The sequence below is a fragment of the Mobula birostris genome, chromosome 2 (assembly GCF_030028105.1).
Source record: "Mobula birostris isolate sMobBir1 chromosome 2, sMobBir1.hap1, whole genome shotgun sequence".
Classification (NCBI taxonomy): domain Eukaryota; kingdom Metazoa; phylum Chordata; class Chondrichthyes; order Myliobatiformes; family Myliobatidae; genus Mobula; species Mobula birostris.
The window spans coordinates 53,433,491-53,505,579 of record NC_092371.1 but is presented as its reverse complement, the minus strand read 5'-3'; the positions used below and the strand labels follow the sequence as shown (position 1 = coordinate 53,505,579).

The following is a 72,089-nucleotide window of genomic DNA, read 5'->3' as shown; positions in this document are numbered from 1 at the left end:
GCCCAAGAAATTGCCTCAGTGACTATCACCCAATAGGTTTGCATCCACTGTGATGAAGTGCTTTGAGGTTGGTCATTGTTAAAATTAACTCCTGCAAGGACCTGGATCAGTTGCAATTTGCCCATTCCCACTACAGGTTCTAGAGTGAATGCAGTCTCACTGGCTGTCCTCTCAGCCTTGGACCATCTAGACAACAGCATTATCTTCATCAGGATGTTGATCATCATGCCATCAATACTAACCAACATGCTTTAAAACCTGGACCTCTGTACCTCCCTCTACAACTGGATACTTAACTTCCTCATCAGGAGACCACGGCAGTACAGATCGGTAATAAGATCTCCTACTCACTGACAATCAACACAGGGGCACCTCAAGGATGCATGCTTACCCTTCTGCTCTGTTCTCACTGCACTCATGACTGTGTAATGAGGCACAGCTCAAACACCATCCATGAATTCACTGATGGCACCATTGTCAATGACAGAATTTGAGATGGTGATTTGAACTATACAGAAGTGAGATAGATCAGTTAGTCGAGTGGTGTCGCAACACAGTCTTCGCACTCAACAACACCAAGACCAAGATTGTGGACTTCAGGAAGGGAAAGTCAGGAGAGCTCACACCAATGCTCATAGAAGGGCTAGCAGTGGAAAGGGTAAACAGATTCAAGCTCCTGGGCATCAACCTCTCAGAGGACCTACCCTGCACACAACATACTGATGTAATCCCAAAGAAGGCGGATCAACAGCTGTACTTTATTGGAAGATTGAGTAGATTTGGTATTGAGGCTCCAATACACCAGGATCAATAGAGGCTGCAGGTGATTGCAAACTCAGTCTTCATGGGCTCTTCACCAATGAGGACATCTTCAAAAGATGGTGCCTCATGAAGGCAGTACCCCTCATCTGGGACATGTCCTTTTCTCATTGCTACCATCGGGAACTGCAGGTGCCTGAAAGCCCACACTCAATATTTTAGGGACAGTTTCTTCCCCTCTGCTATCAGATTTCTGAACAGCTCATGAGCCAATGAACCTTCCTATTCATCTTTTGCACTAGTTATTTATTTTTTATTGCAAATTATAATATTTTGTCATGTCTTGCACTGTACTGCTGCCACAGAACGACAAATTTCATGACATCTGTCAATGATAATAAACCTGCTTCTAATTCTGACCTAGACGTACAGTATTCTGATCAGGCAACAGCTCCACTTGATGTTTGATTCCAAAATCAGTGAAACAGCAACAGTGCCAGAGCAAGTGCAAGAATTGTGTTAAGGCCTGTCCTTGATGTTAGTAGTTTACACTTTAAGGAGCATCTGAGGAGCCCTATGATTTTCATCTCAAAAAAAGTGTCTGAGTGTGTCTGAGAAAAAAAGGCATTCCAGAGAATGAGAAGGAATTAAAATGAATGACTAAAATTCATTTCAGGCACAGAAAGAAAAATAGACCAGGAAAAAGGACTGAATTAGGAGGAGAGATGAAGAAGAAGCAAATATATTCTTATAACCTTGATCATTTTTCTGCGTTGATGAATATGACCCTACACTTTAAACTTTTTTTCCCAGAGAAAACGAATGGCTTTCTTTTAACAGTTTTGTGTCATTAAGTGGTTACTTCACCATTCTATTAAATCTAACTCTTTGTGTGACCTGTTTAATGGTCAATTAATATCCAAATTATTAGAATTATCAGAGATCATAATGTACAATATTGTTAACTGTGCAGAAATAAAACTTTGATCTGCTGGCGCAGAATTAGAAGACATAAGTTCATACAAGTAAAAGGTAAGATTGATATCAGGAAATTCGTCATACAGCAATTGTAAACTTCCAGAATCACAGTCAGAGTCAGGTTTAACTTCACTAGTATGTTGTGAAATATATATATAAATTAAATTAAATGAGTGGTGCAAATAGAGACCAGAAATAGTGAGGTAGTGTTCATGCATTGGTTCATTGTATGTTTAGAAATCTGAAGGTGGAGGGGAAGAAACAGCTACTGTAGCACAAGGAGTTATTTAAGGAAGTAATAATATCCCGCAAAGTAGGGCCATTAGGACGTCTCACAATAGATTCTCATCCAAATTTATTGTGTAATATACCTTCTGGATTAATGTGCTGTATTTCCATGCTTTCTTGATTTTGGGTTCTGAACAGAAGGCGCCCTCTAGTGATAAAAGCTATGCAAAGTAACCGAATAAATTAATTTCTTAGGTATTGATTTTTACAAATACATTCACTAATATACCAGAGAAGAATTATGTTATGCTTTTAGGTAATAATATCACAGTAATTGCTGGATTAATATCTACATTTAATTTGATTTAATTTGAACATGTTGGACAAGATATTTTGGCTGAAGAACGTTAGAAGCAGGAGCATGCAAATCAATTCTTCGAGCATGCTATGCTATACAATAAAATCCAGTCTTGGCCTCAACAAAACTCCCTTGTCTTTCCCTATTAGCCTTGACTTACATGGCCGTCTGTCTCCACCTTCAATATATTCAATGACCACCTCCACAACGCTCTGGCATAGAGAGTTCCTCAGATTCACAGAGGGTGAATTCTTCCTCGTATCAATCTTTAATAGGTGATTCTTATTCAGAAACTATACCCTCTGGTTTGAAATATTCCATTAGAGGAAATATGCTCAGCATGGACCCTGTCAATTCCACTTAGAATCCTGTATGATTAGGTAACATCTCCTCTTCTTCTCTACTTTAATGAACTTGGGCCCTTAATCTGCTCAACCTCCTAGCCTAATAATGGCCACTTTATTAGACCTGTACATCTGCTTGCTAATGCAAACACTGTGTGTAATCATCTAATCTTGTGGTAGCAACTCAATGCATAAAAGCATGCAGACAAAGTCAAGAAGTTCATTTGATGTTCAGACTAAAATCAGTTCAGGCAGGACAGATTAGAGGGCTTGTCTACTGAGTCCTTATGGGTGGAGCTGAGAAACAAGAAAGGTATGGCCACATTAGTGGGATTGTATTACAGACCACCCAATAGTCAACGAGACTTGGAAGAGCAAATCTGCAGAGAGATAGCAGGCAACTGCAGGAAACATAAAGTAGGGGAAACATAAAGTAGGGGATTTTAATCTTCCATACATTGATTGGGACTCCCATACTGTTAGGGGTCTAGATGGTTTAGAGTTTGTAAAATGTGTTCAGGAAAGTTTTCTAAATCAATATTTAGAGGGACCAACTAGAGGGGATGCAATATTGGATCTCCTGTTAGGTAACGAATTAGGGCAAGTGACAGAAGTCTGTGTAGGGGAGCACTTTGGTTCCAGTGATCATAACACCATTAGTTTCAATTTGATCATGGACAAGGATAGATCTGGTCCTAGGGTTGAGGTTCTGAACTGGAAGAAGGCCAAATTTGAAGAAGTGAGAAAGGATCTAAAAAGCGTGGATTGGGACAGGTTGTTCTCTGGCAAAGATGTGATTGGTAGGTGGGAAGCCTTCAAAGGGGAAATTTTGAGAGTGCAGAGTTTGTATGCTCCTGTCAGGATTAAAGGCAAATTGAATAGGAATAAGGAACCTTGGTTCTCAAGGGATATTGCAACTCTGATAAAGAAGAAGAGGGAGTTGTATGAAATGTATAGGAAACAGGGGGTAAATCAGGTGCTTGAGGAGTATAAGAAGTGCAAGAAAATACTTAAGAAAGAAATCAGGAGGGCTAAAAGAAGACATGAGGTTGCCTTGGCAGTCAAAGTGAAGGATAATCCAAAGAGCTTTTACAAGTATATTAAGAGCAAAAGGATTGTAAGGGATAAAATTGGTCCTCTTGAAGATCAGAGTGGTCGGCTTTGTGCGGAACCAAAGGAAATGGGGGAGATCTTAAATAGGTTTTTTGCGTCTGTATTTACTAAGGAAGCTGGCATGAAATTTATGGAATTGAGGGAATCAAGTAGTAAGACCATGGAAACTGTACAGATTGAAAAGGAAGAGGTGCTTGCTGTCTTGAGGAAAATTAAAGTGGATAAATCCCCGGGATCTGACAGAGTGTTCCCTCGGACCTTGAAGGAGACTAGTGTTGAAATTGCAGGGGCCCTGGCAGAAATATTTAAAATGTCGCTATCTACGGGTGAAGTGCCGGAGGATTGGAGAGTGGCTCATGTTGTTCCATTGTTTAAAAAAGGATCGAAAAGTAATCCCGGAAATTATAGGCCGGTGAGTTTAACGTCAGTAGTAGGTAAGTTATTGGACGGAGTACTAAGAGACAGAATCTACAAGCATTTGGATAGACAGGGGCTTATTAAGGAGAGTCAACATGGCTTTGTGCGTGGTAGGTCATGTTTGACCAATCTGTTGGAGTTTTTCGAGGAGGTTACCAGGAAAGTGGATGAAGGGAAGGCAGTGGATATTGTCTACATGGACTTCAGTAAGGCCTTTGACAAGGTCCCGCATGGGAGGTTAGTTAGGAAAATTCAGTCGCTAGGTATACATGGAGAGGTGGTAAATTGGATTAGACATTGGCTCGATGGAAGAAGCCAGAGAGTGGTGGTAGAGAATTGCTTCTCTGAGTGGAGGCCTGTGACTGGTGGTGTGCCACAGGGATCAGTGCTGGGTCCATTGTTATTTGTCATCTATATCAATGATCTGGATGATAATGTGGTAAATTGGATCAGCAAGATTGCTGATGATACAAAGATTGCAGGTGTAGTAGACAGTGAGGAAGGTTTTCAGAACCTGCAGAGGGACTTGGACCAGCTGGAAAAATGGGCTGAAAAATGGCAGATGGAGTTTAATACTGACAAGTGTGAGGTATTGCACGTTGGAAGGACAAACCAAGGTAGAACATACAGGGTTAATGGTAAGGCACTGAGGAGTGCAGTGGAACAGAGGGATCTGGGAATACAGATACAAAATTCCCTAAAAGTGTCGTCACAGGTAGATAGGGTCGTAAAGAGAGCTTTTGGTACATTGGCCTTTATTAATCAAAGTATTGAGTATAAGAGCCAGAGTGTTATGATGAGGTTGTATAAGGCATTGGTGAGGCCGAATCTGGAGTATTGTGTTCAGTTTTGGTCACCAAATTACAGGAAGGATATAAATAAGGTTGAAAGAGTGCAGAGAAGGTTTACAAGGATGTTGAGAAACTCAGTTACAGAGAAAGATTGAATAGGTTAAGACTTTATTCCCTGGAGCGTAGAAGAATGAGGGGAGATTTGATAGAAGTATATAAAATTATGATGGGTATAGATAGAGTGAATGCAAGCAGGCTTTTTCCACTGAGGCAAGGGGAGAAAAAAACCAGAGAATATGGGTTAAGGGTGAGGGGGGAAAAGTTTAAAGGGAACATTAGGGGGGGCTTCTTCACACAGAGTGGTGGGAGTATGGAATGAGCTGCCAGACGAGGTGGTAAATGCGGGTTCTTTTGTAACATTTAAGAATAAATTGGACAGATACATGGATGGGAGGTGTATGGAGGGATATGGTCCGTATGCAGGTCAGTGGGACCAGACAGAAAATGTTTCGGCACAGCCAAGAAGGGCCAAAAGGCCTGTTTCTGTGCTGTAGTTTCTATGGTTTCTATGGAGGTAGGAAGGTGATCTAAGCGATTTTGACCTTGGAATCATTATTGGTGCCGGATGGGGTGGATTGAGTACCTCAGAATGTACAGACCTCCTGGGATTTTCACGCACAACAGTCTCTAGGGTTTATAGAGAATGGTGCAATAAACAGAAAAAAAAATCCAGTGAGCAGCAGTTCTGTGAGTGAAAATGCCTTGTTAATGAGAGAGAATATCCTGACTGGTGCAAGCTGACAGAAAGACAGCAGTAACTCAAGTAAACATGTGTTACATCAGTGGTGTGCAGAAGAGCATCTCTGAACACACATCACATTGCACCTTGAAGTGGATGGTTACAGCAGCAGACCACGACCATACTCTCAGTGGCCAGTTTATTCAGTACAGGAGCTATCTAATAAAGTGGCCATTGAGTGTACATCAACCCTTCATCCTCGAAATCAACAGAGTGAATCTTCTCTCTATTCGCTTCAGAGCAAATGCCTTAAACATGGAGACAGAGGACAACCAGTAAACAAGGCAACATTTCAATAGAGAAATCTGACAACAATTCAGCTAGTAAATCTGGTTGAACTAAAATATTCATCTAAACTAATGTTTGTTAAGAAGAAGCAGTGAGTGGGGATAATCATGAATAATTTTAAATGTTTCTATCAAACTAGACACAATATCATTTTATTAAAGAGTTTTTCTAGGTTTCATTAAAATTGCACCATTTTAAGTTTTAGACAGGAAATGACAATATTGGTGGATGATGTATGAAATAATTATGTGCAGTAATCTGTTTGAAAACAGTTCAATATGAACACCTTCTAAATTCTATGGTGATGGCATGAACATCAATATCTCAAATTTCTGGTAATTGCGCGCCTTCCCCCCCCCGCACCACCACTTCACCCATATGCCATTCCTGTTTCCCTTTCTCACTGTTACCCAGTTCGGATATGGCCCAAGTGTAGAGTGAGAGACACTGAAGAGACACTGAGACACAAACTTTAATGTGAACAGTGTTAAAGGGAAAATAAACAATGAACACTAGGTCAAATAGGGCAGTTAACTAAAACTATCAAATGGGAAACGAAGCCTACACTGCAGCTGAAAAGAAAATCTAAACATTAAACAAATACCGCTCATCTTCGAATCAGTGACTCAAAAGTCCAATTTCTCAGGGAAGGCCGAAAGCAAACAAGCAGTGAAGCGTTGCTGTGCTCTGTCCAAGTCTCGACAAGCACTACGACGACAAGTATGGAGTTAAGTACTATCACAATTAAATAATAATTAGCTGACACATGCAAATTCACAAGCGCAATTGCCGTCTCTACTGCCCTGCCTAATCCGTGGTTGTGACACTCACCTTATTTCTTTACCTGCCAACCACCTCTGTCTGATACTCCTCCCACTTCCTTTTCGTCTATGGTTTTCTATCCTCTCCTCTCAGACTCCCCCCTCCTCTAGCCCTTGATTTCTTTCACCAATCAATTTCCCAGCTCTTTACTTCACCCCTTCCCCTCTCTCAGTTTCACCTATCACCCACTACCTTGACTTTCTTCCTCCCCTCACCCACCCCCCATCTTCTTACTCTGACTTCTCATCTTCTTTTCCAGTCCTGATGAAGGGTCTCGGCCCAAAACATCAACCGTTTACTTTTCTCCATAGATACTGCCTGATCTGTTGAGTTCCTTCAGCATTTTGTGTGTGTTGCTTTGGATTTCCAGCATCTGAAGACTTTCTCATGTTTGTGATTCTAAATTCTAAGTATTTGTAACAATTACTTTTATTAAACACCCACCAGTTTCGTCTGATTTTTCCTTTGGTGTCACTAAACTAACTGCAACAATTACTTCTACACACTCCTATTGATTTAAAACTAATCACCGCCTTTTTAAAAAATGATCAGATTTAAAAGAAATTGACACTAATGACTTGCAACCATTCTGCAAATTAAATAATTGCGTAAGATGCAAAGTACATGAGAATTAACACATTGGCGTCACTTAGCACACTCAGAATTAAAATGCTAGGCATTGGAGCCTACTTTTACTTCAGATAGCAAACATTCACTTCTTCACTGGCTAGTGGGTAAGGAGGCAACTAACCACATTGACTTAAGAACTTATAAATTCACCAGCAAGCTGACTGATGCAAATGACTTTTCGCTGTTCAGCTCATTAAGTCTATTCAGCTATTTCATCATGGTTAGTGGTCAACTCCATTCTGCTGCCTTCTCCCTGGAACCGTTGATGAAGAACCTCTCAACCCCCTCTTTAAATATACTCAATGACTTGGCCTTCACCACCTACTGTGGCAATAAATTCCATAGATTCACTACCCTCTAGCTAAAGAATTTCCTCCTCATCTCTGTTCTAAATGGACGTCCCTCTATTCTGAGTCTGTACCCTCTGGTCCTAGACGCTTCCATTACAGGAAACATGCTATGCTCATCCACTCTATCTAGGCCTTTCAATATTTGACAGGTTTCAATGAAATCACCCCTCATTCTTCTAAACTCCAGCGAGTTCTATCTATTCTTCTTATTATCTTGTACACCTCTATCATGTCTCCTCTCATCCTCCTTCTTTCCAAAGAGTAAAGCCCTAGCTCCCTTAATCTCTGATCATAATGCATACTCACTAAACCAGGAAGCATCCTGGTAAATCTCCTCTGTACCCTTTCCAATGCTTCCACATCCTTCCTATACTGAGGTGACCAGAACTGGACACAGTACTCCAAGTGTGGCTTAACCAGAGTTTTATAGACTGCATCATTACATCGCAAGTCTTAAACTCTATCCCTCGACTTATGAAAGCTAACACCCCATAAGCTTTCTTAACTACCCTATCTACCTGTGAGGCAACTTTCAGGGATCTGTGGACATGTACCCCCAGGTCCCTCTGCTCCTCCACAATACCAAGTATCCTGCCATTTACTTTGTACTCTGCCTTGGAGTTTGTCCTTCCAAAGTGTACCACCTCACGCTTCTCCGGGTTGAATTCCATCTGCCACTTCTCAGCCCACTTCTGCATCCTATCAATGTTTGTCAGCAATCTTCGACAATCCTCTATACTATCTACAACACCACCAACATTTGTGTCGTCTGCAAACTTGCCAACCCACCCTTCTACCCCCACGTCCAGGTCATTAATAAAAATCACAAAAAGTAGAGGTCCCAGAACAGATCCTTGTGGGACACCACTAGTCACAATCCTTCAATCTGAATGTACTCCCTCCACCACCACCCTCTGTCTTCTGCAGGCAAGCCAATTCTGAATCCACCTGCCCAAACTTCCCTGGATCCCATGCCTTCTGACTTTCTGAATAAGCCTACCGTGTGGAACCTTGTCAAATGCCTTACTAAAATCCATATAGATCACATCCACTGCACGACCCTCATCTATATGCCTGGTCACCTCCTCAAAGAACTCTATCAGGCTTGTTAGACATGATCTGCCCTTCACAAAGCCATGCTGACTGTCCCTGATCAGACCATGATTCTCTAAATGCCCACAGATCCTATCATTAAGAACCTTTTCCAACAGCTTTCCCACCACAGACGTAAGGCTCACTGGTCTATAATTACCTGGACTATCCCTACTACCTTTTTTGAACAAGGGGACAACATTCGCCTCCCTCCAATCCTCCAGCACCATTCCCGTGGACAACGAGGACATAAAGATCCTAGCCAGAGGCTCAGCAATCTCTTCTCTCACCTCGTGGAGCAGCCTGGGGAATATTCCATCAGGCCCTGGGGACTAATCCATCCTAATGTATTTTAACAACTCCAACACCTCCTCTCCCTTAATATCAACATGCTCCAGAACATCAACCTCACTCATATTGTCCTCACCGTCATCAAGTTCTCTCTCATTGGTGAATACCGAAGAGAAGTATTCATTGAGGACCTTGCTCACTTCCACAGCCTCCAGGCACATCTTCCCACCTTCATCTCTAACCTACCTTCACTCCTGTCATCCTTTTTTTCTTCACATAATTGAAGAATGCCTTGGGGTTTTCCTTTACCCTACTTGCCAAGGCCTTCTCATGCCCCCTTCTTGCTCTTCTCAGCCCCTTATTAAGCTCCTTTCTTGCTTCCCTATACTCCTCAATAGACCCATCTGATTCTTGCTTCCTAAACCTCATGTATGCTGCCTTTTCCATCTGACTAGATTATCCACCTCACTTGTCACCCGTGGTTCCTTCACCCTACCATTCTTTATCTTCCTCACCGGGACAAATTTATCCCTAACATCCTGCAAGAGATCTCTAATCATCAACCACATGTCCATAGTACATTTCCCTGCAAAAACATCATCCCAATTCACACCCACAAGTTCTAGCTTTAAAGCCTCATAATTTGCCCTTCCCCAATTAAAAATTTTCCTGTCCTCTCTGATTCTATCCTTTTCCAAGATAATGCTAAAGGCCAGGGAGCGATGGTCACTGTCCCCCAGATGCTCACCCACTGAGAGATCTGTGACCTGACCCGGTTCATTACCTAGTACTAGATCTAGTATGGCATTCCCCCTAGTTGGCCTGTCCACATACTGTGACAGGAATCCGTCCTGGACCAACTTAACAAACTCTGCACCATCCAAACCTTTGTAACTAATTCCCTTTCATATTTTTAAATGCTGTATTTTTGATGTACGAGAACTGAATTTCTTGTTTGGGTATTGTTTAGTCTAGGTTGGAATATGACTAACCTTGAAACTAATTGGAGCAATCACCAGGTTTTTTGGGGGTTGTCCGTAGTATTTAACTGGAGGAGGAGGAGAAGACGGTGGCGCGACGCATCATGCGGCCTCTCCAGTGATGAATATCTGTTGTCTGTCAAGTAAGATGCCATGCACAATTCTGATTTGATTGAGGCAGACGTGAGAGCACGGAGGAATATCTGGTGAAACTTCTGAAACACCTGTTTCATTGCCACCACTACTGTGTGATCCGAAATCTCCGGAGGGGAAGGCCCCAAATCCTTGGCTTTGCTTGCTGCTCGGCAGCCGGGGCGGGGTCAAAGCACTCGGCAGAGATGGTGCTCAGTGCTCGGTGTCGGAGGGATGGTCAGAGGCTCGAAGTTTTCGGACAGACTCAGAGTCGGACGGTGGTCGGGTGCTTCCAAGATGCTGCATCGGCAAGTTTGCGGCACTGGAAGCTCATGGCAGGGAGAGTTTCTCCCTTCTACCATCTGCGTCAGATGTTGGGGCTATCGGGACTTTGATACTTTTTTTTACCGTGCCCATGGTCTGTTCTTATCAAATTATAGTATTGCTTTGCACTGTTGTAACTATATGTTATAATTATGTGGTTTTTGTCAGTTTTAGTCTTGGTCTGTCTTGTGTTTCTGTGATATCATATTGGTGGAACATTGTATCATTTTTAATGCATGAATTTCTAAATGACAATAAACGAGGTCTGAGTGTCCCCATAATTTAATAATCTAATCTAGTTCGTAAATGCCGACTTTCTATTGGTCGGTTTTCTTTCTTTGGGAGGTGGATGGGGGTATGGTTTTTTTTCCCAGAAGAAGTTTTTGAATTTTTTGCCAAATTGTTGCTTGGTTACCATTTCTCAAGGTTTATGGCTTGGTTTTTAACTTACATTTTAACCCTTCCTTTAAATAATATTAAAAATGGACCAAAGTATTAATTCACTCAGTTTTAACGAGAAAGGGTTAAATCACCCTGTTAAAAGTAATAAGATTTTTGCTTATATTAAGAACTTTAAGGTCCCTATTATTCTTTTACAAGAAACTCACATACGCAAATGTGATAATCTACGTTTTTTTAGCCATTGGAATGGACTTTGTTCTCACTCTTCTTTTCGGGCCAAATCTAGAGGAGTTTCAATTCTTATAGATAGTACACTTTCCTTTGTCCAACATAAAGTAGTGTCTGATACTAATGGACATTTTGTTATAGTTTCAAGAAAAATAGATAATAAATTAATAGGATTTGCCAATGTGTATGCCCCAAATGCAGATGATCCAGGATTCTTTGAATGTTTTTTTTTTCATTTTTACCAGATCTGAATCTTTATTCTTTGGTGATGGGAGGAGACTTCAACTGTTGGCTAGACCCAATTTTAGACCGATCATCTTCTAAACCAGCGTCTCTTAATAAATCAGCTTTGTTTATTCAATCCTTTTTATTGAAGTGTTGTATAGTTGATGTTTGGCATTTTTTTATATCCTTTAAATAGGGAATATTTGTTTTTTTCCCCATGTTCCTCATACATATTCCAGGATTGATTATTTTTTTATCGATAGTCAAATGATTTCATCAGTTCGTTCCTATGAATATAAAGAGATTGCTGTTTCAGATCATGCTCCTATATTTCTATCTTTAAAACTCCCTGGTCTTCCTCAAACCAACAGATTTTGGCATTTTAATACAACTTTGTTATCTGATAAGGAATTTTTAAAATTTCTAGAGAAGCATATTATTTTGTTTTTTGAAGGGAATAAAAAGGAAGAGACTTCTGATCTTATTCATGGGATACTTTCAAGATCTATATTAGAGGACAAATTATTTCTTATGCTGTGAATGTTAAGAATAAAGCTAATAAAGAAAGAATTGAACAAGCGAATCAATTGAAACAATTAGATCAAAAATATGCTATAGTTCCAGAACCTGTTTTATATAAAAGATGAGTTGAAGTTAAAACTAAATATGATCTTCTATTAACACATCCAATTGAAACTCAACTCCTAAAAGATAAAACTCAATTTTACATTCACGGAGATTTAAATCAGGATAGTATTTGCCAACCAATTAAAAACCTCTGTAGCTAAATGACAAATTAAAGAAATTTGCACAATTAATGATGATAGGACAACTGATTACTCTGAAATAAATGATATCATTACAGAATTCTGTTCTAAACTTTACAGTTCTGATTCTCCTACAGATAATACTGTAATGACTAATTTTCCAGATCAATTAAATATCCCTGCACTTTCTGCAGATAATTGCAAACAGATGGATCAACCCATTTCTTATGAGGAAATCGCCGAGGCTAAACGTTCATTACACTCGGGGAAGGCTCCGGGTCCAGATGGGTTTTCTGGAGAATTTTATAAGGCTTTTTCTTCATTAATTATACCGCAGTTATACTTAGTCTTTTTGTATTCTTTCAAATTGGGTAGTTTGCCTCAATCTTTTTATGAAGCTTCTATTTCACTTATCCTAAAAAAGAACAAGGATCCAACTGAATGCTCTTCATATAGGCCAATTTTATTACTCAATGTTGATACTAAAATTCTTTCTAAAGTTCTGGCTCGTAGGATTGAAAATATTTTACCTTCTATTATTTCTGACGATCAGACTGGATTTATTAGAAACCGACATTCCCATTTTAATATACACCATGTAATAAATGTTACTTACTCTCCTTCTCAGGAGATAGCGGAATGTGTAATATCCTTAGATGCTGAGAAGGCCTTCGAATGGGTTGAATGGAATTATTTATTTAAAACCTTAGAAAATTTTAATTTTGGACCAGATTTTATTCAATGGATTAAATTACTTTATTTATCTCCTTCTGCTTGGGTTCTTACTAATTTTCAAAATTCCAAACCATTTAAACTTCATCGCTGAACTAGAAAAGGCTGTCCATTGAGTCCTTTGCTTTTTGATCTAGCTTTAGAACCCCTTGCCATTGCTTTTCGAGAATCTAATGATATCTGTGGTATTTTAAGGAGAGGTATCACCCACAAAATCTCACTTTACGCTGATGATATATTGTCTTTTATCTCTAATGTTGAGACCTCGTTACCTTGCATACTTTCTTTACTCTCCCATTTTAGCCAGTTTTCAGGATATAAATTGAACCTACATAAGAGTGAATTATTTCCTTTAAATAATTTCGTATCAATTAATACTAATCTTCCTTTTAAAATTGTAAGGAATCAATTAACTTATTTGGGTGTAACAATCACTAAGAATTACAAACACCTGTTTAAAGAAAACTTTCTTACTTTATTGAACCATGTAAAAAAGATATTATTAAATTGGTCACCTCTTTCAATATCGTTGATTGGACGAATTAATTCTACTAAGATGAATATTCTACCTAAATTTATATATCTTTTTCAGGCATTACCCATTTTAATTCCTAAATCCTTTTTTGACTCTCTTGAATCTATTTTATCCTCCTATATATGGAAAAATAAACATCCTCGTTTAAATAAAGTTCATCTTCGAAAACCTTAAAAGTCTGGAGGTTTAGCCTTACCTAATTTTAGGTTTTATTACTGGACAGTTAATATACCATATCTTACTTTTTGGCTATATTATATTAATCATGTAGACTGTCCGGTATGGGTTTCTTCAGAAGCTAACTCTGTTAATAAATTTTCTATTTTTTCTCTTCTTGGATACTCACTTCCTTTATTTGTAAGTAAACTAACTGATAATTTAATAGTTAAACACACTCTGAGGATCTGGATACAATTTAGAAAACATTTTGTTTTATTGAGATTTTCCCTTTCTAGTCCCCCTTATCCTAATTTTTTTAAACCTTCCATGACTGATTTAGTTTTTAAAGAATGAGACAGGTTGGGTATTAAATATTTTTGGGATCTGTTTTTTGGAGGAAATATTTTTTTCATTTGAGGAATTGTCAGCTAAATATAGCTTACCCAAAACTCACTTTTTTAGATATACAAATCAGAGACTTTCTAAAATCTCAATTATGGACATTTCCTATAAGCTCAGATAAGAACTTACTAGACATAATTTTTAATTTGACACCTTTTCATAATGGTTCAATATCTAATATTTATGGTATGTTACTGGAGACGAGGAATGTTCCTTTAGACAAAATTAAGAATCTCTGGGAACGCGATTTACAGACATCAATATCTGAGGAAACTTGGAATGAAATTTTTAAACTGGTTAATACTTCATCGCTATGTGCTGGCCACTCCCTCATACAATTTAAGGTGGTACATAGAATCCATATGACTAAAGATAAGCTATCTCGTTTTTATTTGGATATATCTCCCTACAGTGACGGATGTAATAATGGAGAAGCTTCATTAATTCATATGTTTTGGACTTGTCCATGTCTTGAAAAATATTGGAAGGAAATTTTTCAAACTTGTTCTTTACTTTCCAAAGTCAATTTCAAGCCTCATCCTCTGATGGCCCTATTCGGTATTGTTGCAGGACAAGATATCAAGCTGAAGACATCTGATTTACATATTTTGGCCTTTAGCGCTCTTATAGCTAGGAGGGCGCTTTTGTTTAAATGGAAAAGATGTTTCTCCTCCTACTCATGCTCAATGGTTATGCGACGTTATGTCATGCTTAGATTTAGAGAAGATTTGTTGTTCAACTTCTGAATCTCATCAAGACTTTCAAACATTGTGGGGACCCTTTCTGAATTATTTTCAAAACTTTCAAAACCCTCAATTCGTTGTTTAAATTTAGACAGTGGCTATTATTAATTTTTATTACACAAGAAGGTATTTTACTTAATAAACAGCTTCGATCTTGGTAGGGGTTAGACTCTTTTTTGTAATAAATTAGTATACTTCAATATAACTTTGACTAACCTACATGAATATGGGGTAATGAGATTGTTATTATGAATAGATATAATGTAATTGAAGTTTTTTTTTACCTTTATATATTCCTGTACACTGCATTCTTCTATGTAGAAACTAATAAAAATATTGAAAAAGGAGAGGTTTGTCTGGCCCCAGTATATAAACTCACCGGGCTGGGCCAAATTGTTGTGAGGCCTAGACTAATAGAAGTAGTTGGTGTTGTAACTAGAGCTTCTGGCATTAAGGGTGCAAAGGTCAGCTAAATGCAGGCATTCTCAGGGAGTTGAGCAAAGGGATAGTGCTGGTGGTAGGGAACCTTTGTCGTAATGACCCTTTGCTGAAAAAATCACCAGTTATTGAAATTCCAGAACAAAAACGAAAGATTCTAGGAATGCTCAGTATTTGCAACCTGATTTGAAAGTAATTGTAACCTTGATTGCTTTGTTCGATGCTACACAGCAAGCATTCACTCCATGCTCTCCACCATCTCCTCTCTGCAATTTAAAGCATGTTGGTACTCTTAATCTTTCCAATTCTGATTATTGACTCTTTCTCTCCACTGCTGATGCCAGAGCTGCTGGATGCTTTCAATATCCTTGGTATTTATGTGCAGCCAGCAGAAATAAACCTTGTTCTTATTGACTACCCACAGAACAATACCTTTATATTATAATTGGATTTCCAGCAATAACAAGACTAGAAATCTATCAACCCTGTTTTGAGCTCATACATTTAAAGATAATGATAACAGGTCCAACCGTTGCAGAAAAAAAACTGGACAGGATAAATTGGAATACTGTTGTTAAGTTTCATACTCTTGTATTTATGACTGCTGTCTGGACAAAGCCATAATATAACTTCTAAGATGTCTTTATTTACCATAGATTTATTTTAGCAGAACAAAATTCACATCCATGGGTAACGCTGAAGACATTTGACATCTGGATGATGGAATTGAGGCTACATTTGTGGGTGATAGTTGTAGAGGGAGCTTCACTCTGTTTCTGACCCCGGAAGTGTGTGATAGGATGGTGTAGAGGGAGATTCTATGGTTGAGGGGCTGATAGTACTGAAGAAGTTGGGAATTTGTAGAAGGACTTGGACAGATTAGGGCAATGGGCAAAGAACTGGCAGATGGAATACCGTGTAGGGAAGTGTATGGTCATGTACTTTGGTAGAGGGAATAAAGCTGTGGACTATTCTCTAAACAGGGAGTGAATTCAGAAATTGGAGATGCAGAGACTTGGGAAGCAGAGGTTGATAGGTTCTTGATTAGTAAGGGTGTCAAAGTTACAAGGGGAGAACAGAAAAATGGGGGGGAGGTGAAGAAAAATAAATCGGCCCATAGCAGAACATACCGGATGGGCTGAATGGCCTAATTCTGCTCCTCTATCTTATGAACAGTTTTCATTGATTTCTCATGAATCAGGTTCCCCTACTCATTAAAAGTAGGTCAGATCCCATCAACAGAATGTATATTACCCATTACTAATATTATTCTGTAATACAAGTTATATCTTTGATCAACATAGATTAAAAAATAAACTCCATTTGCAATGCTTATTTATTTTATTAATTTGAGTTAATAGCTGCTACTGTCTGTATTGTTATCAAATGCTAGGTATAAATACTTACTCCAAATTACAACCTTTATAGAATAGAATGCAGATACGCCGATAAAATAATCATGGAAAGAAATAATTTTCCATTAATTAATACGGAGTTGATTCTGAGCTAACTACAGCTAGGGGAGCATTCAGTGTAGAGAATTAATTGGAAGCATTGCAGTCAAAGCAATTTCCTTCTGGTTAGACTCGTCACTCCCTGACAGCCAAATGAAAATGATATAGATTCTCTGTGTGGAGCACTTAGTTAAAGTCTGGCATTATTAAGTTAGAGGACAAATATATTTCCCTCCAGTCACTGGAACTGATTTAATTGGTGACTTGAGATGGTTGATCAGGAAGGACAATTACTTTGATTCCTTCCTGAAACTGCACTGTAGCAACAGAAGCTGAAAACTCTTTTCGAAGTCACAAACATTTTTTTTCATGAGGTACTTCTGCTGCTGCAAGGCAAGTATATTACTCTAAATGCTCTACAATAGTTTGTAAAGCAACTTCAGAGGCAATTCTATCAATCACCTTGTTTTGGGCCTGAGGTCAAAATATAGGAAAAGTCAGGTAAGGATGGTAGATTTCCTTTGGTAAAATATGTTAATAAGCCAAATGGATTTGAAGAAGAAACATGTAGTTTATCATTCAGATACACCTTTTTCTATTCCAGATTTAAGTTCACCAAATTTCAGTTTGCAGCTGCCGAGTTGAGATTTGAACTGGCTACTTTGAATTGATTGACTATGCTTATAGATAGCGCATTCAGCAAATGAACGACTCTGTCAACTCTGCTTCCCATTCCCATTCAGATACGTCCATACATGGCCTCCTTTACTGCCATGATGAGGCTAAACTCAGGTTGGAGGAGCAACACCTCACATACCGTCTAGGTAGTCTCCAGCCCTTGGTATGAACATAGAATTCTCCAACTTCCGGTAATTCCCTCCCCCTCCCTTCCTCTATCCCTATTTCACTCTACCCCCCTCCCCCAGCTCCCTCATGGTTCCGCCTCCTCCCTCTTCCACCCACTGTTTTCAGGGCTATGACGTCAATGCTTCCCCTCCCCCACCCATTTGTCTTTCAAATTACTGGTGTATCAACTGACGCTACAAGCATTCTTCAAATCCATTCCACATCTGTCATTCTTCAGTCCTGACAAAGAGTTCCAGCCTGAAACGTCGACTCATCGTTTCTGACTGATGCTGCCCGACCTGCTGAGTTCATCCAGTGTACTGAAAGTGTTGCTTTGACTCTGTAAACGTGTTTCTCAAAGTCCTACTGCTTTTTAGTCACTTTTCATCAACACAATTACTTTACTTTTCAGAACTCAAATACTCAAATCTGAATAACTGCACAGATGATAACCTGGGATGTGTGTACTGTGTGTCAAAGAGCCAGCTTTTGCAACACCATTCTAAAATACTTTTACCCAAGTTTTCAGTAACTTTTAGAAATACTAAAATCCAGAAGTTGTTTGCATACACAAGATAAAGGTTTGGCTTGGCTCAGGAACTGAAGCCAGGTGCTGGTATGTTTGAAAACTTCTTTCATTTAATAAATTCTCACATTGCAATTATTGAACTTGTATTGATGAGTTGACACAGAAACCAGATAGGAAATTTTTATTCTGTACCTCAGATTTTAGGTAGTTATTTCTGAATTCCTGTAAGGGAAAATTTTTGTTACCAATTGTAAACATACAGGGAAGGGGGAAGGCTCCAGTCCAAATCTAATATCTTGCATTGTTGGTACGGTAGTGTAAGACTACATTACCTATTATAATCATGAATAATAAACTATGTAACTGAGTATACATTGTGTCTGTCTTCAGTGCTGTCTTCTACTACTAAGCTGTGTGCGATTGGAACTTGTGCTTTATATTTTGGGGGAGTTTGCAGTTGATGATGCATGTGTTCCTGGATTCTGGCTACCTTTTTTTTTGCTGTTTCTGAGCAGATTGATCAGGGCAATCAATGAGAACTGGGACGCTTCTGTGAAGAATAGCCTTGCAGCCTGCTGCGGCGTGGCACTGTACTAAACTACACTGACTACTTCTGGTTTGATGTTTGATATTCTATGTGTTGTTCGCTCACTTTTTGCCGTTTGCACAATTTGTTCTTTTTTTCACACATTGGGTGTTTGGTGTTTTCTTGAATGGTTTCCATGGTGTTTCTTCATTTAGTGGCTGCCTGCAGAAGGTTCCATTCTCAGCACTGTATTCTGTATACATACTTCGATAATAAATATACTTTGAATCTTTGAACATACATCCTATATCATTTATGTATTATTTCCCTTCAAGATACTGCTCTCTCTTAATTCAATCATGCTATCACAACCAAACTCATCACATTTTTTTCAATTTATGCTTCAATAAATCATATGGTTATATAATTGCATAGCTAATGCATTATTCTAGCTTAGTTTTCTCTCTCTCAGAATATGTTCTCCCTGAGTCAAATCCTGCAAAATGATACTGATGTATTTATCAACTAGAGCATAGAACATAGAACAGTACAGCCTGGAACGGGCCCTTTGGCCCATAATGTCATGGTGAACCAGTTAAAAAGTAAATCAAAAAATCCGAAAAGCTAATCCCTCCTACCTACACGATGTCCATATACCCTCTACTTTCCTCATATTCACGTGCTTATCTAAATGTCTCTTCAGCTTCTGGTAAGATGGCAGCGCATATACCTGCAGCGGCCTCTTAGAGGCCAATCAAATGTGTTTTTTTTTCATTATTAAATGAGTTTTTATACATAGTAAGACTATTCTTGACTCCAATAACTACATATACAGCAAACCTACCACATCAGTGAGTTGGGCATTGTTTGGAGTAGCCAGCTAGCGGTTCAGAGAAAGCGAGTCCGGCTGTTGGGCCGAGGGGTTTGAGTCAAGCCATCTGGCCAAGGGATTCAAGCTGGGCCAAGGGGCTCGCGGGATTGCATTCGGAAGAACTGATCTGGGTGCAGACCATGCTGCTGCTTGCAACTCAGAGGCACTGAAGTCGGTGCCTTCAAGTTGGTGTGAAGGCAGCGTGTAGTGAAACCGTGAGTGACTATCTTGGACATTTGTTTTTTGCAATTGTAAGATCCTGTTCGTCATTGTTTGCTGCAGGCCTGCTTCCCTTGTTTGGTGCTGAGAAAGGGGTGTCACTTCTGTTGTAGCAAGGACTAGGCCTGAAGCCACTGACTTGCATTGTACTGTGGAGTCCGGGCTCAACTGGGGCTGCCCTCTGCAGTCAGTGCTGCCCTCCAGTAGTGATTCACATTTATCTGGGTTAAACTCCAACTGCTATTGTCTTGTCTACTGTCTTGTCTCCCGTCTTGTCTCCCTTTCTGTTCACCATTTGCACCTCAGACTTCAACTACTGCACAGAGTCTTGTCATCTTCAGAGGTTTTCGGATGGCTCTGCCATAGTTGGATGCATCAGCGAGGGAGATGAGGCTGAGTACAGGGCTACGGTAGGAAACTTTGTCACATGGTGTGAGCAGAATTATCTGCAGCTTAATGTGAAACAGACTAAGGAGCTGGTGGTGGACCTGAGGAGAACTAAGGTACCGGTGACCCCTGTTTCCATCCAGGGGGTCAGTGTGGACACGGTGGAGGATTACAAATACCTGGGGATACGAATTGACAATAAACTGGACTGGTCAAAGAACACTGAGACTGTCTACAAGAAGGGTCAGAGCCGTCTCTATTTCCCGAGGAGACTGAGGTCCTTTAACATCTGCCGGATGATGCTGAGGATGTTCTACAAGTCTGTGGTGGCCAGTGCTGTCATGTTTGCTGTTGTGTGCTGGGGCAGCAGGCTAAGGGTAGCAGACACCAACAGAATCAACAAACTCATTCGTAAGGCCAGTGATGTTGTGGGGATGGAACTGGACTTTCTCATGGTGGTGTCTGAAAAGAGGATGCTGTCTAAGTTGCATGCCATCTTGGTCAATGTTTCCCATCCACTACCTAATGTACTGGTTGGGCACAGGAGTACATTCAGCCAGAGACTCATCCCACCGAGATGCAGCACAGAGCGTCATAGGAAGTCATTCCTGCCTGTGGCCATCAAACTTTACAACTCCTCCCTTGGAGGGTCAGGCACCCTGAGCCAATAGGCTGGTCCTGGACTTATTTCATAATTTACTGGCATAACTTACACATTACTATTTAACTATTTATGGTTCTATTACTATTTATTATTTATGGTGCAACTGTAACGAAAACCAATTTCCCCCGGGATCAATAAAGTATGACTATACTATACTATTCATCTGTCCATATCTGCAACTGATCTAAATCGCACTGTATTCTTTTCCAGTCTTCTACGCTATCCATAACTCACCAATCTTGGTATCATTGGCAAACTTACGATCCCACCCAGCTAACATTTTCATCTAGGTCATTCATATGCATCACAAACAGCAGAGGTCCCAGCACGGATCCCTGGAGAACTCCACTAACTACTCACCTCCAGATCAAGTAAGTCCCTTCAACCATTACCCTGCCTTCTTTGTGCAAGCCAAATTCATCGCAAACCCCATGCATCCTAATCTTCTGGATTAACCTCCCATGAGAGACTTTGTCAAATGTCTTACTAAAATCCATGTAAACAACATCCACTGCTCCACCCTCATCAATCTCTCTCATTATTTTGTCAAAAAATGCAATCAAGTTGAAAAGACATGACTTGCACCACACAAAATCATGCTGGCTCTCCCGAATTAGGCTATGGATCCCCAAATGCACATATATCCTATCCCTAAGAATTTTCTCCAGCAATTTCCTTACTATTAATGTAAGACTAACCAGCATATAGTTTCCAGGATTGTCCCTTCTTCCCTTCTTAAATAGAGATACAACATCAGCTACTCGTCTGTCCTCTGGGACTTCGCCTGTGCCTAGAAAGGGCACAAAGATACTGGTCAAGCCCCCTGCAATCTCGTTGTTTGCCTCCCTCAATAACTTGAAATAAATCCCGTAAGACCCTGGGGACATCCACCTTAATACTCGTTACGAGACCCAACACGTCTTCGTCCTTGACCTCTAAATGACCTAACATATTTATGCACTCAGCACTGGTCTCCTGATCTTCCATGTCCTTTTCCTTGGAAAATACGGAAGTAAAATACTCATTAAGGACCTCACTCACATTCTCTGCATCCAAGCAAATGTGCCACTCTTTATTCCCAAATAGACCCACCCTCTCCCCAGTTAACCTCTTGCTCTTGACATATGTATAGAGTGCATTGGGATTCACCTTAATCCAATTTGCCAAGGCTTTCCTAATTCACTTCTTTCGTTCTTTGCTGGCCTCTTTATAACCCTCATGTGCTCTATTTGACGCCAAATTCAAAGCTTTACATAACTTTTCCCTTCTCTTCTTGACTAAATTCATCACCTCTCTGGACATCCAAGGTTCTCCTTTCTTTCTATTGCTGTCCTTCCTTCTAACAGGAACATACCTTTCTCATTGATTCACCTTGTTGTCACGCTCAGTGATCCAAGGGTATTTGTAATACTTTAAGTCCTTGTCTAATATTAAAATGAATGAGCTGAAAATCCTCCAGATTAACGCTGCCTTTTTATAACAATACTTTCAGACCCTCAGCAGCACCTATATGCTTCTGGCCTTAGTCTCTTTGATACCAAGGGTTTTTTTTGTTTGCATTATGGAGCATTGCAAATTGTAAGTGTGCTTGCATTTCAATATAATTGGTGATTCCTCTGCTTGAGTATCAGTGTTAGGTGCAGAAAACTGATGTTGATTTTGGGAAAAGGTAAATAAAAGAAATACGTTAAATTCTGACTGAAGAAAGAGATCAAAGACAGCTGCTACAAAGTCTGTTTAAAGATTCAGGATCAAGTTGAAAAGACATAGCAGGTAAATGGATATGAATAGTGCTTATAACTCAAGAAAATGTTGAATTTGCACAAAATATTCATCAACTACAATTGGATACCTATGTCCTCCCCATTTTAGGAAGGATATTAAGACATCAAAATGGCATTTCTTAGCTTAATAAGAACTAAAGTTTGCAAGTTTGAAAGAAAAATTGAAATGGAACAGGAAAGCATACAGTAGTTTACAAGTTTGCTAAAATAAAATGATTTAAGACAAAATGTGAAATCAATCCTTATCTGGTATGTTACAATACATATGACAACACCATTATAGTATATTTTGTGACATAACACTTTTGTGCAGGGTCCATGAGAACAGATGCCTGGAAGTTTACTTCCGGCTGTTATTTCATATTTGATGTTGATGCAACTATCAGCAAATATCCCAGCATTCTCATACCAGACAAGGCTAGATTTATCGTCTATGTATAGTTTACAGGTGAGTGTTTTACTCCACTCAGTCTTTGAAAAGTTGTTTACAATTGGATATTACATACTTTCCCATTGATTCAAGGTGGGTATACTTAAAGCAGAAGTTGATAGATTCTTGATTAATAAAGGTGAAAAAGGTTACAGGGAGACAGGAGAATGGGATTGAGGAGGATAATAAATCAGCCATGAAGGAATAGTGGAACAGATTCAATGGGCTGAATGGCCTAATTCTGCTCCTATGCCTAATGGTGTTATGGATGTTTCTGAGCTGCATTTTAGCATTGCATTACTATTATTTAAATATTTATCTAATTTTTAGGGTTTCAAATGAGATTCAAATCCAATTTTCAAAGGCGAAACATATTTCACGTCTGTAAATAATAGACATGTCCATCGGAATTAAACAAAACAGCTACACTTGTAAATGTTAATATATACTTCAATGGAATGAGAGTGTTGCACACACCAAAAATATTTAAATACAAAATTTATTGCTATAAAGATGGTTCAGTTTTTCATCTCAGCTCAAAGGGAGTTTTTTTCATTTTGCATACGTTATGTTTTTGAAAGCAAGCATCAATATTTAAACATCTTATAATTGCAAGGCAATTTTTAAGTTGAATAATACATTTATGTTAAATATTAAATATTTTAGATTCTGAATATAGAATTTATGAATATAAGTTTTACTCATTTAAACTAATTAATTTTATGCAGTAATTCATTAAGTGATTTAATGATATTTAAACGTAACATCTCAATGTTTGTATTTGTAACTCACAATATAGGAGCAGAAAGATAATGCATGGCAAAATTAGTCCAAATAGCTGGACATTGCTTGAAAGTGTTGTACTTCACAAAACTGATGCAGAAGCTTACAACAATGTACCGCTCATATACCTCAACAAACAATAAATATATTGGATTCCACTGTAGTTGTAAGCTTGCAGTGTCAACATACCACATGCAAAAAGGCCAGGAAAAATTTGGCTGAATATTTGAATGCAGCTTAGTTTAAGCCAGTCATTATTAACATCAGAACTAATAAACTGATATACACACGTGTAACACATTGCATGAAAATATGCAGCAATGTAGAGGCCCTCAATGAAAATAAACTACATAATTAGACTTTGGACATTGTGCTTACAAATTTTGTCTGAGCTGTAAAACCAAGCAAACAAGATTAAAAAGATCAACAATGAAATAGTGGCTGTGCTGCTATTATTAGAGAGAACTGAACATTAAGATATCTATCCTCCTAGTAAACTCTTGTTCTAATATTGGATTAAATGTTATATGCTAAGTGAGAAAAAAATGCACAGAGCAAGTCTTTGGTCAATGAAAAAACAGCTGATAAAGTGAAAAGGGTAAAGGTTAGACCTGCTATCCTTTTCCCAAACTGAACCTTGATTCCCTAAAAGTTGGAATCCTCTTTTACCCTTTTAGAAAGCATGATATGTATCTTAACTTACTGAAAAGTCATTTTATTTTTGTCATACATTTATATTCTTACATTCAGATAAATACTCATGTAAAAACCTGTCTAACAAAATAAAATCACTAAAAAAGCGTAAACAGTTCTGTGCAAATGAAGTACTGCTTTTCAGTCAAAGTAGCATTTCAGCAGCAACTTTTTTTTTATAAACAATGGATTATAATGATAGGATTAACTGGTCATCATTTCTGAGTATACAATAATTAGAAAATGAACATCTTAAAAGTACTTTCTTCCATTGTTCCCTTGAAGACAGTTTGTTCATTACTTTGGATTTCAATTTTATTTGAAGTCATTGTTTAAATGTCTACCCGTGTTGCCTGACCGAACCAGAGAAAGATAGAAAGGCCAAATGTATTCACGACACTGATGACAGTGAACACAGACGGCCAAGATCCTGAGGTCTCTATGATGTAACCTGCAAGGTACACAAAAGCAACGCCTGCAAAGAAGGAAAGTAAAATTAACACTCCTTAGGTCTGTCAAAGTACACTGTCACCCACTCAATCCAAGACTCTTTAACAGTTTGCTCTATATTCTTTGCATCAATAGGATGATGCACTCTTACAAGATTCATCATCAACGTGAAAAGAAAATAGAAGCAGGAGGTGGTTTCCTGGATTCCCAAGACTGCTTCGTCATTATCGGGTGGGGGGGGGCAGCATGGTAGTGTAGTGGTAAGCACCAGAGACCACCAGTCTGGGTTCAATTCCCACCACTGTCTGTAAGGAGAATGTAGATTCTTCCCGTGACTGTGGGTTTCCTCCCGGTGCTCTGCTTTCCTCCCACATTCCAAAGATGTGCGGTTAGGGTTAAGGTTAGTGAGTTGTGAGCATGCTATGTTGGCTGCCGAAGTATGATGACACTTGTGCGCTGCTGGTCGTTGACACAACAACACATTTCACTCTATGTTTTGATATACATGTGACAAATAAAGCTAAATCTTAAACCTTGTCAAAATAATAACAGCTAATCTACCCCAGGGCTTACCTCTTCTTCTTGACAGATTGCCACAGCTCTCCATTTGTTGATTTCTCAAAACAAACTTGTCCACTTACTTTTTAAATTGCTCCAGTAATCTAGCCTCCACCACCCTCTCGTAATATAAAATTCTATAAATTCAACACTGTGTGAAGAAATTCTTATGCACCTCAGTTACAGATAATTGCCCCCTTATCTTGTAACTGTGGTTCCTCGTTCAAATCTCCTCCAATAGTGAAAAAGTTTCAATATTTGTCCTATTATGCTCCCCACTTAGAATCTTAACTATTTCAAAAAGATTACCCCTCATGCTTCTAAACAAAGGGTACTGAACTAACTTCTTTAGTTACATTTTCATCCCCATATCTATCTTGTATAATTAGCATAAGAGATCCCAAATTCTAAGGCAAAAATGCCAATTGCTTTCCTAATGCTTTGCTACAACTGCTTGTGAGATGTGAGAAAAACATGTCTGTACTTCACTCATTTCAAATCTCTTTCCATTTAGTTTATAGTCTGCTATTTAATTCCTCCTTCTGAAGTGCACAGTCCCACACTTTCCCACTCACTCTATCTATATTCTGATGGAGAATCAAAATGTCTTCACCATACCATACTCTTCCACCTATTTTACCATAATTACCAAACTTTGATTCTTTACCCCCTATCCTCTCCTCCAGATCATTAATATACAGTTAATTGGGCCATCATTAATCGGGGCAGCTGTTTGTGGAAACTGTTAAAGAACAAAAATTAATCAAAAAAAAAAGAACAAAAATTGATCGAGAAAGTTGATGATATTCCCTTCATTTATTTGGGACACTTTGCCATGTAATCGGGACAGGAGAGTGTTGCTGAACAGTTTATAACTAGCCTCAGTCATGTGCAATTGTGTGACAGTGAGACGCTACACTGTGCTGAGAGTGAGCAGTTTTTAAGTAGCATCAGTTGTGTGTGTCACATTCAAAAAGCAGTGATTTTGTCACTGATGTTAGTGAGAGACATGCAGTAAAATAATTCAGAACTGTTTTGCTCACCATGGTTTCAATCATTCAGGCTTGGTGATACCAGAAACAGCCAGCAGTGAAAATGAAACAATTTTCCTACTTTAACAAGTTTGGAACTATGAAGAATTTGAAAGTATCAGCATTTGGAGTCAGAATCAGAATCAGGTTCATTAACACCGGCATGTGACGTGAAATGTGTCTTGAATATTACAATGAAAATGAAGATTTGGATGATACCATTATTGAAAGAATTGTAGGAAGCCAGTCCATGTAAGATTGTGTTCATTTAGATAGATAGATAGATACTTTATTGATATCAAAGGAAATTACAGTGTCACCGTAGCACTACAAGTGCACAGATATACAAATATACAAACATTGGAAGATAAGTAAGAAAGAATAAAAAATAATTTGCCTCAAACAGTCTAAAAGGAGGGGGTCATCACTTCCCTGACTACAGGCTGACTCATTATAGAGCCGAATAGCCGAGGATAAGAATGACCTCATATAGCACTCTTTGGAGCAGCTCGGTTGTCTTAGTCTTTTGCTAAAGGTGCTCCTCTGTTCAGCTAAGGTGACATGCAGAAGGTGAGAAACATTGTGCAGAATTGTCAGGATTTTCTGTAGGGTCCTTTGTTCTAGTGTGTCCAGTTTGCCTCCTATAACAGAGCCAGCCTTTCTAATCAGTTTATTGAGCCTGTTGGCATCACCTGTGTTGATGCCATTGCCCCAGCATACCACCACATAGAAGATTGTACTGGTGACAACAGACTGCAAGAACATATGGTTAACCAAAAGAACATGGTAGCATACATTGGATAAATTTCTGTCAAGAACTATTAGGAACTAATGCAGTTTAATAGTACTGTAGTAGTATTGATAGTATTGTAATTTGTTCTGTTTCATTGAAATACATAATTTGTTACTCAGTTAAATGGTAGTTTGCCTTTTTCAATCCTTTTTAGCTACAGTGGATTATAGTTAATTGGGACAACATCGGGACCAGTACATTTTGGCCCAATTAAGCAGCTGCACCTATTCCGTGGAAAGTTCCGTGGAAATAGTTAGTGCAAGTTGTGAGAAATAGCTACTGCCCACAAGTGACCAGAGAAGGAGTCATACATATGAGAAGGAATGAAAAATAGCATCCAAGGGGAATTTTTTTTAAAAATCCATAAAGCAGTGATGTTGTAAACTTTGAAGTCCTTCAATAGTTCGGTCAATTATAAAATGTTGGATGAAACCATACATGAAACAGAGTGATATTGAGACAGGATGGGATGTAAATGAAGCTATGTGGACTAGAAATGGTGCCATCTGCAAACTGACAAGCATTCCACTTGTAGCATGATAGTTTCTATCTAATAAGAGAAAAGACAAAACTGTGCTTGTTTGCTGAGAGTTCAAATACCAAAACCATAAAGATAGGAGAATCAAGATAATACATATTACATCTCTTGTTTGAATATATTTGCTACTTACAATGTTTCTCTCGGTTCTTAAACTGAGCAGAAAAAAAAACACGTTAAGTAGTTTCACACAGAAATACTGAGTTCATGTGAAGCATGCTTTGTCGAGCAAACTGCAAAATAAAATTTCATACTAACCAAACAAGGCTCCACCAGTGTTCATAATACCTAAGTAATAGAAAAAACAAAAATTCACATTATTGAACTTATTTCTTGAGAAGTGCAATCAACAATGATTCACTAATTAACTAACCACTTTGCAATCATTTTGCTCATTCAGGAGGAAGGCAAATAGGGTCATAGAGAAAGCTTTTGGCACACTGACCTTAATAAATTAAGGTACTGAGTACAGGAGATGGGATGTCATGTTGATGTTGTATAAGACGTTGGTGAGGTCTAATTTGGAGTATTGTGTGCAGTTTTGGTCACCTACCTACTGGAAAGATGCAAGTAAGGTTGAAAAAGTACAGAGAAATTTTACAAGGATGTTGTCGGAACTGAAGAACCTGAATTATAAAGAAAGATTGAATAGGTTAGGACTTTATTCCTTAGAACATAGAAGATTGAAGGGAGATTTGATATTAAAAAATTATTGGGGGTATAGATAGAGTAAATGCAAGGAGGGTTTTCCACTGAGGTTGGGTGGGACTACAAAAAGAGGCCATGGGTTAGGGATGAAAGATGATAAGTTTAAGGAGAACATGAGGGGAAACTCATGAGCTCGATCTCGGTGTTTAAAAGAAGCTTGGATAACTACACGGATGGTCCTGGTGCAGATCGATAGGAGTAGGCAGCTTAAGTGGTTTGGTACAGACCAGATGAGCTGAAGGGCCTGCATTTTTCCTATGACTATGACTCTAACAGGAAATCACAATATTAGTAAAAGTTCATAATTTCAGGTACGCGTTGGAGACTGCCATATAAGATGTAATTTAAGTAATTTCACATCAGTATTACCACTATTTGGTATCTGTAAAGGTTTTACACTGTACAGGAGTATAAACTGGATTGAAGAACTGTCCAAACTGGATACATTGAGTTTTGGTGCCAACAGAAGGCAAAACTCCAGAACCAAGTTCACCTGGTGGAGAAAGAAAGATGTTAAATGCCCTTTATTTTGGTTGACAACACTCCTGTGAATGGCTTGGTATGGCTTCTGTAATATTAAAAGGTGTTAAAAGAATGGCTGTTGTTGCTTTGAAAGATTCCACTACCAGATGCAGGCAATCGGATTCTTGTATTGTGTCTGAACGAAGTGATGCAGTGCATCTGTCTACAACACTTTTGTGTCAGTGTGACTGAATGCAAGCTCCCCACCCAAAATTTCTTTCACTAGTTCACAGTCTGGAACCATACCAGGAGTCCAAGGCAAATAAAGCAATGCATTTGCAATACAGGCTGCAGGATCAGCCTCACCATAGTTACAGACGTACAGCACACAGTCAAGCCCTTCAGCCAACACACGCATGCTGATGCTGAGGTGGTCCCGTTTGTCTGTGTTTGGCCCAGATCCTTCGAAACCAGTGATTCCCTGTTAATGATGGATAAATACGTATGGTGCCTACTCTGAGTCTGAAGGCAGTGAAGCCTCAAATTCTAATCCTGCTAAGAAACAGAAACTACAGAAAGTAACATCAATACAATGTTACATACCTGGAGTATGGTTTTAAACTTCAAGGTAAAATTTATTATCGGTGTACATACATACCACCACACACAACCCTGAGATGTTTTATTCCATTTCCATCAGATCAGCAATGCCACATGTATCTTATTTGTAATATTGTACTGTCTAATGAAGCCATGAAACCTTCAAGAATGTAGGAACACTTCTGTAAAAACACCCTGAAAAGGGTACTTATGGTATTACTCAGTTCCAGAAGATGGAAGAAGTATTTGAAAAGCATTGCACACTTGAGTAATTTGCTAAGCTAAAAATGACCTTGATAGTGGTCTCATTACTTCTTATAACATTTCCAAAATGATGGCAAAGTGTGGAAAATCTCATACAATTGTTGAAAGATTAATCTTGCCTGCTGTATTAGAGGTGCTCACCACTGTTCTCAAAATGGATACCAGTATTTTAAAATCAATTCCTCTGAGTAATAACTTTGTAGCTCGTCGTACTGATGAAATGAGTGAAGACACTGATTATCAACTATGCAGAGAGCTACAAAAACTGAATTTGTGATATAACTGGATGAGTCAACTGTTCAAGACCACGAGGCATTGCTCATGGCATATGTAAGCTTTATCGAAAATGGAAAAGTTTATGAAGAGTTTTTTTTGTAAAACGTTAAAAACAATTACCATGGAGAATCAATCTATGATAAGCTCAAAACATAAATTGAGGATAAATGTATTCTGATTAGGAACATGATTTCTTGTACAACAGGCACCATATATGATAGGTTGCCACGCTGGTTTAGTGGCATTTATGAAACAAGAAATTCCAGGTCTGTTTACAATCCATTGCTTAATTCATCGTCAACATCATGCAGTCAAAAGCTTTAGCCAAGTGACTTTTTTCAAGCATGAATCTTATAATATCTGGTATCAACAAAATTCAGCCTCTTCCATTAATTAGCAAAATATTTCTCCAGTTATGCCAAGATAACGGTGACGAGTTTGAACACTTGCTTCTTCTCACTGAAGTGCATTGCTGTCAAAAGGCTGCTGTTTAAAACATTTCTTTGATCTCTATGAAACTGTGGTTGAATTATTGCTCAAAATCGACATGAGTTTGGGAAACACGTTTGAACCCCTATGTGGAGATATGGCATACCTAGCCGATCCGAATGGCAAAATGAACATTCTAAATATGAAACTGCAGGGTGAGAATTTCAATTTAATCCAGGCAAAATATGCAGTGTCCACTTTTATTGGAAAATTAGAAATATATAAGCAAAACATTGGCAGAAGAATGTTCTCAAAGTTCTTCTGCATGGAAAGTATGACACTCTCTTTCACAGATGGTGATCTGTAAGAGTACTGCTTACACCTGCAGTCACTGAAGGATTTTCAGAATCAATTCAACAATGTGAATGATCTGGAAATTCTAGACTGGGTAATTAACCCACTTCTTTGCAAGGTGGAAGAACAAGAAGAAATTATCAAAATTCAGTGGTGAAGCAACAATGCTTTTCAAAAATGTTGGCTTTTGTGGTATGTGGCTACATTGTCACACAAACTTTCCTGATCTTTGGAGATGAGCCAAACTGCTCCTCTTCGCATTTCCATCCTCCTACCTTGTTGAATGAGGCTTCACTGCAGTGAACCACATACTCACAAAAAACAGAAGCCACTTGGACATTGTTATGTGTGGGGACTTAAAGCTTTTGCTGTCACAACTTGAACAGACATTTCAACTCTTGCTAAAAACCATCAAGCTCAACAATCACATCGATATTAAAGCTGCTGTACAGAGCACAGGTACAGTGTAAGCTCAGTTTAAAAACAAATAAAAATTTAAAGCAGTACCATTTTTCTCATGTTAGAATATGGTAGACAAGTCTTAATACTATGGGGACGCCAAAAAGTATATTGTGCCTAAGAGGGGCATTGGCAAGTATGAAGGTACTTTGGGGGGGGGGGGCGTTGGGTTAAAAGAGTTTGGGAAACACTGTTCTAAACCTTTCCTATCCATGTACCTGTCCAAATATCTTTTAAATGTTGTAATTGTACTTGCCCCTACCACTTCCTCTGGTAAGTCAAGCTATCAAGCTTAGGTACTTTATCATTTGTTGATAATAGTTGTATGTAAACTCTTGCATTTCTACCAACCTTCTTGCGTAATAAAGGATTTATTTTGCCTGTGAAAATACATTTCTACTCACTACTTACCAAATAGAGAGCCTGCACATGACGGTGCCAAATCTTGAACATTTACAGAGACACCACTATTAAAACAATCAGAAGGAAAATTGTTTAACTTTTATCTGGAATAAGTATTACTTCTGTACAATACTAAAACAGATTAGATAAATACAGCTTGCAACGGAATTTCATAGAATGTTTTATTTGGTCAGCATTTCAAACTTAGAAAACCAATTTAAGATTTTAACTTTTCTGTGAATACAAGTTGATATACAAAAGATGGGGTAATATATTTATTCACAGCCTTATTAAACCTTCAGAAGCTTTAAAGTATTTTTACAAAAACTGGATATATACTATAATAGGCAACTCAAGACCTGCAAATCTAACACAACAAATCTCAGCTTACCTGTGACTGAAGGTCTGAAGTCCTAAACTAGCAGACAAGAATATTAAGGCTTGGTAATAGTTGCCTGAGTAACTCAATAATTTGGTAAAGACACTGGATAATCCCATGGCCATCACCTACACAAAAAGAAACAAGTTACTTTTACTTCTTTTCTCTTGTGCAGCTGAACTCTTTGCAAAATTACTTACTGTAAAAGTTTTCAGTCATCATACCTGCATTAACTTACGCACCTTAGCGGTGTCAAACCCTGAAAAATATAACAAAAGGAAATACTAAAGCATCAGTATTGACAAATTATTGTACAAATTTCTCAATTGCACAGATGATTTGTTAGTCCAAAGTACTTGTTTAGCTAACATTAACAAGGGATTAAATTACAACTTAAGTTTTCTTCTGATTTTTCACTTCAGATTTTTTGTACTTGCAATGTTGTATTTTTATTCAGTGATTTGTATTCCCAATAACTTGAAGCATTTCAGAAACAAACATTGCCATAAGCAATTCCAACATTTGCAAATGTAGTTAATTAAGGAAGCTACAAAGTGATTTACATAGTCATTTTATCATCTTTCCAAGGTAAGTTAGAATGAATCATAATTATTTATTAGAATAATAAGTAACATACCTGCCTATCAAATTGTGCTTTTGAAATAAGCAATATAGGGTGATTTAAAATGCTTGCATTTTATTAAAATAGATTTTAATAATTTGAAACAAAGAGAATTTTCAAAATACAAAAGAAGTGACATTTAGCAATCCTTGTTTTGTATCTAATTACACCCTCTTGTCAAATCGCTTCAGAAGTGAAGAAATGTATATTGTCTGCAATGATCCAAATTACAGTTTTACTGGTGATATTGTGCACAGCCTGAGGTGGTGTGTCAGAGAGGACAGGTACTGTGGCTAAGGAGCAGAGTGAAGGGTAGCTAGCAAGTTCAGATTCAGACTTGTGATGTGAGATTACTGGCACTGTCAGATGGGAAAGTTATTAGGAGATAAATAATTTAAAACCATAGTACTTTACAATCACAGGTCTATACAGTTAACCTCTGCTACCAAAGACACATTATCCAATGATTTTGAAATTAGCTGCATCTATCAAGATGCTGTGGAATTAAATACACTGATTTAAAATTAAGCCTGCGGATTATTTTTATATCCAGTTGGAAGATCACATCCTACAATTCTAATATGCCATGAGAATTCATATGTATGGTATTTCAGTTTTCTGCAATTGAAGACGATGGCTTTCATTTACACTTCGTTGTTTTAAACAGTACTATAAATCAATGTAAACTCATTCCTCACCAAGTTTGATCAGATGATCCGTCAGAAAGCCACCAAACAAGGAAAAAGGAATGGCAACAGCCCATGGGACTACATTAAAAACCCAACCCTATTTGAAAAAGAAAGACAACCCTTAGCATACAAATCCTTCAAATTCCTATCCTTCCTCAAATTAAACTCACAAAGCTTAGTTGGAGTCTTCACTATAAGAATATTCAGAATATTTATTGAAATAAAACTGTCACCAGCTCAATTGTTTATAATATATTCTCTTTATCAATCGTAAAATAAGTGGAAAGACTATATAAAATTAATGTTCATCTCGGGATCAAAAAGAAATTTAACGTATTCCAAACATACTTAATTAGGCATCTGGCAGCTGAAAATCTCTACCGCACTGTCAGGGATAATTTTCCTGATGAAGCATCGACAATTGGTGATGTACATTGGAAATTTAATGCACACTATGAGAAATGTTTTTACCCTCATGCACAAAGGATGCATCTAATGCCATGTAGATAATATCACATGGGAAAGTTTATAAATATAGAAACAAGAGTAGGCTATTTCGTCCTTCATGCTTATTACATTACTTGGTAAAATCATGGCTGATCGCTTTCCTTTTATATCCAAAACACCAAATTTTGACAAATACCTCTGTCCCCTAGATGTTATTTGACCCAATTAGTACCTCCAGTAGATTGTTAATTGTCCTAAATTCTAACAACTGCAGCCTCTTGTGCCTCTCTTGAAAGATTAATATTTTTATTTAAATGAGTGAGAATTTTAGGTCATGCACACGTCTGTATTCATTGATGCCTTTCTGTTTTGCTCTTGGTTTCACTATCATTTTCTACAAACTGTCTAATATTCTCCAACTGAGTCAAATCATCGCTTTTGCCACTATAAATCCACTAAAGCACTTCCCAAGAGCAACCCAGAGTTTTACCCTCTCTGTGGGGCAGCTGCCAAGGCTCTAGTGACCACTACCTTTTGATGTCATAATTCAGAATGGAATCAAATCACCATGCCTAGGATTTAGAGTTGACATATGTCATTCAATAGAAACACAACATTTGGTTTTGCTTAGATATTCATTCAAGAATTGCATCTTGAAGACCTTACTGTCACTGAGAGCCTTATTTGTTGCCAGATGGATACACAAGAGTTCTGAAAAGATTTTGCTAACATAAATATGAATGGTATTTCATAAAGTACTTGATTAAGATTCACAGAGTTTGCTTTTTCCATTAAATATGCAAGTTCCAATTTATAGACAACCACCATTTAGCTTAGTTACTGATTATTTTACTTATTTGGGTGTTAAAATTGCTAAGAAACATAAGGATCTATTTAACGCTAATTTTTTATCCTTAATTGATCATGTTAAACAACTGTTTACTAAATGGTCCCAATTGTCCTTATCTTTGATTGGTCAAAGTAATACTATTAAGATTATTATTTCACCTAAATTTCTGTACCTATTTCAGGCTGTATCAATTTTTATCCCTAAATCTTTTTTTGATACTATGGATTCTAAAATTTCTTCATATACAAACCCCATTTCCAGAAAAGTTGGGATATTTTCCAACATGCAATAAAAACAAAAATCTGTGATATGTTAATTCACGTGAACCTTTATTTAACTGACAAAAGTACAAACATTTTCAATAGTTTTACTGACCAACTTAATTGTATTTTGTAAACATACACAAATTTAGAATTTGATGGCTGCAACACACTCAACAAAAGTTGGGACAGAGTTAAAATAAGATTGAAAAGTGCACATTATATTCAAGTAACATTGGTTTGGAAGACTCCACATTAAGCAGGCTAATTGGTAGCAGGTGAGGTATCATGACTGGTTATAAAAGTAGCGTCCATCAAAGGCTCAGCCTTTGCAAGCAAGGATGGGTCGTGGCTCACCCTTTTGTGCCAAAATTTGTGAGAAAATTGTTGGTCAGTTCAAAAGGGACATTTCTCAATGCAAGATTGTAGAGAATTTAGGTCTTTCAACATCTACAGTACATAATATTGTGAAAAGATTCAGAGAATTCAGAGACATCTCAGTGCGTAAAGGGCAGGGTTGGAAACCACTGTTGAATGCGTGTGATCTTCGAGCCCTCAGGCGGCACTGCCTAAGAAACCGTCACGCTACTATGACAATTATAGCCACCTGGGCTCGGGAATACTTCGGAAAACCATTGTCACTCAACAGAGTCCGTCGCTGCATCCAGAAATGCAACTTGAAACTGTATTACGCAAGGAGGAAGACATACATTAACTCTATGCAGAAACGCCGGTGAGTTCTCTGGGCTCGAGCTCATCTCAGATGGACCGAAAGACTGTGGAACCGTGTGCTGTGGTCAGATGAGTCCACATTTCAGCTAGTTTTTGGAAAAAAATGGGCGTCGAGTTCTCTGTGCCAAAGATGAAAACGACCATCCAGATTGTTATCAGCGAAAGGTGCAAAAGCCAGCATCTGTGATGGTATGGGGGTGCATCAGTGCCCATGGCATGGGCAAGTTGCATGTATGTGAAGGTACCATTGACTCTGAGGCGTATATTAGGATTTTAGAGAGACATATGTTGCCATCAAGGCGACGCCTCTTACCGGGACATCCATGCTTATTTCAGCAGAACAATGCCAGACCACATTCTGCACGAGCTACAACAGCGTGGCTTTGTAGACACAGAGTGTGTGTGCGCTGGACTGGCCTGCTGCCAGTCCAGATCTACCTCCTATTGAAAATGTATGGCGCATCATCAAGAAGTGAATCAGACAACGGAGACCACAGACTGTTGAGCAGCTGAAGTCTTATATCAAGAAAGAATGGACAAAATTTCCATTTGCAAATTCTACTACAATTAGTATCCTCAGTTCCAAAACAATTAAAAAGTGTTATTAAAAGGAAAGGTGATGTAACACAATGGTAAACATGCCTCTGTCCCAACTTTTGTTGAGTGTGTTGCAGCCATCAAATTCTAAGTTTGTGTATGTTTACAAAATACAATTAAGTTGGTCAGTAAAACTATTGAAAATCTTTTCTTTGTACTTTTGTCAGTTAAATAAAGGTTCACGTGAATTAACATATCACAGTTTTTTGTTTTTATTGCATTTTGGAAAATATCCCAACTTTTCAGGAAATGGGGTTTGTATATGACAGAATAGAAATCCCAGGTTATGTAAGAAATATTTACAGAAATCAAAAAAAGGCGGCGGCGGTTTGGCTTTGCCGAATCTTAGATTTTACCTCTGGGCAACTAACATTCGATATTTAACGTTTTGTACACAAGAATTGGATGAAACTCAATGTCCACGATGGATGAACCTCGAGCGGGAATTTGTACAGGGAATTTTGCTGACTTCTATTCTAGGAGCTGTACTTCCCTTTGCACTTACTAAATTGAATAAACAAATGATAAATCCAATAATTAAACATACAATACGAATATGGTTTAAATTTTGTAAATTCTTTGGATTGAACAAAGTTATCCAGTCAAGTTCTATTATATCTAATTTTTTCTTTCAACCATCTAGAATTGATCAAGTTTCTTCTATGGAAAACAAAGAGAATAACATGTTTTCGTGATTTATTCATGGATGATTGTTTTATGTCTTTTGAACAGTTGTCTAATAAATATATTTGCCTAGATCACACTTTTTCAGATATTTACAGATTAGAAACTTTTTGAACGCTACTTTATCTACCCTTCCGAAATTGCATCAAATTGAAGTTACAGAAATACATTTTAGGTTTGCACACATATCAGAAGAGTTTAATAGCCATTATTTATGATCTGATTATGAAAATACATTTAGGTACATCTGATAAAATTAAGAATGAGTGAGAAAGAGAACTTCAAATATATTTATCTACAGAGAAATGGGAGAAAATTCTACAATTAGTCAATACTTCCTCAGTGTGTGCCAGACACACCTTGTTACAATTTAAGGTGGTTCATAGGGCTCATATACCTAAGGCTAAGTTAGCTCGTTTTTATTGCCACATAAATACTGTTTGTGATAGATGTATTTCTGACGTAGCTTCCTTGACACATATGTTCTGGTCTCGTCCTCTTCTAGAAAACTATTGGAAAGATTTTTTATATTATTTCAGTAGTTCTGTGTATCGATTTACAACCTCATCCAATTACTGCAATTTTTGGACTACCAGTGATAGACTCTAGTCGTTTATTCTTGTCAGCTTGTCATCTAATTGCATTTGTTACATTAATAGCCGGAAGATCCATTTTATTTAAATGGAAAGATTCTAATCCCCCCCACTGCATTTCAATGGTTTTCCCAAACGATAGCATGCCTAAACTTGAAAAAAAATTAGGAGTGGTACTATGGATCCTTCAGTTAAATTTGAAGAAACTTGGAGGCCATTTATTCAATATTTTCACATGATGCAAGCTGACCCTTTGTAGTAATTTTTTGTTCATGTATAGAGGAACTGAGTTAATGACAAATAATAATTTTAACTGATGTAATATGACAGCCCAAGCTTTATTTCTCTTTTTTAGTTTACTTGTTTTTTTTAAAGTTTTAGGGGGTTTCTTTTTCCTCTCTTTATAAAATATCTTTTTCATGGTCAGTTGCTATGAGATTGGGAGGTTAAACTACATTTGTTACTTGGAATCTATGCTTGTACATGTTAACTGTTATTATTGTAATCCCAATCTCTATGTATCATTACTATTATTATGTTTATTAATCTTGAAACAATAAAAAGATGGAAAAAGAAAAAAAAAAGATTCACAGAGTAGAGGCAACATACCTTAGATTCAGGAAATAAATCATGGAAGAAGGTTGGCATCCATGACAAAAGGCAGAAAAAAGTCCCGCCCAAGCAAACATGAGCTACAATGACAGCCCTGTGGAAGAAGAAAATAAATATCAAAAGGATTACATGTTGTAGACCAATTAGTATAAATAAAAAGATAGGAGCAATGAAGAAGCCAAGAATGTTTAGATAACCGATACTGTGTAGGAAAAGCCTTATTAAAAATAATATTAAGGAATCTTTGCAGACAATCTGGTTACAACAGGGCATTCCTAGTTAGTTGTAGTGAGGAAAGAATAATTTTCCTAGCAGGGCAGTGGAAAGATAACGTCAAAGACTGTTTAGATAATTGTTGATTATCTAAACAGTCAATTTCAATTGTTGATGCCTTTTCTAATTGCATTAGGATGATTGAAGTCATGACTGAAGTCACAAAGATTTGACAAAGTAGATGGATTTTTTTATATAATAAATAGAGAACTCCAAGTCATAAGCATAATGTAAACAAGTGCTCTCAGGAATTGGGTAAAACACCTCCAATTCAACATTCTAGATATGTGAAAGGGGCAACCAGTTGCTTTGTTGATGAATGTTGAAGATGGATAAATAGCTAGTTGAGAAAAATTGGAAGACTATAAAATAGACATCTGATATTACAACGTTACCTGGCTAACTATCTGTGAAGATTAACTAGACATGGAATGAAAAATTTAGAAGTTACAATGGATAGATACAGGTCCTCTCCACGTCATGACAGGATTCCACTCACGTAAACTGTTCGTAACCCAAACAATTCAAAAGTTGAGCATGTAATACAGGTAGACAATAAGGTGCAAGATCATAATAGGGTCGATTGTGAGCTTGGGGGTCTATCTTATCATAATAGAGAATAGCCAACATCTTTATATCAGTGGGATAGAAGTTGTTTTTGAGCCTGATGCTTTCAGGGTTTTGCATCTGTTATCCAATGGAAAAGGGAAGAAGAGAGAATATCCATGGTGGGTGAGGTCTTATGCTGGCTACTCTACCTGGGCAGCAAGAAATGTAGAAAAAGTACACAGAGGGGAGACTGCTTTCTGTGATGTGCTCAGCTGTGTCTACAACTCACAGCAGTTTCTTACGTTCATGGGTGCAGCTTGCCTCAGTGAACCATGGTGAATCCAGATACAATACTTTTCGATGGTGCATTCATAAAATATTGGTGAGGGTCAGCAGAGACATGCCAAATTCCTTCAGCCTCCTGAGGAAGCAGAGGTGCTGGTGAGCTTTATTGGTCTGACATCTACTCAGTTGGATCCAGAAATGCTTTGGTGATATTCACTCCTAAAAACTTGAAGCTTCCAACCCACTGGACCTCAGCACCAATGATGTAATAAGGAGCAAGTGCATCACCCCGCCCCCCACCCACTTCCCAAAGTCAATAACCATCTCTTTTGTATTGCTGACATTAAGGGAAAGGTTGTTGTCATGACACCTTGTCACTGAGCTCTCTATATCCTTCCTGTACTCTGGCCCATCATTATTTGGCCTAAGGTCCATAACAGTGATCATCTGCAAACTTACAGATGGAGTTACAGAAGAATCTAGCCACACAGTTGTGAGTGTACAGGGAGGGTAGTAGGGTGCCGAGGATCCAGCCTCAAGGAGCACCAGTGTTGAGAACAACTATGGCAAAGGGATTGCTGCCTATCCTTACTAATTGTGAACTGTTGGTCAGCACTGTGGAATTTAATAAAATTAGGGGAGCTCATGTATATTGTGGGTGTTTGTAACCCAGGGTTAGCTGTATTTCCACAGAGGTTTTTGTGAGGAAAATATTAGGATATAGTGGATTACCCTGTGACATACAGTACTGTGCAAAATTCTTAGGTTTTATATACTTAAGGTACCTAGGACTTTTGCACAGTACTCTATATTGGTTAAATTAGGCTAGGTTTAAATCACGGGTTGCTGGGGTAGAATGGCTCAGAAGGCCAGAAGGGCCTATTTCATGCTGTATCTCTAAGTACAAAATAAAATAAGAATTAAGTTACCACTGTTAATAAAACTTTTCATATAGGAGTTTCAATCTAAAGCTATCTTTCAGACTCAGTGTTGCTTAGTAATGAATCAGAATCAGGTTTATTATCACTGGCATATGTCATGAAAATCACTTTGCAGCAGTGGTACAGTGCAATACATGACAGGAAAAATACTATAAATAACAAAAAGTACTGTATATGTTTAAAAAGATAAATGAGTAGCGCAGGAAGAGAGGGGAAAATAGTGAATTGGTGTTAATTGGTGGATTTATTGTTCATTCAGAAATCTGATGCTGGAGGGAAAGAATCTGTTCCTGAAATGTTGAGTGGGTGTCTTCAGTCTCCAGTACCTTCTCCTTGATGGTAGCAATGAGAAGAGTGTCCTTGATGCTGGGGAGATTAGTGCCCATGATGGAGCTGGCTGAGTTTACAACTTTCTGTGGCTTTTTCCAACCCTGTGCATTGGCACTTCCGTATCAGATGGTGATGTAGCCAGTTAGAATGCTTTCCATGGTCAATCTGTAGAAATTTGTGAGTATCTTTCATGACATACCAAGTTTTCTTAAGCTCCTAATGAAATATCGCCACTGTCAATCCTTCTTTGTAATTGCATCAATATATTGGGCCCAGGATAGATCTTCAGAGATATCTTCAGCCAGGAACTTGAAACTTCTCACCCTTTCCACTGCTGATCCCTCGACGAGGACTGGTGTGTGTTCCCTCGACTTCCCCTTCCTGAAGTCCACAATCAACTCCTTGGCCTTACTGATGTTGCGTGTAGGGTTGCTGATCTGTCTCACTCCTATACACCTCATTGTCACCATCTGAAATTCTGCCAACAGTAGTTGTACTGTCGGCAAACTTATAGGTGGTATTTGAGCTGTGCCTAGCCACACGGTCATGGGTGTAGAGAGAGAAGAGCAGTGGGTTCAGCACACATCATTGAGGTGCGCAAGTGTTGATTGTCAATGAGGAGGGGATGTTATTTCCATTCTGAACAGACTGTGGTTTCCCAGTGAGGATGTCAAGGACCCAGTTGTAGAGGGAGCTACAGAGACCCAGGTTTTGGAGCTTGTTGATTAGAACAGAGGATATGATTGTGTTGAACGCTGAGTCGTAATCAATAAACAGGAGTAGATGTGATTGTCACCGGGTGACAGTCATTGAAGCAGCTCACACTGCTCTTCCTGGGCACTCGTATGATTATCACCCTTTTGAATCAGGTGGTAACCTCTAACGGCAACAGTGAGAGATTGAAGATGTCCTTAAACACTTCTGCCAATTGGTTGGCACAGGTTTTCAGAGCCCTACCAGGTACACCATCAGGACCTGACACTTTGTAAGGGTTCACCCTCTTGAAAGATGTTCTGATGTTGGCTTCCAAGAACAGAGCCAACAGGTGCTGCAGGTATTCTCACAGGTGTAGTTTTATTCTCCCTTTAAAAGCATGCATAAAAAGCATTGAGCTCCTCTGGGAGTAAATCACCACAGCGATTCATAATATTAGGTTTTACTTTGTAGGAAGTAGTGGCCTGCAAACCCTATCAGAGATGACCTATATCCAATTCTGTCTCTAACCTCAATTACAATTGTTTTTTTGCTCTTAAGATGGCCTTCCATAGGTCATACCTGGACTCCTTGTATAGTACTGGATCACCAGTCCTGAATCCCACAGATCTAGCCCTCAACTGACTACGAATCTCCCAGTTCTTCCATGGCTTTTAGCTTGGGTATGTCCAGTATGTTCTCAAAGACACACACTCATCCACACAGGTCTCGATGAAGTTGGTGACAACTGTGGCTTATTCATTCAGATCGGAGATGAATTCCTGAATATTGCCCAGTCCATTGACTCAAAGCTGTCTTCTAAGCACCTATCTGCCTCCTTCGACCATACCTTCGTGGTCCTCACCACTGGTGCTGCGGTCTTTAGTCTCTGCCTATAGGCTGGAAGTAGAAGTACAGCCACGTGATCACACTTTCCAAGTGTGGGCATGGGATGGCAGGCTAAGCACCTTTGATGATGGTATGACAGTAGTCAAGTAGGTTAGCTCCGCTGGTTCCACAGGTGATATGCTAGAGGTAGTCGTATTGGCCATGAAGGAATTAAAATATGGAAGGAAACATCAAACTCAAATGGACAAGGACAGTGGACATAGACAAACCAGATGTCTTTTTTCTTGCCAAGTGCTTGAAGGAATGAAGGCTGCCATTTTATGAAGCTGCTCTGTAACATCCATTTTGTTTGAAGAACAGATTCTTGCTCTGAGATAAATTAATCAGAGCAGTTGAGCGTGGACAAAGGAGTTTCTGCTATTGATCTGCTAAACCTGGGATCGCTCTCAGATAAACTGCTTATTGTGTACAATGGCAAGTTTGCAGAAGTAATCTCGTTATCTTGGCCTAGGGTCTAGGTGACCATGTTCGACTGGTTTGAACCAGAGTCAAACAGAACAAAAGAAGTCACCTAAAGCATAAAGTTGTGTCGCCCTTGGACTACATCCAATGCGAATCTGACACAGATTTGTCAGATGACCTAGAGCGAACAAGATTGAAGCACAACATTTGAACCAATAAGGAAGACTTTAAGAATGAAGGGCTTCAAATGCAAATGACAAGAACCCCAGAGACAAACTATTGTAATGAAGACAATCACAAACAAGACAAAATCAGCTGCCGCTGGAAATCCAAGCAACACACACAAAATGCTGGAGGAACTCAGCAGGCCAGGCCCCATCTATGGTAAAGAGTAGAGTTGACATTTCGGGCCAAAACCCTTCAGCAGCAATCATAATTAATAAACATTTATTTTCCCTTTTGAGGAAATATTTTTACATGCAATAGGCCCATGATAGAAGGAAGGCCAGAGAAGTAGAAAACACTCTCCTAGCTGTATCTGTGTAATAAGGGTTTTAGCCCGAAACGTCAACTGTACTCTTTTCCATAGATGCTGCCTGGCCTGCTGAGTTCCTCCAACATTCTCTGTGTGTTTTTGCAAGGAAGAACAGAGACTAGCCACACCAGGGACTGGGAGAAGAAACGATCAATAGTCTGGCTAATGGGAGATCTTTATTTCAGTGTTATTGTTTGGAGAAGTGGTCTGAGTGAGTATTGGTACAGAGGAAACAGTAGCATTCACGTTTTAAGTTGTTGGCCTGCAGTCAACACAGTTACATTGTTGTTTGTGCAGAGACAATAAAGAGTGAGCTTTGATGAATTAAGAGTTGCGTAGTGAGTTGCCTAACCTAAACCTGTTTATGAACGGTCAACAGCTGTTCAGACTTGTTCAAGTGGCCTGGTTGAAATCTCCCACAATGATAGGGAAGGCATCAGGATGCTCCTTTTCATGCCTCCTCCAGTGCCTGCCTGATGTTGGCCCAAGGTGAAGCATACACTGCAAACAGAATGATGGTGGAAAACTCCCTTGGCAGATAAAAAAAAGGATAATATTTGACTGCTAGATGTTCCAGATCAGGTGATCAGGACTGAGACAGAACTGCCATGTCTGTGCACCACAAAGAGTTCATCATAAAGCATAGTCCACTTCCTCTGCTTTTAAAAGACACAACTGACCTGTCTTTATGGTGAATGGTGAAGTCATCAGGCTGCAGTGCTACACTGGAAATGGCACCAAAGAGCCATGTTTCCATGAAGCGAAGTACACAGCAGTCCTTGATGTCCCTCTTGGTACGACAATCTTGCTCTGAGGCCTTCAGTTTTATTTTCCTGACACTGTACCAGCAGGATAGTTAGGAGTGGAGGTCTAAAGCCTCTGCATTTTAATCATATCTGTAGCCTAGAGTGCTTCCCTTTTTTAAAGGGGAACTGCACTTGCAAACTAAGCCTGCTAACCAGGGTCCATTGACTTTGAGTATCAAGATTTTTTTGAACACCTTGAAGCGATGCTTCTTACTTAAATACCCACTACTGCGACTGGGTTTCAGCTGTAGTAGTCCTAAAGGGGAATATGTGATGATTCCCATTGGAGCTGCACACAAAGCTTCACCACTTATTGGTGCCATCCTTAGAAAGCAATGGTTAGATTTAATATTTTTCTAATTATTCTCTTGATATGAATTAGTCCAAATTAGCACTATTTCTAGCTTCTCGACACATCTCAAGATCGTTTACCTGAAATGCTAACTTTGTTTATCTCTCTATAGTTGCTGCCTTACTGACTGGTTATTTCCTTCATTTTCTAATTTTATTTCCGAATTCTCTCATTTGCTTTGCTCTCTGCCAAAAGGAGTTGATTAATAAAACACTTGTGACACATGGCAAAGATTATCAATATGCATTAAGTAATTTTCCTTTTTATAAACAACAGTTGCTTTTCATGTCTAAAAATGTCTCAAGACAAGTCTTTACACAGTTTAAAACCAATTAAAGCATTTCCCCTGACAACAGAGCAACCAATGTTACTAAACTAACTATTCCTAAATCAATTCCAAAACTATAAAACCTACTAAGAAAGTCATATTTTATAAAATATATCTTAGGCACTTCCAGCTCTTGTTGTACAGGTCGTATATGTAGCAAATTTGGGTTCAACCCCCATTCCAAGGGAAGGGCATATAATCCAGGTTGATACTTCAGTGAGGAAGTGAGGGAGAGTTCTTTTGCAGATGGTGAACAATGACTTTTGATATCATCCAATCTTTTAAGTGGACATAAAAGAATCCAAGACACTACTTAAAGAAGAGCAGGGGAGAACTTCTGATGTTCTCAAGTAATTAAAGGAGCAACATAAAGTTCTCTCTTTCTTAAACCTCTATAAAGAATTCTGCAGTTACTTACCAGACAGGAGCGCTTCTAAGCAATTTTGTCCATGGCACTTTATTGTTCTTTGAATTCACTAGTCTGTTGCCCAAACTTTCCAAAGATATTATCTGGTCTACATGACATAAATTGTTGTTATATTATCTGATCTAAATGAAATAAATATAATTGCATAAAGGAATAGTAAATCTCACTGAGGAGAAAAATTGAAAATGGTGATCATAATTAATGTATATTTACCTTCCCCTTTAAGGAAATATTTCCACATGCAGTAGGCCCATAATATGGAAGGAAAGCCAGAGAAGTAAAAAACAGTCTCCCAGCTATATCTGTGTAATAATATGGATCCTGCAGCTCCGATTAATAATGTTCTATAGAAATAAAAATGTTTCAGAGTTCATTAGATTACATCGTCAATCAATCACATAATACAAAAAAGATCACATCTGCTGTCAGAAAACTGCACCCTATTCAATAGACCATGCAATATAACAACTAAGTAATGCTTTGTAAATAATTATCAATCATAGATTCTTTTTCCCCACTTGAGCAATATATTTCCTACAATTTTGTTGACACAAATGGCACATTTCACTCTGTCACAAACAAGAGAAAATCTGTAAATGCTGGAAATCCGAGCAACAGGCACAAAATGCTGGAGGAACTCAGCAGGCCAGGCAGCATCTATGGAAAAAAGATACAGTCAACGTTTTGAGCCGAAACCCTTCGGGAGGACTGGTGGTTTCACTAAATGTTTTGATGTACACGTGATAAATGAATACATCTGAATCTGAAGCCGAATCAGTTCAAAATATGGTTTCCTTGCAGCTCACTCTCTGGATATCCATCCCATAGGATGATGATGGTTCCTTTCAGTCAGTTAGTGGGACCCCACTCCCCAGAAAGGACAGCGTGTGTGTGAATGGATTTTAGGTGAGTTGGGGGTTGTACAGGTCCAGACCCAACCTCTCGACATCCCCTCCCAGATCCAGTGGCATGGTGGGTTCCAAGACGGCTGGGGGAAGTTCTGTTGCAGTGAACGGCCAGACCAAGCTTCGATGCAAGGGATACCCTTTCCGCACTTCACGGCACGTGTTTGCTAGACAGCCATTGACCCTACGAGAAGGTTCATCCGCCCTTTGACAGGTCTTGTTTTTTGTCCTGCAGGGTGTCTAGCCACCCTCCTCACCAGGCAAGCCTGGTGGGGGAGCCAGTTTAGTCGCCGACCACCTAACCATGCGACAGGTAGCACTGGGTTACATGGTACCAGAAGCACTCAGACGAGTGACCTGACCAAATTGCAGCTCACTATTAACCTGAAAATAACTATGGCTTACATTTGTGTAGTGCCTTTTGAGTGGTAAGACATTGCAGAAGCATAAATGAGTGGAATTTTTCATTGAGCTAAAGGAGAAATTCGGACCAATGAAATAAAAAGACGTAAGGAGATTAAGAATAATATTTTAACTTAATTGGTAGCATCTAAGGACCTTAAAAGAAGAAAAGATTAAGAAATCTGGAGCTAACAGCACTTAATAGTTAAAGACCCATGGTGCGATGAAGAGAATATGGTATGATCAAGTGACTGTGAGTGCCTAGAAGCCTTCAGAGTTTAAGGAGGTTAGAAAATTATGCAGTAAGAGAGAGAAAGTAAAAAGCAATAAATTGATTTAACAATCTTAAAATTTAGCCTGGGGCAGTGAATGCATATGTGAAACTTGGAATGAGTTAAAAGACAGTTGTTGGCTGAGTTTTTTTTAATAGGAATGTGAGAGGTCATTTAGGAGAGCACAGGAATAATCAAATCTACATTTGATGAAGAAAAGTATCTGTGTCGATTTCTCGAACTTCTAGTAATGCCCCCCGCCCCCATTCTCTCCTTCACCAGTCTCCATTCCCCTTTCCCTCTCTCACTTTATCTCCTTTCCTGCTCATCGCCTCCCTCTGGTGCTTCTCCCCCACTTTTCTTTCTTCCATGGCCTTCCATCCTCACCTATCAGACTCCCCCTTCTCCAGCCCTGCAACTCTTTCACCAATCAACTTCCCAGCTATTTATTTCATCCCTCCCCCTCCCAGCTTCACCTATCACCTTGTGTTTTTCTCCCTCCCTTTCTACCTTTTAAATCTACTCCCACCTTTGTTCCCCCAGACCTGGCAAAGGCTTTCGGCCCGAAACGACGACTGTATTTTTTTCCATAGGTGCTTCCTGGCCTGCTGAGTTCCTCCAGCATTCTGTGTGCGTTGCTTGGATTTCCAGCATCTGCAGATTCTCTCTTGTTTGTGCCACTCAGATACCTCCTTATATCTTTACTCCACCTCTGCACTGAATGGCTTCAGTGAGTGATCCAGGCAAGTAGTTATTCTGAATGAATTCTACCAAAATAGAACCTTCAAATACATGTTTATTTAGTAAATAGCTTTATTCCAAAGTAAGGAGAAAGCAAAGAAAAAATCTACAACTCCAGATAAAGGCATATGTATAAAAATAAACAGAATCTGACAGGAATCCATTATTGAATGTGTAGCTTGATTGCTTACCCAAGGATTTCCATCCAATGAGTTAAACTTTAGCCCAGTATTAATCCAGTGCCAGATATAACATTAATGATATAACTTTACTACAGTAACATTTCCTCCTTTATCATACTAAATGCTGCATACTATTTACTTCTCCGACTGTACCCATTCTTACTGCATGTCCAGAGCTCTTAAGTACATGTAGGTCATGTATTATGATGTGCCATACAAAAGCCAAGCAATTTGAAAAAGTTTAGCTAGAAGAAACACTCTGAACTATATTCAATACAAATCAAATGTAATCTTCCTGGGCCATATCTTAAAAATAAACAGGTTTAATACAAATGTAACATAACAATTAAGGATGCAAACTCAAGTTTGTCGATTAAAAGTTGTAGAAATTAAGACCAAACTGCCTCAACAACACCAGTTAAGGGAACAGTAGCGGGAATTTGCCTGTTGTTACTTTATTCATTATGTTGGTAGATCTATTAAGGAACCATATTTATCTCCATTTACAAAAAAGTCATTAAGAGAAATCACCAAACAAAATTTTCAGTTCAATAAACAATTGGGAATGCACAATAAAAGTAGCTCATCCACGTTTATTGTTTATTACCAATTGCAATGTCAAGATTCCTCAAACAAAACAAAAGTGCAACAATACTTCCACAAATATTAGCCACAGTAATTTCAAGCCTGCAAATGTTTAAAACACATGTCTGCTAAGTTTATGCCTTGTATTCTCAGTTGCTGGTAGAACACATAGTATTTTCAACGATTAGTATGACAAGGTATTTTTATCTTGGTCCCAACTTCTTGCAATTTGCCTGTAAGTTACAACTTACCCAACTTGAGCACCTGTGCAGACAGTACTGGAGGTAAATGCTCGATCACATTCTCGCACTTTACTGGAGAATAAACTTGTTAGGGATGGATAAAACACACCTAGAATCCACACAGAAAAAGAGAGAGGTTATCGTCTATTGTCATTTCATTTACCTGAAGGCAATTACCACTTTGAAGGAGTTAAAATTGTTCTCAGCTTTAAAAGTATTTCAAATTTTATTTAAAGTTTTGTGGTCTAAAATATCAAAGAGTGGTACTTTGACAAGAGGATATTGTGAAACACTACACCCATGAAGAATACTGTGGCTGTCATGTAAAATGAGTTATTTCTGTGATCTGAGATTTGTCAGTTCTGTGGCAAACCATAATCTTGTTAATATCCACAAGCCAAATACACACCATGTCATAATTTATTTGTCCTTTTAAACATTCCATAACTCTGCCCTTTTTCCACTGGGAAAAAAAATTTATTTTAATAATGTGCATATAGAAAGTGATTAAATGCCCCATTAGGTGATAATTCACATTAGTTCTCTTTTGCAGCTATGGCTGGATTCTGAAGTATGGGAGGGGCCTGCCATCAAGATTTTAAGATGGAGAATAAAAAATAGAACCAAAACAAGGAGGACATTAGTACGATATTAACCACAGCTTTGCAAAATACTGACAAATGCAGATTTTTTTAATACTAGAAAATGAATAAATGCTAGATGCAAAAGCAGTTCTCCATTTACTCAGTAGAAGTATGCATCTTGCATTATGTTACTGGACCTTAGGATAATGTACTTTAAAAGTTTATATTCTGTTCAAAATGAACAGAATATAAACTTATCAAAACCTATCAACTCTACCTTTAATTAGACCATAATAGATTTAAACTATGAAACCTAACTATTTGTTGGTGCATTTTCTGAACAGTTACTATCTTGTTTTCAGCTGATTATCATATTAGATAGTCTGTTTATAGGTAATAATAAAAGCTCCCGCATGTGGTATTTTAAAAAGCAGCCTTTACTTCACACAGTCACTGATATTTTCCAGGTTTTCGATAAGGCAATCTGCAAATAATAGAATCCCTGCAAAGGACACTATCCTTAGTTGTGAAATATGGTTGCAGTAGCAAATTATCGTGAATACTGAAAATATTAAGGACTGTGGATATTGGAAATATGAAGAGGGTTAGGCAGCTGTTGAGAAAGGAATAAGTAATCATCAAAAATAGAGAGGAGGAGATCCCATTGTAAGTTGTAAAGTGCTGACAATATCTTCCAAGTTCACCGGAGGGAGAATATTTTCCCTGACTGAGGAATTAGACGGTAAGGGCTTAAAGTTGGGGAGTGCAGGATAGGACATTTAGTACTGAGATGAGAAAGCAATTCTTCACTCAAAAGTGTGGCAAATTTATGGAATTCTCTACCTCAGATGGCTGTGTAGACTCAGTCCATTCAAACTAATGTTGAAGCATTTCTAACTAGAATCAGAGGTTATGGCAATAAGACAGCAAAATGGTACAGGGTTTGAAGATAAGTCAGTATATTGATGAAAGAGGTATACTTCTACCTTTGTTTCTATATGAGAAAACAAGAAATAGAGTTAACGTTTCATAGTCTGTAACATCAGAACCAGAAAAAAAGGTAAATTTTAAAATGCAAATAAAGGCAAAAAGAAAGAACAAATGCAAAGTCTGTGAAAAACTTAAAGCTAGCGGAGATTAAATGATACACAATGATAATACATGGTGTTGTTAGCAAATACAAGGTTTGTTGTATAATATGTAAATACATAATATTTATTCAAATTTATAGAGGTGTGTGGAGTGTGCTGGAATTTTGCACTTAGAATGCCAATTGTCAGGAACTGTTGAATTCATCTTGACTAGAAGGTTGTGATGTGCCTAGATGGAAGATAAGGGTCTGATCCTCAAGCTTCACTAGAACGGCAAGTGTGGCTGAGGACAGAGAGGTCAGAGTGGAAGTTAGGTGAATGATTCGAGTTATAAGCAAATAGAAGGCATGGAGTCATGCTTGCAGAATGAACTGTGTAATGAAAACCTGAAGCTGAAAGGTCAAACAAGCTAAGTTTGCCAAAGATCGGTTGAAGATAAATGAAGTAGTTAATTAACTGGAAGCATGCACAATGAATCAACATTCCACAAATTACAATCAAGTCCCGACCTGTAGAAAAAATATTGGCTTAATACTGTTGTGATAAGATAATGGACAGAAAGACAGGAAACACAAGAACAGCATTTCAGCGAACAAGTAAAATGAGTAAGTGACCCTAATGGGGACACAAATGAACTTGAGACTTCTGAGATAAATGCTGTCAGTTTGCCTTACCTGATATGGCATGAGAAGAATATGAATGGGACTTTCCAAGTGGATCTGGCAATATTGTATCTAGTTTTAATTTAATACTCTCAGATAAGTGTGCCTTTGCCACAGGCTTTGAATAAACCTGACTGCACTTCAGAAAAGTGCTGTCACACAGAATCAATTTGAAACCAGAAACAACTTCTAGGATCCTCTAGCAACTAGTAAACACTTCCCCTGTCCAGTAAGACCCTTCACTATATCTAACCAGGTTAATCATCAATCCTTATCAGAATCTACTATCTTTGACGACATTTCCATTAAGACATTTTTTCCACGCAATCATATTGTCAATTTCATTCATTCTTACCATATATCTTCAGACACTGTTACAAGAGAATTGTTTAACACTGAAGTAACTATGACACTCACATAACAAATAAAATTAAATGAGAAGAATCCTTACTAACATCAGTCTTTTATTTATTTATAATTTTTGAACACATTAAATGTTGAATGTTTAAGAGAGCTGAATTCAAATTGAAGGATCCATCACGAGCAAAACACCAACAGTGCCTTGGTAAAAGACAAGCTCAGGTTTGTTGTTAAGAAGTTTCGTACTGCATGTGATAGTTACCTGGAGTAGGGCTTTGATGGGCTACTGAAGGAAAAGATCTGCAACTGTTCAACAAAAAAGAGGCAGCATAGAGTTGCGACTGAATTGTTAGGATTTCTACAAATCCCATTTCACCCATTTCTTCATCTCTAATTACTGACTTCAATTCCCATGTTTTGTTGCTAAAATTCTATAAATTACTTGATAGACAATATGACTTCATTAATCCTGCCTGATTTTTGGAAGGTAGTTAATTATTGTGCACTATATATTTAACAGTTCCTGATCCTGGGAGCTGTTTGCGTAGAACCTACCTGTGGATTTCAGTTTCCACCCATACCCCACAGACATGCCGGTTGGTAAGATAACTGTCTGCTGTAAATTATTCCTTGTGTAGACAGCTGGCAGAAGCATCAAGAGTGCTGACGGCATGGCAATGTGAGAAAGTGTTTCTGTGAAGGAAGTGGGGGAATGGGATTGATGGGTTTGACAATGGGATTGTCAAGTAAACTGAATGGCCTCCTTCTATGTAGCAAGGAATTATGGAAACATTTTTTCTCTCTCTTCTGGTATTCTATACTGTGAAAGCAGCTTTCTTTGCTTATTCTTAATGTTCCTTTGTGTTTATCCCATACCTCGGGAAGTTTGGATGTTTAAAACTTGTTTTACATTTCTATCTATACTTCCTGCTCAGACTTTGCCATCAGTCTAGTTCATACATTTCATCCAAACATTGCAGCACCTTCCTCTGACCTACTAGTGTCAGATCCCGAGAATTGGACTGCCACTTCTACACTTACCAATATTGTTTTGAAAGCTTTCTTTGAAGATCTTTTTTACATGAATGGGTACAAAACAAAATATCTTAAGAGTGCTAAAAAACAGTAACTAAGACTTTTTTGTGATGAAAAACAGTAACTACGACTTCTAATTTATAGTTACATTGCATGTCCATAGGTGAGTACATTAAAGTTGAAGTTTCAGGAAGAGAAACCCAGCAATAGTCTGTTTCAATATGCTTTAAATAATATTACCAGATCTAGTGGTCATTGCAAAGGAATAGCACTCCCTGCTCACCTCCAGGAACCTGCATAGAAAAGGTTAAGACAAGAGGCTGATTTGCCACTTTCCAAAGTGATCTACAATTAGGCACCACTCACTCCACATCTACAGGACTCAAGAAAAAGTTCCATCAACCTGGTTGAAGAATTCTCAGAGAGAGCAAACCAGGAAATAAAAATAACAGAGGTATTATTTAACCAGCAAAAGAAAGACTGAACACACAGGTGTGACTGATAAGATAAAATATTATAAACTATTAAAAACTATGGAACAGTTAATCACAAAATGGAAGGAATAATTAAGTTGTCAGGTCCCATAGCAATAATTCTGGGTTACTTTAATATTAAAAGCTCAAGTTCACATCATTCCACAACTGAGCACTTTCAATGTTTATTTAGAGTAAGAACAGTTTGCAAAATCCTAGACCATACCTATATAAAGTCTAATGTTGTTTAGAGAGGAAGCACGCCAACAGGCCCTTCCAGACCAATAAGCCCATGCCACACAATTACACTCTTGTAAGCAATTAACTTTCTAACCTGTGCATCCTTGGAATGTGGGAGAAAACGGGAGTGCCTGAAGGAAACCCGCACGGTCATGGTGGGAGCATACGAACTCTTACAGAAAGCAGAGGAAATTGAATCCCCGCCGCTGGCACTCTAATAGCATCACACTAACCCCTATGCTAATGTGCAATCGCCTGGCAGCCAGCCTAATGTTTGGATGAACACAGAGTCATGAAACCAACTCATAAAACTCAAATGTATAGAAGACAGAAGTTGTTGGGGTAGTTTTACAGGGAAGTGTCAACAATCGTCTGCTGCTGCTACCACAAGCTCTGTGACAACAAAAAGAAAGACAACTTCCCCCTTTCCACCACTGTTGAAACTCACCCTGTAACAAGCCCATAAGGAATCTGGATGCTGTCAAAAGAACAATCGGTGCAGAGCTCCTGTACACGAGAAGTGGAGTCAACAAGATTACTGATCCCCAGGCACAAGTTGAAAGCATAAGAATTTTGTCTCCACCCAATCTGTTTTTAAAAAATGGATAGGTCTAAGTAGAAATTCACATTATATATGTTTAAATATCAGTGTTCACTGAAAAAGCAAGTTGCATTCTTATTGGTCATCTTTATTACTTATGCAATACATTATAAAAGGGGATTATAATTATATGTAACATAAAAGTAACTTTAACTTTTACAGTATCAATAGTAGGTATATGGTTCAAGTTCTTTCTCATAAAAAATGCACTGTGAAAATGAGAAAGTTGTTAATCGGCCAATTCTGCAATCAGCTGATTTAAATGAATGCAATGAATTTTTGTTTAATTTTATTCTGTGATGTGGTAGATTGTATAGGATTTCTGGAAAGCAAATACGCAGTATGTTTATGTTCAAAGACATCGTTCTGCTCAGTGCCTCTACTCTTACACATTACAACTAAAAATGAGCTGGCATTTATGAAATTGGTGTGTGTGTGTGTGTGTGTGTGTGTGTGTGTGTGTGTGTGTGTGTGTGTGTGTGTGTGTGTGTGTGTGTGTATGTGTGTGTGTGTGTGTGTGTGTGTGTGTGTGTGTATTTTATCCCCCAAGAGGGGCCACAACCTTGTTGTAGGGTATGGAGGTTTGTGTGCCTCAATGACCAAGAGAACCATGTTGGCTAGAGTCAGGGCCCTGTGCTTTAACTTTTGGTGGGGTCACCCATGCCAAACAGATCCATGGGTAGAGGCCAGACTAACATCCACTGGTCCTCCAGGTTCAGTTGTTCAGCTCAGGGCCTACAACCCTGAGTGGTCAAAAAATTGTTTCAGAAACAGCAATAAAGAATCCTTCTATTTCTGTGTGTGACAGTATGGACAGACAGAGGGAGGACTTTCATTGCTGACCTAAACACCAGTAGTGTAAAGGGAAGTAAATATATTTATATATTATGAAGAAAAGCAATAAAATCGTATTAAATAGGCACTGAATACATCTTAGAAAGTTATAAAACACATAATTAAAACAAAATACTTTTCTAATATGTACATATTGATTATTTAATTAAGCTTCCCATTCATTCCTTCTCCACCAAATCCCAGCAAATGACATATCTACTACTCATATACATGTAATACCATTTTTATAAATATCCCTGGATTTCTTCTATTAATAAATATAAAGGAATTGCATTAAAATTCAAAATGAAATGTAAAGAATCAATAAACATATGTGCAAAACGTGTCTATGAACTTAGTGAAAAATAGATTGACTATTAAAAACAAGTACCAACAGATGGCCAGACCAGAAAAGAATACCTTATTCTTCATATGTTTGAATTCTAAAACTTTTCACTACATGTAGAACAAGAGGTTCAAGCCTCTATGTAGTTGTTGTCAACTACATTTAGAAGTTAAAGTTTTGTAATTAATGACCCATAGTATGTACATCTTTGTCTCATTCTCTAAAACCAAGCATGCAGGGATCCAAAACACAATGAAATGCTATGCTCAGATCTTACTTGACTGTGTTCAACCCATTTTTTTTCCTTTCGCAGTTTAATTGCTTGTGGCTCTACAGTTCCAATGAAGAGTAACACCTGCTCAAACAAGGTTCAACAAAAGCTTAAGCAAGAGATGGTGGTAAATATTCGAATATATGCTACTTAAAATTTCCATCTCACCTGTCACTGATGTAGCCACCTAATATTTGTGTCAGACAGTAGCCCCAAAAGAAACTTCCAAGTACAATTCCAGACTGTTTCTTGTCCCAGTCGAATTGTTCGGCCATGGCAGATACACAAATGGGCAGTGTTACTCTGGCACAGTAGAGGAGGCACGTGCCACAGAACAAAAAGGGAATCCATGATCTGGCATCTAACCTGTAGGAATTAAGAAAGACCATGTGATTTCTCTGTGGCGGAGGTCCTGCAAAATGCAATGAGCACAATTGTGCAAGCTATGTCAATTGTGTTGCAAAGAACACAACCATGAACAGTTAACTTGTGAGAAATTAAGTGGATTTATTCTGAAAATAGAACTGACGTTGTTTATGCTAGTGTGCAGTGACAAATACAGGAGCATCTCAAGGGAAAAAGCTTCCAGTCTGTGCTCATAACAGTCACACTGCTTTCATTTTCCCTGCTCCCACTTTAACTTCCACAGGGCGGTGTTCAATTCCATGTCATCTTTTTATTTCAAATTCCTTCAAGCGATCTGCACTTTGCAGCCTGAGCCATATTTAATGGGCCATCCCTCACTGCCCTTGAGAAGATGATTGTGAGCTGCCCTCATGAAATACTGCAGTCCTTGAGATGTGGACAAACCCACAATGCTGTTAAGGAGAGAGTGCCAGGATCTTGACCTGCTGACAGTGGTACACTTGACTGATAAAGTTACAGCTGTGGATGTTATCTGCATAGATTTTAGTAAGGTGTTTGACAAGAATGTGGCAAATTTATCAAGAAGATTAAGATGCACTCAAGCCAGTGTGACTTAGCTGTTTCGATTTATAATTAAAACAGAGGGCAGTGTGGGATTTATTCTTGCTGAAGTTGTTCTTCAGGGATCTGTACTGGAACCTTTGCTTTTCTGATATATATAAATGACCTAGATGAACATAGGGATGGGAGGGTTGGTAAGTTTGCAAGCAATACAAAGATTGGGGGTGGGGTGGATGACGTAGAAGATTGTAAAGCAAACAGCAACAGAATATAGATCAGTTTCAAATATGGTTTGAGTAATGGCAGATGAAGCTTAATCTGGCCAAATGTGAATTGTTGCACTTTGGGGAATCAAATGTAAATGCACAATATACTGTTAAAGGCAAGATCCTTACCAGGACTGATGTACAGTGGAATCTAGGGGTCCAACTCCATAGCTCTCTGAAAGTGACTGCAGGGGTTGATAGAGTGGTAAAGATGATTGCTTTTATTAGTTGAAGCACTGAGTTCTAGTATTAGGTAGTTGGAGGGGGTACAATAGAATGCACTGAGGATACAGTCCAAGTTTTTCTATACTGAAACACCATCAATGTGGTCAGTGTGAACAGCAGCAGAAGTGAAGCACCTCATAAAGGGGTGATTAAAGTCTAAAATTTATGAATGAGTAAAGGCCATACACACTGAAGATTCTCAATAACACAAACAATGAGAGAAAAAAGGACTTTACTGAAACACTAATGGGATGCTTCTTACAGAATGCCTATAAAGGTTTTTTATTTTTAAGAAACCCGGTAAGTGCTATTCAGGAAGGGCAGGAAAAGCAGGTTACCCTTGTCAAACCCCATATCAAAAACATGTGTGATATTTGATTCTGCTTTTAAGTTTGACAAGCAAGTTAATGCAGTAGTAAAAGCCAGTTTTTTCCAGCTTCATACTATCGCCAAAATCAAGTTGTTTCTCTCTTTCAAAGATCTCGAGAAAGTCATCCACGCCCTTATATCCTCCTGCTTGGACTACTGCAACTCCCTGTATACTGGGATTAGTCAGAAGTCCCTGTCCCGCCTGCAACTGGTCCAGAACACCACAGCCAGGCTCCTGACAGGTGCCCAGAAGAGGGACCATATTACTTCTCTCCTGGCCTCTCTCCACTGGCTTCCAGTACAGTTTAGAATTGATTTTAAGGTTCTCCTGTTTGCTTATAAAGCCCTAAATGGGCTGGCCCCCTCCTATATCGCAGACCTTCTAACCCCTTAATCTACTTCCAGGTCCCTCAAGTTGGCTGACTTGGGGCTCCTGGCTGCCCCACAATCTAAATTTAAGTTCAGGGGTGACCATGCCTTTGCTGTTGTAGCCCCTAGACTGTGGAACAGCATTCCTCTCCCTTTCAGATCTGCTCCCCCTCCCTTGACTCTTTTAAGTCCAGGCTCAAAACTTACCTTTATTCACTAGTATTTGAATCTTCCTGATGTGGCTGATTTTTGGCTTGTGCCTAGGCTCATGTGTTGTTTATTTTGTGCCTATAAGCTGTGTGCCTTGTTGTTTATATCTGTGTTTCTTGTATTTGTGATTTTAGCTACCTGTTACGGTTTGTACAGCACTTTGGTCAACATGGGTTGTTTTAAAATGTGCTTTATAAATAAATTTGACTTCACTTGACTTGACAAATGAGCGTACCAGGAAGTAAATGTGATTTACACCATTTTTCATTTCATGAAAATATGACTGATGGGCACAGTGGGCCAAAGCACTAGTTTCTGTGGCTGTGTATCTCAAAGTTCAATGTAAACTTATTATCAAAGTACATACTGTGTATGTCACCATATACAAACCTGATATTCATTTGCAAGTGGACATACTTGGTTAATCCAGGAAGCATAACAGAAAGGATGAAAGACTGCACCCAATAGAGCGGACAAAAACCAATGTACAAATACGAACATGAGAAAAAATAATAAATAAAAAAATAAGCAAACAAGCAATAAATATTAAGAACATGAGATGAAGACTCCTTGAAAGTGACTCCATAGGTTATGAGAACATTTCAATGCTGGGGCAAGAAGCTGAGTAAAGTTATGTTCCTGAACCTGGTGGTGAGAGTCCTGAGGTGCCTGTACCTACTTCCTGATGCCAGCACTGAGAAGAGAGCATGAGCTGGGTGGTGGGTGTCCCTGATGATGGATGCTGCTTTCCTGTGAGCCTGCTCCATTTAGATCTGTTCAATGGTGGGGAAGGCTTTACCCAAGGTGGACTGGGCCATTTTCCTTTCAAGGGCATTGGTGGTTCTCTAAAATATGAACTCAGAAAATAGTTTAGAAGATCTATTTCGAAGTTAAGATTAGGAGATGTCGCTTTGTGTAAAGTAGTAGAGACGCCAAGTAAGCTCATTACCTTCGCATGATCACAAGTTCTGTTTTAGAATTGTTGGTGAAAGTAGGTTTTGATAAGTGAGCTTCTGAAACAGTTTCATTTTGATCCCAATTCACACTGAGAATCCAAGTTCAGAGCTTTAGACCATAAGGCCATAAGACATAGAAGTCGAATGAGGCCATTCGGCCTATTGAGTCTACTCCACCATTCCATCATGGCTGATCTAATATCCCTCTCAACCCCATTCTCCTGCCTTCTCCTAGTAATCTTTGACACCCTGACTAATCAAGAACATATCAGACTCTACCAAATATACCCAATGACCTGGCCTCCAAAACCATCTGTTTCCACAGATTCACTACCCTCCTGCTAAATAAGTTCTTCCTCATCTCTGTTCTAAATCCCTCAATTCTGAGTCTGTGCCCTCCGGTCCTAGACTCCTCCATTACAGGGAACATCCCATGCACATCCACTCTATCTAGGCCTTTCAATATTCGATAGGTTTCAATTAGATCACCCCTTATTCTTCTAAACTCCAGCAAGTACAGGTCCAGAGCCATCCAATGCTCTTCATACATTAACCCTTTCATTCCCAGAATCATTCTTGTGAACTTCCTCTAGACCCTCCTTCAATGCTAGTACATCTTTTCTTTGATAAGAGCTCAAAACTGCTCATACTACTCAAAGTGTAGTCTGACCAAAGCTTTATAAAGCCTCTGCATTATATCCTTGCTCTTATATTCTAGTCCTCTCAAAATTAATGTTAACATTGCAGCTGCCTTCCTTACCATTGACTCAACCCGCACAAATCCTGCAGAAAGACTCCCTTGTGCAAGATTCCCTTTGCATCTCCAATTTCTGAATTTGCTCCCTTTTAGAAAAGCCTACACCTTTATTCCTTCTACCAAAGTGCATGATCATACAAGTCCCTACACTATATTCCATCTGCCACTTCTTTCCTCATTCTCACAATCTGTCTATGTCCTTCTGTAGGCTTCCTGCTTCCTCAATAATACCTGCTCTTCCAGCTATCTTTGTATCATCCCTAAACTTGGTCACAAAGCCAGCATTTCCATCATCCAAATCACTGACATATAACATGAAAAGAAGCAGTCCTAACACCAATAGAACACCACTAGTCACTGGCAGTCAACCAGAAAAGGCTCCCTTTATTCCCACTCTCTGCCTCCTGCCAGTCAACCAATGCCCTATCCATGCTAGTATGTCTCCTGTAATACCATGGGGTCTTATCTTGTGAAAGAGCTTCATGTGTGGCACCTTGTCAAAAGCCTTCTGAAAATCCAAGTAAACAACTGTTATTTCCTAGAAGAATTCCAACAGATTTGTCAGGCAAGATTTCCCATTAAGGAAACTATGCCGCCGTTGGCCTATTTTATCATGTGCCTCCAAGTACCACAAAACCTTAGCCTTAACAATGGACTCCAACATCTCCCAAACCACTTAAGTCAAGCTATCAGGCCTATAATTTTCTCTCTTCTGCCTCCCTCCCTTCTTAAAGAGTCCTCTCTTTCCCAAAATACTCCCTAATATTTGCTATCTATATCTGGTCCTCTAGATTTTAAGGAAATAACTATTTATTATCATCATGGCTTGGTTTTATTTTAAAAAGATAACGTTTTTTATCAAAAATTCTAAAATGTCATTTCAACTACTTAAAAAGGTAACTATTGTCAGATGCTAAAATTCCTCATCCATGCCTGAACAAACAGTTCAATTTAGTTGTTAAAGAAATTGAGTAAAATATTGACATTCTAGTAAGTTGAGTCATGAAAAGTAATTTCCATCATGACGGAGTTTAAACCCCACTTTATGGATTAAAAATGGAACAAACTTTGTCTTATGAGGATAGGTTGAGCAGGCTAGCGCTTTTCTCTTTGGAGCAAAGGATGATAAGGTGACATGGTGGAGGTGTACAAAAAGATAGAATGGATAGCTAAAGACCTTTTCCCAGGGCATAAATTGCAAATATAATAGGCATAATCTAAAGGTGATTGGAAGAAAGCATGGGGGGGGGGGATGTCAGGGTTTTTTTTTAAATACAGAGAGTTTGGGTGTGTGGAATGCCCAGCCAGGAGTGGTGGTAGAGGCAGATATATTTAAGAAACTTGCACATGGATGATTGAAAAATGGCAGGCTATGTAGGAGGGAAGGGTTAGATTGATCTTAGAGAGGGTTAAAAGTTGTCACAATATTGTGGGCTGAAGGGTCAGTACTGTGCTGTACTGTTCTATGTAAATGGCAAAGCCAAGATTCAGAAAAAAATAAACAAATAAGAAAATTGTTAACCTAGATTTGACATGTTTCCCATTTGAGTCAAAACAGAACCTGCATTAAAGAAACAGCCTTTTCAGGTCAATACATCCACACCACAAACATGGCTCTTCACAAGTATCTCCCACTCCACTGTATCTATTCCTTTCTCCTTTATGCAGCTCAAACGTATTCACTTCCAACAGCTCCCTAGTCTAGTGCGTTCCACACTCTTACCACTCTTGAAATAAGAGTTTCTCCCGAACTTGGCATTGAATTTAATGGTATCTGATTCATTTTTATGTCCTGAATATCAGTCCACATCTGACCTTCAGAACCCTTTCTTAATTCTTAAGATCTCTATCAAGTCACTCCTCAAGACTCTTTTTGCCACAGTCTCAACAGCTCAGCTTCTCCTGGTGGGTATATAGTATATTCTCGGTTCAGGTACAAACCTCGCCAACCTTTCATTTTACATTTCACAACCCTATAATCCTTCGCATTGTACGGGGATTAGACTTCAGGCAATGGCGTTTTCTTGTGACTTTTTACTCATTGGCCAATCAGCAAAATAGGCATTACCTGCTACTTACCGATAACTTTCTGAATAAATAAACATTTAGTTTTCAGCTATGTTAAGTACCTTACTTACTTTGACCAATACGTCCCATTGGAGTGAATCTTGTTGGCTGGTAACTCAATTTGTGAGTTCCCTGGATGCTTGGAGCCCACGCTGGCATTCTTCTCGCCATTAACATACACAGCAAAAGCCATCAATTAAACTTTTCAAACAAAACCATCACAGATTTTGTTCCGTAGGAAGCTAACTATTGAACATCGGCCACGAAGTCGTTTTCGCTTGAGTGATTTTTTTCATTGAAACTCAGTTCAACTTAGATTAAATATTTCGTGTCCCATCTGAAAACAAACATGCCTGTTCTTCCTCCGATCCGGGTCTGTTTGTCATACGTGTCATTTTACACAGAAATCTATTTCAGGACTTCCGGGTACACCTATTTCAGTTTCACGACTTCCGGGTAGTTATTTCTTGCGGGCAGGAAATCAGAGAGAAGGCAAATGCGGAAGAGATCCTCATTTTCAGGCGCAGTTTCTGGGCACCAAATCGTTGCTCACAGTTCCTCTGTCTTATTCAACGTATTCAGGCATCAGCAGAATCCAAGCCCCAGCTGGTGCAACTTCCTTATTTATTTATTCCAATAGGCGATGCCACAGTGTTTTTCATGAGTTAATAAGTAACTCAATCAGGAAAGTATCAAATATTGCATCTATACAGACCGTAGAATTTTCGGCATCGCTCACTGTGCGGTGGCGTCCATACAGCTACATACAAAGGACAAAGCTGTTTTCTTCTCTTCCTGCTGCATGGGAAAGTTTCTGTCACATGCAGATAATGCAGTGTCCAGCAAATCTATGAAAATGTGTTTTTGATTCTTGGAATGCAAAGCGTTGAAAGGTTATAAAAAGGAAAACAAAATAATTTTCCCCTTGGTTTTAAGTGTATCATTTAATCAGACACTGCACATCTAAACCAATCGTAAGCTTCTGGGGAAGATAGAGACTTTATGTGTGGCTGCATTAAGCTGTGTAGACAAAGCCTGTGCAAATACCAAGTGTCACTCTGTGCTAAGGTCTGCCTCTGAAATTGTGGAAGATGAATTAGGTCATCCTACCACAGAATCTTTCATTCAAATTGAAATTGTTACATCAACTATCCCTTGTAGTAAAGTTTGTGCAGAACAGCACCCCTGAACACATCAGTCAGGCATCTATAAGATCCTGTGGATAAAGGAGATCAGGGATCACCCTTCTGTTGCCAAGAAATCTTGGAATGGGATTTTGGATGTCTGAATGTAACTGTGTTCCTGCGTACTTAAAAATGAATATCAGATGTTCTGTATAATGATAAGCATAAATTTTATTCTAAATTCTGCCCTTTTTAAATTAGGGATCAGAGAAGCATGATTGAACAGAATAAAATCAACAGCAGTACCATTAATAGCAAGGAGTAACTACAATAAAGTTTATTCATAAGTGCGAATATAGCAATTTATTATTGAGGTGAAGAAAAATGCAACAACAAAAATACAATTTTTAGACAGGAAAAAGCAGACTATTTTCATATGAAAATTAAAGAATCCGAAGTTGCTGGATATCTGAAATAAAAACAGTAAATGCTGGGGAGGGGGTGGAATTTAACAGGTTACGCAGCATCAATGGATGACTTCAGTTTACCTCGGCAGTCAGCCTGGCCCTGCATCCTAGAATGGGTCCCGGCCCTGTGTCCCAGGGACGAGTCCTGGTTCCGTACCCAAGAGCCTAACCAAGCCGAGTCCAAGAACCGAGCCAAACCTAGTCCAAGAGTCTTGTCCTACCTTGGAGGTTCCTCGTCCTGCCCTTGCCAAGATTCTAGATCCGAGTCCTAGCCTAGACCCGTGTTTCAGTTCCACGTCAAGACCCAGGTTCCAAGTCCCAACCAAGACCCAGGTTCCAAGTCCCAACCAAGACCCAGGTTCTGGGTCCTTGTCCAGACTCTGGTTTCAGAGTTCCAAGTTCCTAGCCCAGGCTCCTTGTTCCTAGTTCCACGTCCAGGTCCTGTGCTTCTAGCCCAAATCCTAGCCCAGGCCCTGAACCTAGTCTCATCCAGGGCCTGTGTCAATGTCCACCATCGTTTCTTCCTGACTCCCCTTGCTTTCTTGACAAACCTAGTCCTGTTCCTAGAACTGCAGTGTCTGTGTCTTGCTTTTGGGCTGCCATCAGTGCCCCCTTGTAACAGGAGGAACTCAGCAACTCAGGCAGCATCTATGGATGGGAATAAGCAGTCAATATTTTGGGCTGAAACCCTTCATCAGGAATGGGAAGAAAGAAGCCAGAATAAGAAGCTGGGGATAGGTGAAGGCATACAAAGCTGGCAGGTGATAGGTGAAACTAAGTAAGGGAGAAGGTGGGTGGGGGGGGAGCAGATGAAGCAAGAAGCTGGGAGGGGATAAGTGGAAATAAAGGTCTAAAGATAAAAGGAATCCAATAGGAGAGATCAATGGACAATGAAGAAAGAGACGGAGGAGGGGGACCAAAGGAAGTAAATGGGCAGGAGAAGTGAGAGGGTAACCAGAATGAGAAATGGAAAAAGAGAGAGGAGGCTGAGGGAAATAATTACTGGAAGTTACATAAGTTAGATAATGACTTCATTCATCCCTCAATGCCTGGCAAGAGATAACTTTCCAGACTGTTCCATAGGAAGAGTTAAAGTAGGGCTTAAGGAGGTGCAAGGTTGCTTCGCTTATTGAAACCAGTTACAACTAATGAAGCAAAAACTCAGATGAGTTCAGAGAGACATCACAGGGAAACAACAAAAGTTACAAAAAGCAAAACTGGAAGTGCCAGAAACAGAAGGAATTTGGAAAGCAGGAGATGGGCAGGATGATCGCGTGAGGTTATTTTATTATTTACAAACAGAAGCTTAGATCACTTCTGAAGTAATTTACACAAGTAAATAAGCAAGATTAGAGGGATATGAGCCTAATGCAGGCAAATAGGTTTAGGATATATGTAGGTGTCAAGGTGTCATGTTTAGCATGGACAAGGTTGGCCAGAAGGCCTGTTTCTGTATTATATGATTCTGTGATTCTATGAATCAGTGGGAATAATACAGGACTGAGTTTTACATTGCAACCAAACCAACTGTAATTCAAAACTCTGCAAGGTGAGATTATGAAGTACTTCATTGTTTTGCTTTTGAAAGCTTGATGTAAATAACTAGGAACCTCAAATCAATAAAGATAGGCAGCAGAACCTCTGCTATGATTATTCTAAACGCCAGTACTCCACAAGGTTGTGTCCTCAGCCCCCTACTCTACTCCCTGTATCCTCACATCTGTGTGCCTAGATTCCACTCTAAATCCATCTACAGATTGGGCTGATACCACTATAGTGAGCTGCATCTCAAATAACAATGAGTAGGAGTAGACGAAGGAACAAAGGTTTAGTGACCTGGTATCATCACAACAATCTTTCCTTCAATTTCAATGAAATAAAACAGGTGTCCAATGCCTTTGGAAAGAGGAACTGTACACATGCTAATCTCTACATGAATGGTGTTGAAGTTGGGAGGGTTGAGAGCTTCAAGTTTCTAGGTGTGAATATCTCCAATTGCCTGTTGTGGCCCAACCATATTGACGTCACAGGCAAGAAAGCTCACCAACACCTCTTCTTCAGTGGGCTAAAGAAATTTGGCCTGCCGCTGTTGACCCTTACCAGTTTTTATCAATGCACCATTGAAAGCGTTATGTCTGATGCTTTATAGCTCTACACATGACCATAAGAAACTGCAGAGAATTGTGGATACAGCTCAGCACATCACGAGAACCAGCCTCTCCTCCATGGACTCTGTCTATAATTCTTGCTACCTCAGTAAAGCAGCCAGCCTAATCAAAGACCCCAACCACCCTGGACACTCTGTCTTCTCCCTGATCCCATTGGGCAGAAGATACAAAATTCTGAAAGCACATACTGCACGACCAGGCTCAAAGACTGTTTATATACTACCGTTAACAGACTCTTGTGTGGGTCTCTTGTACGGTAAATTGGCTGTTAGTCTCACAACCTACCTCGTTATGATCTTGCACTTTGTTTACCTGCACTGCACTTTCTCCGATAGCTTTTACGCTTTATTCTTCATTGTTTCTGTTACACCTTTTTCTGCTCAATGCACTGTGTAATGATTTGATCTTCACAAACAAGTTGCAAGACAGGTTTTTCCATTGTATCTTGGTACATGTGACAATAATAAACAAATACCAATATCAATACCAAAATGGAGTCAATCAATGTGAAAAACTATCAGCTACATGCCTTTAGTACAGCAGCCTCTGAGTGCAGCATCTATGCAGTTCAGAGAATAGGGTCTTCAGTGAGGCTAATGGGGATAGCATTACATAGATTGATTACATTAAGTAAATATTTAAATACAGGCAAAGCTGGGCACGTATTGCAATGCAGCAGTGCTATGTGATAACTGATTTAAAAAACTATTGGGAATGACATCAACCACATTTTCTATAAGTGTTCACAGTGTGAGAAATCTCTGCTTAAATTTGATGTGTTAGAACCCAAGATTCAGATACTATAGGGAAGGGGATAGAAACCTGGATACTTTATTCCAGCAGACAGTTAAATTACCTGAAGTACTATAGAACTGGAGTATATGACAGAAGGTGAAGCAGGCCTAAGGATCTTGGGAGATAATGTTGTAAGCCTTGACTTCTGTGCAGTCCAACAGCTACAATGTTCTTGCGGTCTCTGCAAAATAAGAACAGAGACTCCTGGGGCTGCTCATTTTGCTGAAGTGAAAAGAAATGAAATGTTCTAGTTAAGTGGACCAATACTATTCTGTGCAGTCTTGACTGTGTATCCTATAGACTATGTTGCCTGACCTTTGACATGATTGACTGAACTACGCATCTGCTAAATAGCAAAAGCAGCAATGCAATGGACAGGATTAAGTGATCTAATGGCCAAAAATCAGTTTGAAGCTTTGGGATCGACATCCATATCTTTAGCGATGATAGAAATTAGCATGAGTGTGCTAAATATAAGGATGTATTATTTGCAATCATGTTTAGCCAGAAATGTTAAATAAATGATCCACCTTGCCCTCCGGCTTCCTCCTGAGACAGTCCTATCACGGGTGTCAAATTTCAGTCAAGTTTATTCACTCTATGCAATATCGAAAAATGGCCAAGAAAACTGGATACAACAAAGGCAATGAGGCAACATCCTGGTCTAGCTGAAGAACCTGTGCTCCAGAACTGACTGCACCTCTAGCCATTGTTATAACAATACCTATCAATGCAGACAATTGCTTAATAATATCCTGTTCACAAAATGCAAGATAAATCCTACCTAATTAATTACTACCCAATGTCTGTTATATGTTGTTCGTCCATCATTGACGTCGATGATGACCTCGACACCATAATGATGGCGTCGAGACTAGCGCGTGATTTGGATTTAAGTGAGGGAGAGTTGCGCAGCGTCAGCCTCACTCTCTCTTCCCAATTCCCATCTGGATCCAGTGGCAAGACAGAGTCTAGACGGCTGGGGATGGGACTAGGCGCAGTGGATAACCAGGACGTCTTCTGTGTCTTGTCCTGCTCTACACGTTCCACGACGCTTGCAGGGACCGCCTTCTTGACTGTTGGACCTTCCATTGTTCTCGTCCACTCAAACCACCGGAGTCTGTCTTCACATGCTGGAAAAGGCAACTCCCTATCTCACCAAGGGTTTGAGACCCGTCGGCTACCCTCACCTGGTTTAGCCAGCTTGTCGAAGCCGTTGCCCGGGGTGTGGCCGCTGTCGCGTGCAAACAGCTACGGGGAGCCACAGGTGAGAGCTGAGTGCCAGGTGGGAACCAATGTCTGTTATTAGCAAAGTGATTGACAATGTCATTAATAGTGCTATCAAGCAGCTCCTATTCACCAATAGCTCCCCAAAAATGCAGGGAATTAATCAAAGCAACACACAGAAAATGCTGGAGGAACTCAGCAGGCCAGGCAGCACCTATTTTGTTTACAAAATTATGAGGAGTACAGACAGAGTAAATGCGAGTACGCTCTTTCCACTTAGATTAAGAGAAATAAATACGAGAGGACATGGCTTTAGGGTGAAAGGGGAAAGGTTTAGGCTCAGAGCATGGTGGGAGTGTGGAACAAACTGCCATCTGATGTGGTAAATGCCGGCTCATTCTTAAGTTTTAAGAATAAATTGGATAGATACATGGATGGGAAGAGGGCTGGAGGGTTATGGACTGGGTGCAGGTCAATGGGACTAGCAGAATAAAGTTTCGGCACAGACTAGAAGGGCCGAATGGCCTGTTTTCCGTGCCATAGTATTCTATGGTTCTATGGAAAAGAGTAGGTAGTCAAGGTTTTCATGTTTGGAATTAATAAAAGATAGCTCTGTGAAGGACAGATCCTGCCTGAGCAGTCTGACAGCATATTCTGAAGAAGCGTCAAGGCATATTAATGAGGTTAATGCAGTAGGTGTGGCTTACATGGTCTTCAGTATGTCCATGTCCCTTATAGAACATAGAACACAGGACATAGAATAGTACAGCACATTACAGGCCCTTCAGCCCACAATGCTGTGCCAACCCTCAAACCCTGCCTCCCATATAACCCCCAACCTTAAATTCCTCCATATACCTGTCTAGTAGTCTCTAAAACTTCACTCATGTATCTGCCTCCACCACTGACTCAGGCAGTGCATTCCACACACCAACCACTCTCTGAGTAAAAAACCTTCCTCTAATATCTCCCTTGAACTTCCCACCCCTTACCTTAAAGCCATGTCCTCTTGTATTGAGCAGTGGTGCCCTGGGGAAGAGGCGCTGACAATCCACTCTATCTATTCCTATTATCTTATACACCTCTATCATGTCTCCTCTCATCCTCCTTCTCTCCAAAGAGTAAAGCCCTAGCTCCCTTAATCTCTGATCATAATGCATACTCTCTAAACCAGGCAGCATCCTGGTAAATCTCCTCTGTACCTTTTCCAATGCTTCCACAACATTCCTATAGTGGGGTGACCAGAACTGGACACAGTACTCCAAGTGTGGCCTAACCAGAGTTTTATAGAGCTATATCATTACATCGTGACTCTTAAACTCTATCCCTTGACTTATGAAAGCTAACACCCCATAAGCTTTCCTAACTACCCTACCTACCTGTGAGGCAACTCTTAGGGATCTGTGGACATTTACCCCCAGATCCCTCTGCTCCTCCACACTACCAAATATCCTGCCATTTACTTTGTACTCTGCCTTGGAGTTTGTCCTTCCAAAGTGTACCACCTCACACTTCTTCAGGTTGAACTCCATCTGCCACTTCTCAGCCCACTTCTGCGTCCTATCAATGTCTCTCTGCAATCTTTGACAATCCTCTGCACTATCTACAACACCACCAACATTTGTGTCATCTGCAAACTTGCCAACCCACCCTTCTACCCCCACATCCAGGTCGCTAATAAAAATCACAAAAAGTAGAGGTCACAGAACAGATCCTTGTGGGACTAGTCACAATCCTCCAATCTGAATGTACTCCCTCCACCACCACCCTCTGCCTTCTGCAGGCAAGCCAATTCTGAATCCACCTGCCCAAACTTCCCTGGATCCCATGCCTTCTGACTTTCTGAATAAGCCTACCGTGTGGAACCTTGTCAAATGCCTTACTAAAAATCCATATAGATCACATCCACTGCACTACCCTCATCTATATGCCTGGTCACCTCCTCTAAGAACTCTATCAGGCTTGTTAGACACAATCTTCCCTTCACAAAGCCATGTTCACTGTCCCTGATCAGACCATGATTCTCTAAATGCCCAGAGATCCTATCTCTAAGAATCTTTTCCGACAGCTTTCCCACCACAGATGTAAGGCTCACTGGTCTATAATTACCCAGACTATCCCTACTACCTTTTTTGAACAAGGGAACAACATTCGCCTCCCTCCAATCCTCCGGTACCATTCCCATGGACAACGAGGACATAAAGATCCTAGCCAGAGGCTCAGCAATCTCTTCCCTCGCCTCATGGAGCAGCCTGGGGAATATTCCGTCAGGCCCCAGGGACTTATCCATCCTAATGTATTTTAACAACTCCAACACCTCCTCTCCCTTAATATTAACATGCTCCAGAACATCAATCTCACTCATATTGTCCTCACCATCATCAAGTTCCTTCTCATTGGTGAATACCGCAGAGAAGTATTCATTGAGGGCTCGCTCACTTCCACAGCCTCCAGGCACATCTTCCCACCTTTATCTCTAATCGGTCCTACCTTCACTCCTGTCATCCTTTTGTTCTTCACATAATTGAAGAATGCCTTGGGGTTTTCCTTTACCCTACTCGCCAAGGCCTTCTCATGCCCTCTTCTTGCTCTTCTCAGCCCCTTCTTAAGCTCCTTTCTTGCTTCCCTATATTCCTCAATAGACTCATCTGATCCTTGCTTCCTAAACCTCATGTATGCTGCCTTCTTCCACCTGACTAGATTTTCCACCTCACTTGTCACCCATGGTTCCTTCACCCTACCATTCTTTATCTTCCTCACTGGGACAAATTTATCCCTAACATCCTGCAAGAGATCTCTAAATATTGACCACATATCCATAGTACATTTCCCTGCAAAAACATCATCCCAATTCACACCTGCAAGTTCTAGCCTTATAGCCTCATAATTTGCCCTTCCCCAATTAAAAATTTTCCTGTCCTCTTTGATTCTATCCTTTCCCATGAAAATGCTAAAGGCCAGGGAGCGGTGGTCACTGTCCCCCAGATGCTCACCCACTGAGAGATCTGTGACCTGACCCGGTTCATTACCTAGTACTAGATCGTATGGCATTCCCCCAGTCGGCCTGTCCACACACTGTGACAGGAATCCATCTTGGACACACTTAAACTCTGCCCCACCTAAACCCTTGGAACTAATCAGGTGCCAATCAATATTAGGGAAGTTAAAGTCACCCATGATAACAACCCTGTTATTTTTGCACCTTTCCAAAATCTGCCTCCTAATCTGCTCCTCTGTATCTCTGCTGCTACCAGGGTGCCTATAGAATACCCCCAGCAGAGTAACTGCTCCCTTCCTGTTCCTGACTTCCACCCATTTTGACTCAAAAGAGGATCCTGCTACATTACCCACCCTTTTTGTAGCTGTAATAGTATCCCTGGCCAGTAATGCCACCACTCCTCCCCTTTTCCCCCCTCTCTATCCCTTTTAAAGCACTGAAATCCAGAAATATTGAGAATCCATTCCTGCCCTTGGGCCAGCCAAGTCTCTGTAATGGCCACTACATCATAATTCCATGTATGTATCCAAGCTCTCAGTTCATCACCTTTGTTCCTGATGCTTCTTGCATTGAGGTACACACATTTCAGCCCTTCTACCTTACTGTCTTTACACTGTTTATTCTGCTTCTCTTTCCTGAAAGCCTCTCTATATGTTAGATCTGGCTTTACTCCATGCACTTCTTTTACTGCTCTATCGCTTTGGGTCCCATCCCCCTCACAAATTAGTTTAAACCCTCCCGAACCACGCTAGCAAACTTACCTGCAAGGATATTGCTCCCCCTCGAGTTCAGGTGCAACCCATCCAATCTGTACAGGTCGCACCTTTCCCAGAAGAGATCCCAATGATCCAAAAATCTAAAACCCTGCTCCCTGCACCAACTCCTCAGTCACACATTCAACTGCCATCTCCTCCAATTCTTACCATCACTGTCCCTTGTGGAAGAATGGTCCAACAGGGTAGGATCTAGGGCATTGGTAAATTGAATCCCAAAGTTGCATGGCAATAGGAGTTGTAGAGAGTTGTTTTTGTAGAGTATGGAGGATGATTGTAGAGTGTTGTTTTTGTAACTGCATGCCTGGGATTAGTGGCATTCCATAGGGATCAGTATCAGGAGCTTTGCTGTTTATAATATACGTGAATGAGTTTGATGTGGATGTGGGCACCCTGATCACTAAGTTGACAGATGACATGAATATTAGTGGAATTTTTGATGGAGGATATTCTCAGATGACCGAGCGATATTGATAAGTTGGTGAAATCACCCGAGAAAAGCTCAGTTGGAGTTTAAGCTTGATAAACGTTAGGTGATGTATTTTGAGAGTAGCAATGTGGTTAGACACATATCATGAATGGTAGGGTCCTAGTGAGTAACGTGGAACAACAAAACCTTGGTGAACAAGTCCAGTGATCCTTGATAATGGCAGTACAGGAAGGTAACTTGATTAAGAAGCCATATCTAATGCTGGCCTTCATTATCTGGACCATTGAATACAAGAGCAAATGAATTATGGTCCAACTTTACAAAGCATCGGTCAGACCTCCGCCACAGTAATGTGTGCAATACAGTCCATACAGGCATTCTGCGCAGCTTGCAACATTCAGGTACGAGCTAATAATTGGCAAGTAATATTCACAATAATAACCACTTCCAATGAGAAGTATTAGGCCACTTGGCTCATTTAGTTTGCTCTGGCATTTGATTAAGGATAATTTATTTTCCTTCTCAACCCTATTCTCCTGTCTTTTCCCTTTAACTTTTGATGCCCAAAGGCTTATCAACCTCAGATTTAAATATACCCAATGAACTGGTCTCCACAGCCTTCTGTCGCAATGAATGCATTCCAAATTCACCATGATCCAGCTAAAAAAAAAAAAATTCTTTCTCATTTCTGTTCTAAAGTGACATTCTTCCATTCTGAGGCTGTATCCTCTGGTCTTAGACTTTACCATTAATGGAAACATCCTGTCCACATCCACTCTATCTAGGCCTTGCATTATTCGGTAGATTTCAATGAGATCTCCCTTCATTCTTCTAAGCTCCAGTGAGTGCCTGCCTAGAACCATCAAATGCTCCTCTTATGTTAACCCTTTCATTCCCAGGATTATTCTTGTAAACCTCCTCTGTACCCTCTCCAGTGCCAGCACATTCTTTCTTAGATATGGAGTTTCAAACTGCTCACAATATTCCTAATGTAAACTGATCA

The 72,089-nt window shown here is 39.3% G+C and overlaps 1 protein-coding gene across 1 annotated transcript; it reads right to left on the bottom strand.

Annotated features, from left to right (window-relative positions):
• Positions 1 to 24,514: 24,514 nt before the first annotated feature.
• On the bottom strand, positions 24,515 to 61,518 carry slc17a9b (solute carrier family 17 member 9b). The gene is made up of 13 exons (XM_072241161.1): positions 61,176 to 61,518; positions 55,127 to 55,324; positions 53,355 to 53,494; positions 48,471 to 48,570; positions 45,346 to 45,476; positions 45,124 to 45,220; positions 38,300 to 38,396; positions 33,537 to 33,624; positions 32,441 to 32,475; positions 32,229 to 32,344; positions 31,847 to 31,902; positions 28,142 to 28,171; positions 24,515 to 24,988 (listed from the first exon to the last, which is right to left on the bottom strand). The coding sequence occupies exons 1-13, from the start codon at positions 61,295 to 61,297 to the stop codon at positions 24,846 to 24,848; spliced, it is 1,353 nt and encodes a 450-aa protein (XP_072097262.1). The 5' UTR covers positions 61,298 to 61,518; the 3' UTR covers positions 24,515 to 24,845.
• Between the last annotated feature and the right edge of the window lie 10,571 nt (positions 61,519 to 72,089).

Bases quoted from the DNA above. Each gene is read 5' to 3' on its own strand.
- slc17a9b (XM_072241161.1), bottom strand. From the start codon at position 61,297: ATGGCTTTTGCTGTGTATGTTAATGGCGAGAAGAATGCCAGCGTGGGC. The intron at 45,477-48,470 runs GTAAGTTGTAAC...TTATTTCTATAG, and splicing joins TGCACAGGTGCTCAAGTTGG to AACATTATTAATCGGAGCTG. The intron at 45,221-45,345 runs GTAAATATACAT...TATGTCATGTAG, and splicing joins ATATTTCCTTAAAGGGGAAG to ACCAGATAATATCTTTGGAA.